Genomic DNA, 72,089 nt, shown 5'->3' with positions numbered 1-72,089 from the left:
TATGATGTTACAAGCGTCAGATTTCTGTGATGGCCCATCTATCAGTCCCCTCCCCCAACACACACAGTTTACAGTACAAAAAAAAGGCTAGCTCCATACAAATTCATGTGTGGTATCATCGTATCATCATGAGGAGTACAATGGAAAGACTCAGTAGAAAAATACAAGCTTGCACTACCTGGAAAAAAACACTGAGGAAATATCAAATTTGAGAAAATACAATGCCTCAGACACCCTTTTCAGCTGAGGTATCAAAACTTGCCCCCCCCCCCAAAAAAAATGGACAAAACAAAACAAAACAAACAAAACTCCAGAATGCTTAGAACACAAAGCAATACGCAGAATTCTAATGACCAAATAATTCTGAGAATGGATTGCTTCCACTATGAGCTAGTAATACTGGGTAAAACATGGCACAGAAATATGCAAAGGGAGGGTCCTGCCTACTGGGAGGATGAACAACCTCTCGTTGACTGACCCTTGCCAACTCCCATCTCTATGGTACCGTGCACCTCTCACGATACACTAACCCAGCCCCTTACCCAGGCTGTCAACTGATGTGTGAGGCCAATACAATTTCGTGGAAAAGGAACAGAACCCTGCCAAAAACACTGCTGCACCGGGACAACAATAGCGCCGACAGCCATGCACACAAGGCTCTCTTTACTGGGAGCGTGCAACAACAGTTCTACCAAGGACAAATAATCACCGTCATCAACACTAACATGTTCAAGCAAGGGGGAGAAGAGAGGGTTGGAGAGGGACAGAGCAACAATCGATCAGGGCTAGGGAAGTCAGGGGGATTGGCCTCGCTAGCACAATAGGATGGGGCTGGCTAATTGGCACATGTCCCAAGTTTTGACCTCTAGGCTTTTGTTGTTGGTTTTTTTTTTTTTTTTGGGGGGGGGGGTAGGGATAGGGAGGGGGCATGTGCTCATCCCCCCCCCCCCCCCTTGTCAAGATTGTCCTTTTGTCCTTTGTTGTCATAAACAAATAAATCTGAACCCGCTTAACTACCACTTGTAATGACTTGCCTGGTGCCAAAGATCAATGGTGGGGGAGGGGGAGGGGGGCAGCTTGAGCATCTCACACGATTGTCCTATCTGCCTCTCTATGTCAACAGACACAATTCATGCATGTATATCTATATCACATCTTAACTGACCCTTCATCACATCTTCATTGCATCTTTAATCTTCATTTTCATGACTAGGATGCGCTTCAAAATATCACTGACTATTATAGACTGCTCTTTGAGCTGGATAGAAAATTGGAACTATTTATCTCTCATAAGTAATTTTTTTTTCTAGTGCAATGATGCCTTTCACTTCTATCTACGTAGAAATGAATGCTTATTGTGGAATCATTCATACTAAGTCCAGAAGTTTCTGCACAAAATACAATTTTAGACTCAATTAAGCAAAGGCTAAAATGTTATTACTACAAGTCTTCTCAGAATAAAATAAAATCAATCACAAGTGGGAGACTTGTTAGATTGGAGAAAAAAAGTATATATTTTTGAATCCTCACCACAAAAAAAAAAAAAACAAACACAAAGAGAGTGTAATAAAGTCTCAAAGTGAGCTTAAAGTTCAAAAGCAGGAAACAAAATTTGCTTTCTTGGCTTACCAAATGAAGTTTGCTGGTATTTGCACAAGAATATCGGCTTCTCCCGATCTTTGCTTTTCCAAAGTTTCTGCTGATCCGTGGATAATAAAAACAAAATCTTTATCTCCCAGAACATTCCAAAGGAATCCCCGGCGAATAGTCCGTACCAAAGTCAAGACACAGTGGCTGGCTTGAAATACATCCAATGACATGTGAATAACTTCCTCCACTTCTGCCCAGGACAGTTCGTCTTCAAATCCTTCCCCCGCAGCAGAAATCTCGAAAAAAACACCACCAAGTGGGCAGGCATACAAAAGCATTCACACTCGTCTCACAGAATGACTATTCAGTCCTGAGCAGCGGTTGTAATCTCTCCCGGCTGGTGAATGAATGAAAACACACTACCGATCAGCTGAGCTAGGGGTCAATAGATGTATCCACAGTTGTGCGAAGGCAGATTGCTAAATGCTCTTGCACCCTTAATGACAAACTACTACACTACTACTATGATTCACTCTGCGAATGTTTTTTCCCGCTCTTTCTCCAGCCTATCCTTGGTTACTACAATGGGTGTGCAGTCAAAACACAGTCATCAAGGGCACTGTTTGGGTATACGGACTGATCCATTATGGAGCAGGGAGGCAAGGGCTGCTTGTTTTTATCGGCCCCTCTAAAGGCAGCGAGAATGCTAGCTGCCTAAAGCACAATGGGCGCACACACCACCTCGCGGTCTTACCCGCTCTGGCTTATTTACAGAGGATGGAGCAGGCCAAGGGAACAGCCAACCAGTGTGCAGTGAGAATAGGTATGATGTAATCTAGGCTCCGCCCTCTATCATGAATAATTCATGAGAACAACAGTCGGGGATGGGTTCAGCCAATCATGCTCTCCTCATGTAGTCATGTACACGACCAATGGCACATAAGACATACAGTGGCTGGAGATAGCCCCCCCCCCCCCCCCAACTCTGACTGGACAAACCTCAACCTAATAATTAATTCAAGCAAACAGCCTCCCAAAGATAGTCACAGCTCATCACTACAGGCCATCATCATAGCATGAAATCTGTTATTGACATGTTAAAACGTTGGCTTTTCACACTGTTTATTTCAGTCAATCAGCAGATCAATCAAATATTGATAAAAATCTACAAAAATTTGATGGAAGCATAGCAATACATACTGTCGAATTGTTAAACTTGCAGGATTATTCATGATGGGTCCTTAAAAAAAAATAATTCCGACGTTTTGAGAGAGCATCTAAACCCAACCTCAGTCTAAAAACAAACAAACAAACAGAAAAAGCAAGTTATGCTTTTACTTTGGAGGTTCCTCGACTGTAGTTCCACTACAACTTATCCTAATCAACTACACCTCACCTTCAATCACCACTACTTCAATGTGAAAATGACTTGAGAGAGTTGGCCAAAACAGCCATTACACTCCTGCAGGGGCTATTTAACCCCCACCGATTGTTCCCTTCCCCATAATCCCTCGCCTTGCCCCAGTCTCAAAACCACAACCCTTTCTGGCTCAGGGTGACACTTCTACACCCCCCAAAAAACAAGTTTGTTCCTTCTTTCTTTCTCTGTATTTTTTTTTTTTTTTTGTAAGTTGTATTGTTTTTCTTGGCTTCTTTTTAACATGTTGCAATATCAGAGTTCAGACAGAGTTCAGCTGTCTGCTCATGACTCCCCTAGCTTTGTCTGGAATCATTCATTCCGCATAGACCAAACAAGGCCTCAAAACGTGTACACAAAAACCTGGGAGCTGTAGAAAGCAGACAAAAAGAAAATTGAAGAGAAGGAAAAAGGAGAAAATCCCTAAATCAGCAACACTTCTCCTGCAGATTCATCCGAGGATCTGAGGATGAAACAAAAATGGGGGAAAATTTTTCCCAGCTTACTTAACCCATTGAGGATGGACTGATTTCGCTACAACACGCATTTACCATAGACACCTCCCGAGTATACTCATCCTCAATGGGTTAATATTTGTTTAACTAAGTACATCTTTGTCTTGAGACTGTATTCAGAGAACATAGTAATCTTTATAGCAGCCTGTATCAAGAATAAATTGCAGTGATCTTTAGGCTACTGTGCACACCCCACAAATTTAGCATTACTGTAATGTACACGTTTTCACATAATTTCTCATGCTCAGTTGGGCAAAATGAAATTCACATTGTGTCAATTCCATAGGATGAAAGAGATGAAATATATATAATTACATTTTACCAGCAAAAAAAATAAAAAAATAACTTCGAAACCGTCTAACGGTTGATCACAGTGGCTAGTATTTTCGTCAAATTGTCTATGTGCTTGTAAATATCTGTAAATAAATTGTATTATAATGTAAATAGCACCAGTCTGCAAGAATCTTCAGTCTATTGAAGGAGGCAGACTTAATCAGAAGAAGAAGAAGAACTTGCGCACATTTATTTTCACGCTAGTTACATGTCACGTAAAATGTGCAAAAATTTCCACATCACAAAATTTTCCACTTTTGAAGTACCCCATTTCAAGACTCACTTGTCATCCATTACAAAGAAATACAAACATTTAAACACAAGTTTCACAACAAATCAAATCCAGAAAATACTACATGAAACAGAGAATTGCCAAATGCATGAATAATAACTACACGCCCCTCGTTCCATTACACTTAAACTGAGAAGCTACAAATGAAATGATGGATAGTCAGCACAAACTTTGGAAATACAACTGTATCTGTCGTACACAATTTGATTGCCCCGACTTACTTAAAAATGTCACAAAACTTGGGAATTGTAATCCCCCTCCCATATAACAGAAGAACAACTAAAATTACTCATAAATCACGAAATCCCAGACAACTGTCTGCAAGCGAGCCATGCAAATCACTCCTCGAAAGTGTTAGGTCACGGCCTTCACAAAAATACAGTATACAAAAACAAAACAAACCTCTACAGACTATTGTAACAGAATGATCCTCCGCAGTCAACAACGAAGGACAGCTCATTGGGCAGACATCTTAATGCATTTACCTTACAAAGCCATTCTGACATCTACGTGACAAAAACAACTCGATCATCTACCTGGGTCTTGAGAACATACCCCTGGTATATAATACATTCAAAAGGAAATCCCAATGTTATATTATGTTGCTCTGCATAAAAACAGAATATTCAAAGAAGATCTGTGAAAATTGGGGGGGGGGGGATAGGACACATTAAAAAGTAATATTCAAACATTTCACACTGTAAGCATTTAGAGTGTAGAGCAAATAATTTTTTTATTAAACTCTGTGTGGCATACAGTACAATGTAGGTGATGAGCAGCTTCCTATTCCGTCTATACATGAAAATTCACCAAATTCTCATTTTATCTCCTGGGAAAAATTTTCTTCACACCCCTTCTTAGCTATATAACAAGAGTAATATGGGTTTTTTTTTTTTTGTGTGTGTGTGTGTGTTTGTCCTCCTCTGCTGATAGGTTTGGTCTGTGCCAAAATACTCGGAAGGAATGAAAACTATTCAAATATTGAATACAAAAACAAATGGAGGGCGCTGCTCAACATCTACCAGTAGCTGACATATATTCGATACAAATTTGTCTTACTCCCTAAAAGTCTGCAGTTCATTTTTTTTTTGTTTTTAAATATATGATGGAATTTCTTCCCATTTTTTCACTAGTTTACTTCTCTGATCCTTCCGCTTTTATGCAAAACAACAAAATATCAGGATGAAAATTTTCCTTAACATAAGGTATCTACTCCCATTTAAGGCTGCACACTGGAGGCAGACACTTCAAGAAGGACTAATAATACATAGAATTATAAATGCCAGTTTTATGTGCCACTGATAGTTCCTGTGAAATGCACTCAACTGAGATGGTGCTTTTTGTTTCTTTTTCTGAAGATCTACACGAAAATCATCCAGAGTTAATCCAGCACACTAGAATTGATTGAAATTATGCACACATACAATGTAAAAGATGTAACAGAGACTGAACTAGCTCTCTCCAAATGCATTCGCTCAGGGAAGGTGGAAACTGAAAGTGAAAGGAAACCTGCTTCGATGAGAGATCATCATAAAATCAACAATCTCCTGGTACGCTCCATGGCTACAAATTTTAGCAATGGAGGACTCGAGGATAATTCGGTACAACAGAGTTTCACGTACTGGTCTTGACACAAAAGAAGCCTGTGCTCACTTTCTATGTACTTGAATCAACTACTGTAAACTTTAAATATTTTGTGGTGCGTAATATTGCGCACTACTTGAGTACGGCTAAAACTGAACACTAGATGCGATTTATATATCTTTGGAACTATTAGAATGCATGCAGAAACAATGTAATCTGTGAAAATTAAGATGTGAATTTCACCGCAATTGGCCCAGTTCAAAAATTATGATGTAAAAAAGATTGAAAGAACTCATTAAAAAGAATCAGCTCGAGTAAAAATTTAAGACACACAAAGAGAAAGAAAAGAAATTCCCCCAAAGCCAGTATCAAACATGCAGACTTTTATTTCTGAGTGCCGCTTGTTGATAGAAACTGCGTTTTACGATGATTTATGATGAGCAATGTGTACTGGGCATGTGGTTTAAGAAGCAATTTCCCTTGTACATGTAATTACTGGCAGTTAAAGTCACTGTACGGAGCAAGAGGATTATTTACACAGGAAATATTTTTGCTTTGCCCATATCTTATTCATGCCATGCCGGTGTAAAATTATGATATCAAATTTTCTGGCGAGCAGGAAGAATTATAAGCATTTGCCCTAATGTTACCTCCATGCAGGCTTATATCATCTATTCATAGTGACAGAAAAATAGCCAGGCATGTTTACACTGCTGCTATCTTCTCATGGTCTTTGTTTACATCTGTGCCAATGTTGGCACAAGCCTTGAGGTCACTCACTCACGACTGGATCCTCACTGGTTGTTAACTCGTCCAGCACTCACCCTAATTAGAGACATTGCCACAACTTTACATTTGGGATGTCTGAATTTTCACCCATGACGTAAAATCACTCTATCAAAAAATCCCCACAGCTACACTGTAGATGATATGAAACTTATGATGTTTTTTGGGCTGAGTATTTTCCTGAGCCTTGCCAACTACTGAGTAATTATTTCAGCTGCCAGAATCACACTGATATCAATCCAAAAAAAGATTAATGATAACTGCTGCAACAACATCCAAAAAGTGATAGACAGCTATGGTATCTGCAAATTGGCTCTATCTTTGAAATATCAACGATGGCAACCTATATATGTGTATGATTTGAATCATGATGTGTGGTTTCGAATATCCACATCTCATTTCTCTGAAACTTTGTGTCAACTGCACCCATGCGTGATGAGAGAGAGATCGTGCGTCTGCGCTCAGGCAATTCCTGGAATTAGATGCAACAGGAAGTCTTTGGCTTAAATGTTTTTTAATTCTTTTCCGTTTTTGCAGACACAAAGAGCTCCCACCTGGTCAAAACAAGGTCACAAGAAGTACAGAGAATCGCCTCAGGAGAGGTGTCACTGAGTGTTGTCATGTTTGTGACGAATTAGACCCAACCCCCACTCATGTTTTCTCCCTGCCAACAATAGAACTTCTTTGGAAAACAAAACAAGACAAAAGAGAAGCGCAACAGTCATAGGAAACAAAAGAGGTTCGGTTTACAAAAGATCACAGCACAAACAAACATTGGGTTAAAAGTCAGCAGAGCCTTAAAAAAAAAAAACAACAATCACACAGGTTCAGAAGTTGGCAAAATCTTCCCTAGAAACATGCTGGTCATCTAGATAAACTGGCAAACAGTAAGATGTAGAAATGATACAGGGACTGAACTGCTCAATAAATTTTCATCCTGGGACATTGAGTCGGGGAATTATCTGGTAGTTGTGGGATTAACGGTACTGGGGGAACAAAGAGAATAGAAAAATCACTCCCACTGCTCAATGGTGAAGGTCTCTGCGTGGAGCTCGTTTTATTGTCGCAATTGTTCAAAATCTTACTCACCGCTAGCTACCTGGCTTGGCTCGCTGCCAGGGAAATCTCACCTGGCTCTTCCATCTACCAGTCTACACTCCCTTCATGCACATCTCCCAGAACAAAGGGGACCAGTATAATCTGACTTCTCCCCTCATTCTCTCTATTTTTCCTCCATCTTTTCTTTACTGGAATCCAGTTTTCATGAGGCACCTGCAGATGTACATATCTGTATTTGTCACTCATCAGACCACATATACCAACTAACCACAAGACTTCTAACTTTTCATCCTGCCAGGAAGCAAATTCGGGAAGAAGGCCAACTAACAGAAAAGTTAAAATATGGTTCAACAAAGAAGTGCAACTCCCAAGAGGCCACCGGCTCCTGCCATTCTACCTACCTACCCCCTCCCCTTTTTCTTTATATTTTTTGGTCATAGGTCCCAAGGGGGTTCATGTGGCACCAGTAGGGAAGATATTGTTGAAATTAAGGTGATGACTAATAAGTCACAAACAAAATGGTGGATGAACTTTCTGCTCTTTCTCTTTCCTCCAACCTGTCAATCAAAAATGGGTGAGTGATACCCACTGGTAAAGGATACATTGGCAATATCTCTTCTCCCCCCCCCCCCCCCCCCTGCTCTTTTCCCTCTCAATGAGAACTAAACAACTTTCACTTGACCCAAACCTGTCACTATTAGAATACTAGGTGATATCAAATTTCGTTTTCAGAATGGCGGGTCAGTAAAGTCACAAAGTGCACCGCTCAATTTAAATGCAATCACAAAGACTTTCATAGATTTAAAAAAAAAGAAAAAAAATCCCTCATCATCTACAGCACCACATGCAGGGGAAAACACCTATGTATTCTACAGATCTTACTCACCGGCTTCATTAAAATCAGTAATTTGTGGTTTCAACAAAGATAGCCCAGTGAGTACCTGCAAATGTGATTTTCTAATCGTCAAAACCTTTCAGTCATAAGAACTCATTTGTAAATGTACAAGGAAATAAGTTTTACCCTGATGTAGTCTTTGTTAGTTTTTGTGCATGATCTAAACCTACAGAAGACAGAACTATTCTCACGTCTGGCCAATAGTCATCCAGGACATTGTTAGCCATTTGCTGAAGAGCATCTGAGCAGTGTATACCCTAAACATGATTAAAATGAAACTACTATGCAGCTATTTGAAAGTGGACTTTAGCTGTAATTCTAAAGTTACAAAAAAAAAAGAAGAAAAATCCAAGACAGAAGGAACGATTCCACATTTTTGTCCTGGCTCCTGCCAGTACTGACGAGCTTCTGATATACACAAGTCCTTGCATCAAACAGTTTCTTTTCTATGTTATCTAAAAAAAAAGATACTGTCCAGTGAGAAAGAGAAAGCTATACAGATAATCCGTTTCGCTTTTGATTAATTACGTGCGTGACTTTGATAGTTGTGAAATTTAAGTGTAACTGGCACCAGTGGCAAAACTATATATTATGTTATCATTCCGGCTAACCACTTTATTAAATCCACATTGCTTCAGCTGACGGTGAATGGAGCACTATGTCGACTTTTCTAATTTGCATATAATCATCATTACGAACGGCTGCATCTAACAGCATTTTACAAAGTCTTTGCTCCACATAATTGCCGTTCTTGAATTACAGTTTCAAGTATTCACACTTATCCAACAACACCTACAAGTACGATTCTACTGAAATGATATGCATGCATGCACGCTATCATCCATTAATCTTGACTTCTGATCATAGAAAACAACTTGCTGTTCTCGCAGGGAAGATGACACTTTCATCAACCAACACTCATCGACAATATTCGGAGAAAATGACATTGTAGGGTCAACCACTATTCAAAATCAAAATTTGCGTACAGTTTTGGCACACGATGCGTATGATATCATCCTCCTCTATCCTTGTCAAGTAAAGATTGAAAACGTCTCAACTCAGGCAGCTGACAAGTAATATCAGCCGACACGAACAAGGCCCTTGTAGCACGCACAATCGAGAGATCTCCTAATAATCCTTCAATCCTTCTGCATTCAGTGACGTGACTAGATTGTCATTAAACATCCATCAAATCGCGATAAATGTCACAAATGTGATGGCATAGGCACCTGGCCTAGTGCCTCTCTCATAGAATGCAAAGCTATGACACACACTGCACTAAAATGATATTGAAGACTTTGCACCGCACGTGGAAAGAAGATAACTTCGATCAATTTTCCGCTCGGCCATGAACTAATATTACTGCCATGAACTATGATTGATGTGCGATCCCAAAATTTGCCACCTTCCAAATATCAGACCACATGGTAATACAATCATCTTCACTTCAGGAGGTTGCGATTGTCATGGGTAACGAGCAGTGCACCAACCCTCGGCAAATCTCTGCCCTGCGGGTTTGATGTAATGTGTACTTAGAGACAGCCGACCTTTCTACGTGTACATGCCGGTTCACATTTTCATCACTTCATCACGACTCCTTCGCCTTGAAAACGGAATCGTAAGGTCACGGGTTAGGGGCACGCAAAGTGCAGAAGTGCCTGCGGAAGGGGTGTTTGGTGGGCTATAGGAGATGAATATGATTTGCAGCTCATGCAACAATAAGTGTGCGTTATTAATTTCGCAGTGTGGCCAGGACAGAAGGCAAGGGTAGAGTGGCCCCTATTAAAGAAAAGTCTAACACAAGAAGTCCTTGCAAAAATATGTCCAAGTGCACACCCCTCCTTGACTGAAAAGTTAAAATGCTGCCCTCTCTCTCTTATCTCTACCTCAACTGATCACAGGCAAGCAGCCCGATCACCCCCCTCCCCTTCATTGCCAGAGCAACCCTGGATGTTTCATAACAATCAAGGTCACGTGCTGACCTACTTCAAGCATGATCAGCAAAAGCTGACGAGGCAGCGAAGAGTACAGACACAGAATGTTTAAAGAAAAGATTAAACAAAAAGAGAAAAAAGAAAATGGCACTGGCAGCCTGCACAAATACAATTTACACAAAGGATGATGAAAGTCATGACCAGGAGAGAGAGAGGGAGAGAGAGAGAGAGAGGGAGAAAAGGATAACCTGGTTGTAAAAAGGTTTTTTGAAAGGGTAATTGAGCACAAACAAGTCTTAGGCTTCGTTAGTGTATATTCTGAGTACCATGCCCCCTTTGATCTAGTCTTTTTATTTCAGAATAAACTCTTGGTGTCCCATAGACAGAAAGATTCGTCTGTCTGGAGGAGTCTTTTATTATTTTTTTTACGTTATTGCTCTCCTCCGTAGACAGACGCAGTCTCCGCGGAACATTTCACCGACGACCAGATACAGACCGATCTTTCGGTCAAGGTGTCCCATAGATATGAAAAGGTTATTCACCCTTAGAATAAATTCCAATAGATCAATAACAAAGTTACATTAAAGGGAATATCTAACCATAAGTTCCAACAGATTACAAAAAAATCACATCAAAGGTGATGTTACTTGTTTAATTTGCGACATCGACCAATGGACACTCATAAGGCAAAAGCAGAGAAAGCCTAAGCTGATAATGTTATCAACTCAGAGGAATTACAACACAAAATCTACCTTGCATATTTAAAGTATGCTAATATGGATATTATTCTCCGATACCAGGATGTATTCCCTGCATCACAGCAGTGCACTGTTCAAGAAAGGGTTACAGAGATTTTCTTTCTTTTTTTTAAACTATTACTTATCAATAGATAAAGATTTTACCATTACAGCATTATCATTCCATGTTTATCATTTATGAATTACTGGTATTATAAATGTGCAATGACATACAAATGTCATGACAGTGCTGGGCTAAGGCAAAAAATATGAATTCTGATAATATGGTGAATTTCCATTTCTCAAATTGGTGAAAGGATATTGAACTCAACTAGGCATGGAAAATCCTATGTGCTGAAATATGCACACACGTACATTAGGACACAACCCTTAAAGGACAAGTTCACCTTCATAAACATAAGGATTGAGAGAATGTAGCAATATCAGTAGAACACATCATTGAAAGTTTGAGGAAAATCAGACAATCCGTTCAAAAGTTATGAATTTTTGAAGTTTTTGTGCAGTACCCGCTGGATGAGAAGACTACTGCAGTGTATGAATAACTTAGATGTCACATGCGTACAACAATATAAGGAAAATATAAAGAGAATTTCACAAAATTCCATCTTTTGAAAAAAGTACACATTCCCCTGACTCGTTACCGATAAATGTTATGGGTAATATTATTCCCCCTGCCTTTAGAAAGAGGCAAGTCAATTGCTCTTTTATTATGCGACAAAAGTGAAAATATGTTGAATTTTCTTTTATATTTTCTTTATACTGTTGTACGCATATGACTCACAAGCTGTAGTAGTCTCCTCATCCAGCGGTTCCAACACAAAAATTTAAAAAATTCATAACTTTTGCATCGATTGTCCAATTTTCCTCAAACTTTCACTGATGTGTTCTACTAATATCGTTGCATTTTCTCAATCCTTATGTTTATGAAGGTGAACTTGTCCTTTAAAGACAAGTAGGGCCTACCACAGTGCTGAGCAACAAACAAAAATATGTATGATGTGATAAAATTCCATTCCTCGAATTGCTGAAATGGTACAGAACCTACAAAGCAGGGAAGATCCCTACACATGTAGGTGTGGACAGGTACGTGGTTAAATACAGAATTTAGGACATTACCCTTTTGGAAACGTACTACATTATAATGCAAAATTCCTCTTCCTGCTGAACGATGACCTCATTTTGTGACGATCAGTGGAGTGTGATCTCTCCTCATTATATTCATGACTTTAGTCACTGGTGATGTCAACAGCAAAATATTTTGATACTTGCAGAAATCTGGAAGGAATTTTTCAACAACAACTAGACTGCCTTGTTTACACTGTGCAAAGCTATTTTTACTCGAACAATGGAAACACGTGTCCCATTAAATTTTCCACTTTCGTTCATCAATTTTCTGTCTGTAGGAATGTGCAATTTTCTTCACTAACCACACACACACACACAAATAGATAAATAAATATTCAAATAAAAATGAATGTACTTGAATGACCCAGATTACTCATATGAGGGTATGTTGAGGACTGTCGAGTCAATTTACCAAAACAACAACAACAACACAAAAGAATTCAATATCCTTCCATTTCTCAGTAAATAACCGATTTGTCTTTTGAATACATATACATAAGATCAGACATACCGACTGGCAGAAAAAAAAAAATAGACAAATAAAAAAAAATCATCATGATCAATGCTTTCATTACAAGTATGCAATAATGAAATGAAAGCAGGGATCAAAGCAAGGATATTTAGCTACATTCAAGTGCATTCACCAGTGTTCACTTGTACAATGCAGACTGGTATCAGTCATTGCCTGGTCTGAACTTCCACTGCTACAATCTATACAGACGAAACCCAGTGATGACTCCACTGATAGTGGTTTAGCTAGTCAAGACTGTACAAAAGCAACAGTCCCATATAAAGGGATTTGTCCAAGGCTTAATCCATTCATTCTTACCCACCCCCCCCAAAAAAAAAAAAATCAACAACCAAAGAAATGAAACAAGACAAATCATGCACTGCTGAAGAAAAAAAAAAATCATGCTACCATCAAAATCAACACAGGGTCAAGAACTGCTACCCGCAGACTCAATATACTCGGGGCAGGAGCAGGCCTACTACTTGGTTCACAAAGAAATTAATCATTCAATTATCCATGGATTAAATCCTATGAATCACCTGCATGATGGCCTAGGTTGCCACTGTAGTGCAAAATATTTTCTTTATATATACACATGTTTGTATAATCTCACTCTTGTTTTATCTCCTCCTCTTTCTACTACCACAAAAAAAGAGATCAAAAATGACTTAGGGAGAGAACTGTAAGAGAGTACAGAAAGGAGCCACCAGCATCTTTTGTTTCCTCTCAAGGGACATTCTCTTCTTGAAGGATAATCTCTGCTTTTGGGTGTGGAAGCAGGATTTAATAGGATTAACAATGGTTTATTGCAAAGCCCTACTTTATAGACCCCACCTAATTACCAAAGACAGCATGGCATACCAGGCTATTGATTTGATGTGGCAATCTAATCCTCATGTGAATCAAAGCTTCACCTCTTCACTTATCCCTTTCGCTATTCTAAGAAAGAACAAGAAAAATCATAAAAGGATTACACGACAAAAGAGACCATAGACATGGTCTCTACTATTTCTCTTCCATTCTACTGGTGGGCATCTGGACTGCAAATGAGCTGATTATTCATGCATATCTGATCCACTATATTTTGCATAATTCTGTGGCTAAATGTGCCCAGCTGCTCATCTTATACCCTGTCCATTAAAGCTCCATGATGGTACCTAGAGCAGAAAAAGCTTCCTTAGAAACAATGCATAACAGCATAATACACAAACACACACAGGAAATCTACTCCCCCCGCCAAGAAAAAATAATAATGATAGTGTATACGAAAAGTAACTTTGAGAATACCCCATTCCCAGCCACATTACAATAAATTTCCTTAAAACTGCTATTCAACCCTTTCTTTTCCCACTGTAGAGCTTTAAGAAGTTAGGGGAAAAAATTAATACTGGTAAACGTTAACATGTGTTGGACTCTCAGCCTCACTGCTAATATACATGTAGATACTGTAAAATGAGGAATGTTCACGTGCATTTTAATTTCGCACCAAGATTTGCGAAATTAAAATGCATGCGTAAGTTCTTGTCTACACTGTAAGCATTGAACGCCGGTGGCAACTCGCAAAAATTTCATGCCGGGAAAAAGGCCATCGGCTCCAATTCGCGGAAATTTCATGCCGCGAATATATCATGTTTTACATTACATTAAATGAATATTTACAATTATGTAAGAGAAAGTATTTGCCATCTCTAAATAGCCTCTCCTGCACAAATTACTCATCTCCAGCCAAGTGACCCAAATAGTGTACATTCCAAATAAAGGGCAATGAACATACATACTGGCATTTTCTTCTGTTTTCTTCTGTTGTATCCCCAACAGCATATGTTCAGTTGCTGTTCAACTGAAATGAACAGAGAAGAGTGCTATGACGAAAGGATAGATAAAGAGCAACTTTGAAGGTCACATACCTACAACTTTGAAATCCATTACTCCAAGCAAAGTTTAGTGATCTACAAGAAGGAAAAAAAAACAAAACATAGCAGGCTGACTCTGCTGAATCAGAAGGCACAAGCTGGAATGCAGCAAAAGGCAGCATAGAATTAATCTCCCATTCCTCTTCACAGTCTAGCGAGGTCTGCCTCTAGTGCTGGAATTCCCCATCTCCGGTTGAGATTGCAGCGAGTGGAAGGAGGAGGGGTGTCTTCCCGGGCGGCGAAGATACCAGATGGAGTCATGTCAGAAAGATAATGTCCACTTCTGTAAACGGTTGTCTCACGCACACACGTATGCAACAGGAGGGAGAGAGGGACCACCATCGCAGCACACACGTTCGCGTCGCGGACAATTTTGCGAGGTTGGCTTCTTCATTAGCCTCCTTGTGCATGGAGGGAGCAGGCTGTCATGAGCATCTCAAGGAAGTGGGGAAGAGTCAGCCCGCCCCGCTCTCTGCCTCTCGTCTCCTTCTGTTGCGGGGGGAGCGCACACCACTGTCGGAGGGGCAACACATTCGTTCTAATTCCTGCATGTGCCATGGAGCGGTACTCTCGGCCCAAGTGTGTGCCACACACGAATGGCAGCAGGGCGAGATGCACACACTCAGGAGGAGAAAGTTTGGGGCACGCTGATTGGACGACACACGGACAAACGTCTGAGCTCGACCTGCTCTAGAACATTTACCCCCTTCAATCCCCCCCCCAAAAAAAAAAGGTAAAGAAGAAAGGAATGACATTATCTTTTCCTTCTGATACAAAGTCCACAGACAAGGCTTTGAAACATATTTTGAGGCTTATGAAGATTTCACTGACAAATCATCAATCATACATAATTACAAGATGTCACTTTTAAAAAAAAATTAAGTTCTATGCCCTAAATCTTGGTGGCAGCAATGAATGAAACAACTTAGGTCACATATCTAAAATCCCTTTGGACTCGATGTACACATAGAGCAAGGACCTATGAGAGGAGGTGGGGCATTAGTTTCTCACCATTGGCTGAGAACTACCAAGTAATCAAATCTGCATGAGATGTACTGTAGTTGCTTTACACATAGTGTGAGAGAACAGTGTCATCAAAATACTGTTTTGAATCTGTGAGATTCTTACACTGCCACTGCAGATAGGAGCTTCCAAACATGTCCACACCCACACTACTGGCGCAATCACTCCTAGTCCCAGCTCAACCAATTGGTTTGGTTCACATCAGCATTAGATTACTGCCTTCACACTAGATTTGTGGCACCTTCTACAAAATCTGCTGGGATCTGGGTAGAAGATGAATGATGAATGATGATGCAATAATTGATTGTTGGACTGCCAAATTGCATCAGAGTATGCATAAGAGCTTAAGATATTATTGAAATGTTCCTTCTATGGCTGTGTGCTGAACTAGCCCTCGGCATATACCCTGGCTGAAGGTGCATTCAAAATTGAAGTATTTTCACTGGGGGGGTAACATAGGCATAACGTTGACCATTATATAGACTGCATTTTCAGTCTTTGAAGATACCATTATACTCTATATTCCAAATTCTTGTATCAATACCCTTACAAAGAGCTGCTGCATCCTGGAGATGACATTTGTCAATCATTGACCCGTTCCTTGCTTGCCAATTCAATACGACATGCCTTTCCTTTTGGTGTCTGTTTACTGTCCACATTTTTCGATCTTAAAAAGGTAAGTCTATTTGTTTTTCTGATTAGTCGCACTAACACTTGGGTGACAAGCAAGTCTACTCAAAGAAAGTAAAGATACTTCGCTCCAGACTAAAACATGCATGGCAGATATCATGTATAATGATCCAATAAACGTCATCAATCTCACATTTTACTGCTCATTATTTCTTCGCTCTTTAGGTTAAATAAAAGAAAAGCAAAAAATCAATGTGTTTTACATGCAGCATTTACACAAGGCAGAAATTTCCTTATGGAGGTACTGTACTCTACGGTCTGAAAAGACGCCATCCATGAAATTTGTGTAATGCATCATATATGCACCTGCACTGAAGTTTCCCTTTAACTGTCCATTTCAGAGGGCATACATTTTGAGTCGCTCCACACCCGCTGAGTGAACTGCTAGCTAGCCTCTATTCTGCCTTCAATTCTTTTATCATGCACACATTATGTTTTCCCCTTCATTGCATTTTATTCATGTAGTGCCTATCCTCAAAGGACATAGATCTCCATTTCACATTTGCCCAGAGATGCACAGTCTTACAGGCATACATGTATTGACAACAGACTTACATTTCTACGCTAGAACATATTTCAGATTCTGTCAGTCCCTTAGTTTAAATCAGTTCAGGTACCTCTCTCTCATTTCATGAATACTGCTTATTCATGACAGTCGACTATCTTTTTTTTTGTGGACATTTTTGTACTATTTCAAAGCATTCTCACCCCTTACTGTACGTGATTGCTGGCTTACCTGCTCTAGAATAGAGCCTGCCATTTGCATATAACCATTTCTGACTGTAAAGGGGGCACTTTGCCTCCACTGTATGCCATCAACCTGAGCCACTCCTTGGAGGCACTAATTACACTGGCTAAGTACTGCTCAGCACGCAGACAGTAATGGTGGATGGATTACAACAGCCTTTACAGAAACTACTGGTGTTGCTAGGTTTGCATTTCATTTGGGAGTGAAGCACAAATAATAATGCTTGCCAACACGAGGGAGTGTTTTTACATCAGATCAAGATATCTCACTTCGCCTGCATCAGGCGGCCACAGTTGTCAGTTTGGTGGATATGGCAGTGCTGCTCAAAACACTCCAGGCGGGTTCAAACTCAGGTCAGCCCACATCTGCGTCATTATGCGAGGCCGAGCGCAATGCTATTTGATCAGCATTTCAGGCTTTCTGGGAAGCTCAATGCGGAGAAGCCAGTGCATGGACTGTGGCATGGGGGATACATTCGTGCGGCAATGCACACGACCGTGACAAGTATGTTCGCATTACTATGCCTAGATTCTGCATCCAATTAAACCTCCCCCCCCCCCCAGCTGTTTGAAAGGAAAGCTGCTTGCGCTGTTGCGCTCTCTCTCTCTTCTCCTCTGGCACATACACTGAATGAAGTGAGCGAGCTGTTGGAGGTGCCTTATCGCGCTCGCATTCATGTACCATTCAGATGCTTTGCTTTCGTTTTTGTGTGCGTTTGAGCGGTCACAAGATATCACATATCCATTGGAGACTATAAATAGTGGATGTGCCTCAGTTTTATGGAGCACTAAGGCTTGGTATCCATCAAGTAAGTGGACATGGCATTGTGTTTTCATTATATTTCTCACAAAATGTAATCTAACAGCAAGTCTTCAGAACACATTTCAAGGTTCTTTGATAAAGACAGAGCTGGATTTTTTTCTAAATAAAAATACAGTGGAATTACCTTTTAAATATGTCAAATCCAACTGGAACGCATAATCCAGAGAAATGTATCTTTTTACTTGCATCTTACAAATAAGTACAACTCGTCATCATGGATATTTCAATCAAATCTAGCCCCTTCCACAGTACGTTTTGTTTTTTAAAAAAAATCATGTACTGTGATAGTCAGTAGGATAGACAAATCTTACTTATTTGCCTTGATAAAAAATCAATTGCAGGTTTTGCCTGGAACATAAACATTCACAGCCTAGGTTTTCTTAAACCCCATTTTACACTGTAAATCATTTGTTGCCTTTCACCCATTATTCACTTTGTTCCCTCAAATTTGGTCAATATTTTTAGATAACTGTGTATTTCTTTTAACTGTAGCACTCAGGATCCCTCCAGATATTTACATATTAAAGATATAATCTATATCAAGGCAGAGATTTATACCTTTTTTTTTTTCCTGACATTTTTCTGCAACCCATATCACATTACACCCCCTGAAGACGGGAAAAAAAAGTGCAAAAAAACAAAACAAAACAAAAGCAAAGAATTTTATGCCAGTATCACCGCCCTACATTCACACTTAATCCAGCAGTGTCTGCTTCCAATTGCCTGCTGAAGCAAGCATGGATCACATTTCATAAACAACTTCTATCATCCTAAGTCCCAGTACATGCATATTACTGATAACCATTACTTCAGAGGCTTCTTGCTTCTACCAATACTCCCTTTGATGTTTACCGACGGTATATTTAAGCCCCTGCAGTTCTAAAACAGAATCGCTAAAAATCATCATAATCAGTAGGGAGGTGACCTATAATGTATAATTTCTTGCTCTGATATCTGCACCACTCCAAATGCCTAGCTTTGGGCAAATGTTATTCATTTCCATGACTGAGTCAGCCAGCATCTTTGAAATGAATAAATCATCCAAAAATTCTTCTCTGTAGTGGATATGATGTCTGTTTAAATGTTCTCAGATTTAAACAGACATCATATCTACTACAGAGTATTTTTTCCCTCTCTACCATCAAAAGATAATGTGTCGCTGAATGACAGTATGGGTACATTTTATGTAACGCATTTGTTCACTCATTTCAAGCCTCCCTTCAGTTTCAATGACGGCACAGAGTATTTATCTTAGGTCTATGAAGGGACAGATATTGTATTACTGGGCATAATCTAAAATGGTCTTGTGTAAGACAAGTTGGTTTCAGTAAAAAAAAAAGGTGAACTTTTTTTTTTTTTTTTTTTACTATGGCTATCCTCAACATTAATTGGTCACTGCTCTTGTTTTTTTTTTTTTTTACCAGTCATTATTATCCCCTCCAAGCTGATGCACGTACAAATGTAGCTGCAATCTATAGCAAATCATCAATTTCTAAGCTCAAAGTTATGAATATCTAACTTGAGGTTAGAGATTATTTTTAGCTTTAAAGCCACTTCTTTTATTGGGCTTGAGAATTTCACAGTGAATTCTCAAGTTTTATCTGCTGATACAAGCAATACACTATACAGGGAAGCATGAAGATGTTTTAGATAAATGATTAGGGGACAATGCAAATTGATACAACTGACCAACAATAGTCAATTGACCAAGAAAAAAAAAGACGAGTAAATAAACACATCTACAGTGTACATTAAAATCTCAGAATTAATTAACCAACCAGACTTGGTCAATGGCCCAAGTGTGAAACCCGACTATGAAAAAAATGAATTGATGTCATGTAAAATGACACTGTCAGGCTGGAACATTATCATCATTACGAATACATGGTTTGACATGAGGGTTTCATTACAATGTCTATAATTCTTTGGTCCAAATCTTTTGGGAATCATCAATAACCCAATTAGTGTGGATACATGTACACCATAAAGTGTCAACATGCTAAAACTGCAATTCCAAAGATGTAGAAACAGTGATCTAATGTAACAAGCTGTCCCAGTGCTCGAGTCATTTAGATCTATTTAAAAAATCAAAACTAGAAAGTTTGCTATTAGAGATGCATCAAAACAGTATTTGAAGGAATAGATCTACACTTTTAAAACTGTTTAAACAAATAATGATGGTAAATTAGTAAGATTGGTGAAATGTAGTTAATAAGTTATCCAATGCAATACACGTTTCAAGTTTTATTATTCGTAGCTAAACTATTCTACATGAGCTACATTACACAAAGTTAATGTGCCACTCAAATAACCACCAAAGCAAATAGATCTATTTCTTAGTATTGCCTTCTCGTTTGATTATTCAGGAACAAGGATTGAACCCTGTAGCATCAAACTCAAGATGACAAATGTTGCCCACTGAATTAGCCTAGACCATAGAAAACACTGCATACTGTACTGTTTCATTCATGTAACAAAACACAATCATGTCAATAGTGTAAACATTGATCATGTTAAATTCAATAGAGGTCTACTGATAAATCTACAACTTGTAACATGTTTAGACCTGTTAAAACATTGTTGCTGCAACTTAGGGCCTACACTACAGACTCTACATTTGCCTGGAACACGTCCACTGAAAACCACTGACAGTGGCAGGCAACAGTGGTGATAAAAGAACTAACGTTAAAATTAGTAACTGCTTAACACCATGTTAGACCTTCTAGGTCTAGACCTCTAAGGAAAGGCACTTAGAATCTACATTTACAACTCTTGAGGGATCATGAAGAGACTCTTTTACAAGACCCTACACAACAGCCTGAGAAAGCTAACTGTTAGTGCTCTAGTCTAGATAAACGACGGGAAAGTCGATCAACAAGATCACTCACTCACTGTGAAGAGAATGGGAAAATCCAAATAAAGTTCATCCATGCCATGCGATGCGCAGTATCATCTTCAGAAAACTCTGTCGATCAAGTTAACCGTTAACGAGTTAGATCTACTAAACGTTACAGTCGTTCAAACATCGATCGAGTACCATCAAACTCGGCTTCAATTCAACCTGGGCCTACCGGTTAGTTCTTTCAGATTTTCGATAACTCCAAGACTTGGACTATGAATAAAAAATAAGCAAAGAGAACGCGTCCCACAACGCAAATCAAAAATTGTCCCAAGCATTTCCCTAAATACTAGTAGATAGCACACGTCGAGATTTTACAAATCATCCACGATGTGATGGAAACCGTTAAAATGTGTCCTGCGAACCATGTCGAAAAAGATCACCAAAATTCGTGTCGAAAACCAGGCTGATTGCAAACTTTGAATTCGGAAAGATCTCCGCCCACGCACTTCTAACTCCTCCAAACTATCGTGGGCGACTACCCATGCCACTTCTTTTCCTCTCGAAGCACCGAGCCATCGAGCTCGGCAACCTCGTGAAATCGTTCGGTTGACAAAAAACGGCCAACTCCATGCCGCAAGCGCAAGATTTTTATTGGCGAAAACAGTGTGACAATGTAGAAGAAGGGTCAACCGGCACAACGAAAAGACGATTTTAAACTCAGGGTGGTGGAGAATACCGTAAGCAATGCTATTCACCTTGGATTGGAAAACAGAAAATGCCGAGAATTCTTGGGAATACTGCAAACGGCAGGTAAAATAAGTGTAGGAGATGGGTGGCATAACTCACCTATTTCTATTTCGTTGTGGATGATTCAAGTAATGTTTACAGTATCTCGACGTTCTACTAATTTCCCGCGATAAAAACTTCGGTCGAGTCGCGGATCCGTCCCCTAGCCTTTCATAGAGCTTTGTTTGCAAATGCGCCAGAGCGCCGTTTTTGGCAACTTCAGTAAGATGATGTCATCATATCTCCCAAATAAGGATGGCCCTCTTCCTAATATGTGCGTCGGGTTAGTATCCTCCATTGCCAAAAGAAGCGTATTGAGTTTATTCGACCAATAGTAAAGGGTAGTGCGCGAGCTATTGCGACATGTCAGGACACGATTTCCCGCGCTTTTCTGGCAGGTACCCAGGAATGACACAGCATTTGTTCACGAAATTTCTTCTTTTGAGATCGGCAAATCGGCCGGTCATAACAAACATTACCGAAGCGCATGGTATCGCGAACTCTCAACCTGAGGTGGCGCACTACCTCTTCACTTACCATTCCCTGAGCGACCACACAAAAACTCAATGCATGGGGCATATGATTGTCATGTGGCATGCCTCATCCCTCTTTCTTTCCGCGATCGTACAGAACTCCTTTGCCACCTCCTTCCTTTCTTCCTTTTTACTTCTTCAATGCTTAGTTCACCCATTCTTTCATTCCATTCCCCTTTCTTTCCCTACATCCTCGTTTTATTTCGTATTATTGAAATCACCTAACTCCATTCTAAGCAAAACCCGACTCGAATGAAGGAATACTGATATTGAAACTGGACATCTTATCTACCAAATCAATGACAATCCCATTCGTCTTTCGTCAACCAGGGTATCTAACAAGGTATAAAAAATTCGGAGCGAACCTGCTTTATATTTTTTTCTTCCTATTTTTTCGAACTTCCTTAACTTTTTGTAACTCTTTATTCCTACATGGTCACGCAGTTTATTGATTATGAATTGTATGATTACGACAGAATGATAGCAGCTTCAGACCATAAACTCTCCAAAAATGATTCAAGAGTGTCTTTGTGTGTATGTGTATGTGTAATGAAATTTATAATGTTAACACATACTCCAACTTGTTTATATCAAAGTAAATTAAGTAAGCAGCGTTTAGAGAAAATGCACACGAAGAAAGGATTTATCATTAAGCAAAATCAACCAGATTATAATAAAAAAAAATTAATGCTTCCGCATCATGCCATGTAAGATGAATAAGTACAGATTATAGAAACAAACAAACCCAAGTGTTTTAATATTTTACAAAAGATTAAACAATGATGATACAGTGGAAGGTGTCAAAACACATCAAAAAAAATTAAGCGTTGTATATTGTTTTTCCAATAGGCCCTATGGCTACAATAAAATATTGTTCATCCTGTGACAGGGGCGGATCCAGGAATTCCATAAAGACTTAAGAGGGGGCGCTTTTACAAAAGTAATGGGGGGGGGGGGGTGCACGCACCCCCAATTTTGTCTTTTTATTTCTATTGTTTTAAGAAAAAATAAAGGGGGGCGCACCTGGTGCCCATCCGCCTGGATCTGCCACTGCAGTGAGGTATTTTGAATACTATTTCTGTGACATAAAATATTTTGAAGGTAGTCCTATGTGATCTTAGAACCATGTAATGATTTTCATTTTTTTTTCCAATACTCTTGTTAACAGTGATGAATTCTACGTAATTGCTCTGTCATAGATATCACGTTCAAACGCTGTCAAAATATGCTATTTGCTCTTCTTGACAAAGTCCTAGGTACATTGTTGTTATGTCACAAATCAAACAGGGGAAAAATCATTGCATCATGACATGATATAACGACATGCTCAGAAAAATGAATAGGAAGATTTTTTTTTTTTTAATTTAGGGTATCCTACAGTATGTTTTCAATGCCTGTCTCCGTTGTCACTGAAAACATTTATTAAGAAACCTGAATATTAGATGCTCCATCAAGTTTCTCAACCTAACAAACCCTACTAGTAACATTAAATCATGTGAATTAGGCTTGATTTTTTTGGTATGCTAATGCATAGCGTGCTCCCAACGATTTCGCGTCTACGCTGTATCTCTTCCCCCTCCTCTGCCGTTCCAGTACTGGTGGTTCCCCGTATTCGTGCGTTGACCGTGGAATTTGGGGGAAGCCCTCTGACAAAAATAGACTTTGTTTACAAACACTTGTGACCTTTCTCCGAACTTTCTGTCGTAGTTACTGAGGCATTGTGGGATACCTCTACGAACAGAATGGCGGCGAAGAGCGATTTTTTCTGTGAGCATATTTCGGCCTTTTCACAGTCCATACGGTAAGCTTGAAATATTTCTACTTCGGTGCGTTCACGTTTACACACATGTTGCTTCATGACACGTAACTGATGTCAAATGAGATGATCAAGTGAATTTTACCGTCGAAAACATATTCGTGAGTTGTGTACGTGTATACATCGTCAATCGCCGCAGAAACAAAGTAACATTTCACCGACACGGCGCTGATATCATGCCCTGGAGCACCGGGGAAGCAAAAGCCGCTGTCTCGCTGCTGCGATTACAAGGCGCGGGGATTTATGTCTCCTCGTACGATCCGTACAGTTCATGTCCTCCTTTCTTGTTTATGTGTGGGACTATGGCTCATGTACATTACAGCATATGTCGATTTGATTTGTGACCAACAACTGATTGTGATGTATCTTTCTGTCCTGTTAAACTGGCATTACATTACTAGTGTGACAATACTCTACTCATGACTTCTTCCCCTTGGACCATGACTACAACCTTCTAGTGCTTGGTAAAGTATGTGCCATACTAACCCCGGGACGCTCCGTGTACACAGTTACACACTGTAACATTCGAACATGAATACAAATCAAGAGAAATTAGGGGATACAGGTAAATAACCTCAGGAAACAGGAGGGAAAATGAATTGAAGAAAATCCTCATTAATAATACACATAATTATTCTTAACACTTGCCCATTCACTGGATTTACATGCTTTTCAATGGTAAAACGGGCGGTCGATTAGATCTACCACAATGATGAGCTTGTGCCGGTGTTCAGTAAAAAATGTCACCTTGAACCTTGACCTTGAAGTAGTAATCCCTTTCAGCAGTTCCTTGAAACTATCCCGGGATGGTAGAAGTGTCGTGCGTCAGTGAGAGGTGACATGGTGAACAGGATGATTTTAAATGTCACTAATGTACAATAAAAGTGACGGTGCATAGTGCTAGTAAAAAAAAACATGCATCTTTTCTTAGAGCATGTGTGACCCAACAGGAGGCTGCATCACTCGGATGACTGGAAGAGCAGCCTCTCTGAATGTTAATGGGTTGGTAATTGTGACCACAGGTCCTGGCAGTTGGTTCCAGGTTCTAACAGCTCGGGGAAAAAAGGAAAATTTAAACACATCTATGGTCGCGATTGGGATTGTGTACTTGAGCTTATGATCATGCCTTCCTATGTAGGTAGCTGGGAAAATCACATGTGGTAAACGTAGAAGTTGACAGTAGTGTATCTTATGAAAGAGGGTGCACTGTGCAAGGAGGCGTCGTGTGTGGAGACTATCCCAACCAAGAGCAGAGACCAGCGTTGAGGAAGATGTTGAATACCTGTAGTCTCCATGTACAAACCGAGCAGCAGTTTTCTGCACCTGCTCAAGAGAGTTTACCATTGTAGCTGTGTGTGGGTTCCAGGCCTCTGATGCATATTCTAGTTGGGGCCGGACAAGTGCGGTATAGGCTCTGGCCTTTACTTCCTTCGTGCATGGGGATAATGTTCTGCGGAGAAGCCCTAATGTCTTGCTTGCTCTGTGTCTGATGTTCTGGCAATGTTTGTTCCAGCTCAAGTCATGAGTGATTGTCACTCCCAGGTACTTGTATTCCTGTGCCTTAGGTATATGGACATTGTGGAGATAATACTGGAAAACGGAGGGATTACGTTTCCGGGTGATAGATAGGACGGCACATTTCTTCACATTGAAGCTCATAAGCCAAGTTGAAGACCACGTGGATAATTGCAGGAGGTCTTGTTGTAGTATGTGATGGTCTGAGATTGCATTTATTTCTCTGTAAATGACACAGTCATCAGCAAAGAGGCGGATATTAGACTGGATATTATCTTGTATGTCATTTATGAAGAGGAGAAAAAGAGTTGGTCCTAGTACTGAGCCTTGGGGCACTCCAGACGTGACATTCTTCCATGTGGACTTGGAACCATCAACAACCACAGCTTGCTGTCTGTTGGTGAGAAATGACATAATCCAGTTTAGTGTGTCGCCCGTTATGCCATAATAGTGAAGCTTGGTACACAGACGTTGATGGGGCACCCGATCGAAGGCCTTCTGGAAATCCAAGAAAACAGCATCAACCTGGCTACGCTTCTGGATGGTGGAGGACCAGTCATGTAGTGTAGATGTGAGCTGAGTGGTGGTGGAGAGTCCTCGGCGGAAGCCATGCTGTGCATCTGAGAGGATGTTACAGGATGCAAGATGCTTTGAAACTTGGCTAAGGACAATATGTTCCATTACCTTGCAACAAATGCAGGTTAGTGAAATAGGCCGGTAGTTTGAGGTCTCGCTCTTGTCACCAGACTTGTGTACAGGAGCTACGAGGGCCTGTCTCCATTGTGATGGAACTATACCATCATTGTAGCTCTGTTGGTATAGGAATGACAGAGCTGGGGCTATCTCATGTGCAATAAGCTGCAGGAGTCTGGGTGGGATCTCGTCTGGCCCGCTGGCCTTGGAGGGGTTTAATTGCTTTAGTTGCTTCTCCACTCCAGTCCTGTGGAAGTGCAGGTGACCTATCGATGCATAATCAGAGTGGCCTTTAGATGGGTTCTGTTCAGTATTTTCACTTGAAAACATCTCATGAAAATAATCGTTCAAAGCCTCTGCTTTTTCAGTAGCTGTGGCACACAACTTGGATGTAGTACGAAGAGATGGTATTCCGATGTGCTCAGATCTGCAGCTTTTGACGTATGACCAAAAAGCTTTGGGGTTGTCTGCCAGACTGGTCCCAATTATGTCATTTACATAGTCACGGTGGGCCTTGTGCACAGTTTTTGCCACTTGATTTCTAAACTCTCGGAACTTCCCCCATGTGGCTGTACTATTCTGACGAAGGGCACTCTTGAAGAGGCGGTCCCTCTTTCTCATCTGCCGTTTAATTGCTGGGGTGATCCATGGTAGATGTCGCTTACCTTTGGTCATCTTCGATGGCACGAGTTCCGTCAGACATCTCGTCAGGAAGTTTGCGATGATTGTCCAGTTTGTTTCCACATCTCTGTTTTCAGGGTCAGACTGAAGGAAGTGAGTTGAAAATTCTGCAGCAGCTTGTTTGAGTTCGTCAAGGTCAACTTTGTTGAAAAGGTGGATTTTTCTTGGAGGTTTTGATTGGTACTTTGGCCTAGATGAGATGTTGAATGTCAGGATGTGATGGTCCGAGATGCCAGGGTGTACTTTAACGTCATCAATAAGAGCGGGGTTAGACGTGACTATCAGATCGAGGGTGTTCCCTGAAGAAGGGCGAGTAATATCTTTCACCATCTGAAACAAGGAATTACTCAGTAGTACATCCAATAACTTCTGATGCGTAGCAGCAGTAGCAGGATTTGTTGTAGACTGCGTGTCCCAGTTTATGTCTGGATGGTTGAAATCCCCAGCTATGATGACATTTGGGTGTTTACGACAACTGCTCATCAGTAAGGACAGGGACTCAGCAAGGCCATCAACACTAGCCGGTCGATTGTTTGGTGGGCAGTAATAGCAACCAAAGATGAGTGGTTTTGAACCTTCCATCTCTATAGAACACCATTGGGATTCACAGTTAGTAGTAAATTGAGGACATCCACTGGCTGTAATTGAGTTTATGATAGCAATGAAAACACCACCACCATGCTGGTTTCTGTCCTTTCGGAAAACTATGTAGTCATCGGGGAAGATTGAGTAAGAAGAAATATCTTCATTAATCTTAGATTCACATCCCAAGATGATATCAGGTGCATGGTGTGTAATGGCTGCTAGAAAGTTAGCTCTTTTTGAGCTCCCCTTAAGACCGTTACAGTTCAACGCCATCGCTTTCAAGACCTTTCTCTTGATTTTGGCAGGACGTGAAGGTCTTGGGGATGAAAAGCATGGCTTAGGGGTGGAGGTTTTCCTGTTTGGACTACCTTTGGGCGTGGAAGTCAATGGGAAGTTAGACTGGGTGTTGGAAACATCAGCTGCATCTTGATCCAGATCACGCAGGGGGGAGAACACATTTTCATCGGAGAGATCAAATCCTTGTAATGATATACATGGCGTGACGTTCATGGAGCCACACTGGAAACAGCTCCATGCAAAACTTTTTGACTGATTTACAAGGCGTTGATAGGAGTGTGAAGAGATCCCAACACAAGTAATGTGACACCATTGGTCACAGACATCACATAGAATTGCTTGATCAGTTTCACATACCTCGTTACCACAAACAGTACATGGATACTCTTGCACTGTAGAAGGGCCAGGATTTGTTTCAACTTGGCCACCAAGAAGTAGAAGAATGGCAAGATGACTCATTGATGTTGAGCGGAAAGCAAGAAAGCTCAGGTTTGTATGAAGAATCTTTGGTCTTTGGTGCACAGTCATGTAGATAGCTGAAGAGCTGTCAATATTTGACATTCTGAATGAAGTTGCTTGCATACAGGTGTTACAACAGCCATTGCTCACCATATGGAGCACATAAAATGCACTGAACAATGCAAAAAAGAGGGGATGTGACCTCTTTACCTCCATGTTGTACAAATTATGCAATATCTGGTTCACCACTGGAGTAATAATAAGAAAGAATGGTAGAAGCAGCAAAAATACATCACCACCGGGTACAGGAGAAGAAAATCAACATTGCTTGAACACATCTGAGAGCCATGGGGGATGATATCTTGTTCTTGATGCTTGTTGGTAGGAACTTAAACTTGATGTGTAGATCCACTTGTTCACTCTGGGTTGGCAGCTCAGCATACTATGAAGACATGCAGTTCCATACGCAGGATGAAGTAGGTGGGACCTCTGTGAAGATTTGTATTCCCTCACAGCACATACCAAAAAATTCACCTTAAAATATCACAGTTCATGTGGGTCCAGATGTAAAAATAATCCACCTATATAAACCTTTGCACATTAAAAAGGCAGGATTTTCATCATGAAAAATATGATGCTTCCAAAAAAAGGCTGAATTTAACAGATTTCCAGGCCTACAAATTCACACATGTCACTCTCTCTGACAACATGTCACTCTCTCACTTGTGTTTGTCGCTGAGAATTCCGCGTGTATGGTACGAGTAAACAATCTGAACCCGGGATATGAATCTGCAGTATTTTCTGCCTCAAGTGGAATGAAATTGAGGAGAAACTGAAGGATATTTTCTAAGATACAAGGTATTTAATCAAAAAGTGGTTGATGTGTAGACGCAGTGTAGTAGAGACTCTAGGTCCAACTGTACTTATAGTTACCATTTGTTGTGTTAACCGTGGAATACAGAGTGATGTGCAGTTTCCGATACTGAATACAGTAGATAATACTATTTTAGTAACTTTGGGATTATTAAATAGGCTACGTACATGAACATGAGTCTTTACAGAATTGGATGCAGGCATAATAGCTGTATACTGTTAGTACAATAATGAGTAAATTAGATCTAGTCTCGACTATACATTGTTTGTCCATGGCGTTGAGGCAACAAAGACCATCTGTTATCTAATCTAATCATCCAAACTTTACATTGTACAGTATGATATGAGAACACTGACATTCATGTGGATGCAGAGATGGCCATGGGAAATGTGATGAGGAACACCAAGCAGACTACTGTGCATAAGGCAAAAAAAAAAAAAAAAAAAAAAAAAAAGTGTGAGTAGTTTCTTGTCCAGATTGTCAGAGAAGGGTGATTTGGGAAGTCCTTACTATTTGATATCTTACATTTTCTCTAATCTGAAGCCGCTGCATACATCGGCAATTGCAAACCAGCATGAGGCGCTGGTATAGTTTCGCACTGCCTTACAGACATTAACATGCCCAATCCAACCCTAAATATTTCACTACCTAAAATACTTCAATACGAGTCTCTGTGGTCTGATAAATGAATATTTGCCGTTAGTTTTGAAACTTTTACTCATTAAATGATGCGTATGTGTATGTATCATACTGATGGCTGCACTACCGCGTACATTGTATTTGCACATACCGGTATCATACCATGACTGTCTGCTTGAGCACAGTGCTATGCTTCAATTTATGAAAGCCACCATATTGTTCCGAAACGTAAAAGTGTCTTGATGGCATCCCATTTTCTTTGCTCAATTTTCCACTAATAGATATTATTCATTTCTGGTCAGTTTTTCTGTTTGCATTTGTTACATACTCAAAAAGCTACATCACTTCGGTGATCCCTCGCATTTATCCCCAAGTTGAATTATCCTTCGGGTTTATGCCAGGTTCAAGTGTGTACGTGTGTGTCACACACAAACACACTGCTATAGCTTCAAACCATTCGAGCATTGAGAATTTCTAGGTTTCTGGGACAAACACTGAACTAGGGCTTTCTATAGCTCAGTCGGTAGAGCACCGGGCTAGCATCCGGAGGTCTCAGGTTCGAATCCCGATGGAATCCCATTTTCTTTGCTCAATTTTCCACTAATAAAATGTTTTAATGTTAAACAAACAGACTTTTGAGATTCACATGTAAGTGTGGGTTGTGAAATTTTAGGGTCATTTTGTACATGTTTGAAAATCACACAATACGAGGTAGTGCGAAACTACACCGGAGTATTCTAGCGTGATAGTGGACACTGGAAACCAAGCCAGACTCATAGATGCAGTCTTGAATGTTTGAAGAGAGCTTGTCTATTCATGACATTCGAGTTGTGTAAGTGCTGATGCTTTCTCAACAGCACACCGCATCTGGGCCTACAGTGTAGCGGCTGGTTTGTAGATCATTCTCTCCTCGCGGTAGAGTGTGAATATGCCCTACATCACTAGAGAAGATTCTAATGCAATGTGTGTATGACATCATGATTGGTAGATGAATTTCCAATGTTTTTTGGGCAACACAATAGCAGTTGATATAAAAAAAAAGCCAACATGACAACTCAAAAAGGATGGGGATGAGAAACACAACTTTTTGATATTTTCAACAGGATTTTGAAAGATATTACAAAGTAAAATAATCCCTGATGCTGTACCAATATTCTTGCGTGCAAGGATGAGAAGCTACTTTTTTTTAACTTGGCTGCATATACTGTTGTATCCCAATGGGGGAAAGGATTGACGAGCAAAATACAAATTTGTATTTCACTTCCAAGATTCCTTGTTTATCTAATGATTATCAATACATTTCTACCTTTGCCTTGGCTCAGTGCAGACTGTACTGTCAGCAGTTTCAGTGATTAAAAAAAAAAAAAATGATTGCTGGCAAAACAGACATTCTATTCTCAATACAGAAAGGAATGACTTGGCAGCTGAATTCCCATTCCAGTGAGCCAGGGTACATTATCATTAATGCCACTTTTGCTCATTTATGGAAATATGTTATGAGGCCATTATAAAGTGATGGGGCATTGATAATGATTTGAACTAATCAGTGATTGTCAGTGCAAATGGGCAAATAAGTTTTGCCCCTGAAATTTAGGTTCAGACAACAAAGTGTACCCAGCAGCCTCATGCTTGAAGTGAATCAAGCATAAAGTGGCTTTTCTCATCAGTAAAATTTAATAGATAAGGCAGAGCACTGTATTCCGTTTATCATGGGTATTATCAATCATTGTATGATTCATGGTGGTCTCATTTCCCGTTTGTGTCAGTATTGTTTATGTTTTGTTGTCTCTTAGAATGTGAGGATCTCTTATCCAGTGCACAACTATAATGAGCAAGTGTCAGATAAGAGGGCAGAATTAGATGGAGTGTTATACTTTCGTATAAGCCACCAGAATTTTGACTAGTCTCCCACAATTTTTTGGCAAGCCATTGACGTCAGGTATCTGTGGAGTATGTTTCCTGAAATAACTGCCACAAGATCTTGAAATGACGTACAGAAGATTGTGAAAATGAACATACTCTCATGATCAAAGCCTTATGTACAAGTAGTTTAGATTGTAAAGTTTGACCATATAGACAATCTTTGCTAGATTTCAAAGAATTGCTAGTACTTGACAGATGCTGCATTTCTACTACACAGCAAGATAGATGGCAACATGTTTTGAAATCAACAAGCTACAGTTCACTTTGAATCCCCCCTTATGAAAAAAATGTTCACAGTTATAGAAAGTGATGATCAATACTGCTTACCAATAACATGTGATACCACTATCAAGTATGAGTCCCTTTGTACTTCTGCAAACGTGAAGCTGAAAACATGACATGTATAGCAACGAAGATGCTACCAAACAGCCATTATTCAAATTTTCTACAGATTCTTCATGATGTACGTCATTGTGAGTCAGTGTAAACTTTCCTACAGAATCTCCATGATGTACATCATTGTAATTCAGTAGATATATTCTTTTGATTTTGCATGGAATCCTGTGCCGAAAATGCAGCTTGAGTGAATGGTTCTATGTGATATATTGGTATTTGATAATATTCTTGCCTGTGCTGGGTCTGTTCATCAGGAGAATTCTATGGAATTTCCAGCATATAGCAGACATAACTTTATATGCTGAAAACATATACTCTTTTCTTTACCTATTGTATAGGTCTTTAGATGCTAGCATTTGATATTTTGGGTGGGTTAAATGTTGTTACAATCTGTTGGGCATACATGTATCCATTGGTAAGCCATGTATTACTGTAAAAGTGGAAATTTTCGCAGTGTTGAAATTTTTGCGCATTTCACGCAACCAGAAGCTAGCGCGAAAATAAAAGCATGCGATTTTTTTTTTTTGTGCACCATAATTCATGTTCCAGCAGTTGATGTCTTGATTTCATGGAATTAAAAACTCGCAGAACTCTTCTTACCCCGCCAAGCGCAAAAATTCAGTCGTGCGAAAATATCCACTTTTACAGTACTTGGCAGTCTGGTGAGGAAAAACTATGTTTATATTCTATATAATATTAAAGGTGGATGAGAACATGAACATATGAGGGGATGCATAGCCTGTGTCTATTTTATTGTATTTTATTGAATTTGCCATTTGCTGTCTTTTGAGTTACAACAAAACAAAACAAAAATTGAGGAAAAAATTGCAGCTAATATTTTGGGTTTGTTTAAATTCTTCTGAATATTCATTACAATAATGTAAATCATGACAATGGGACTTGGAGGGGTCATTTATTCATTTGAACTTATGTAGAATGTGTGATTTATGCGATATCTCTACTCTGTACTGTAGCCCTAATACAATCAGCTTGGAGCTCTATGTTGCTAGAGCAGCTAGCAGGGCAAAACATTGCTCTCTGCACAGTCAAAGCACACACAAGCCATGTACTAACTGTAGGTGTACCATTACCCTTGTATGTGAAGACTGCCATGCTGTAGCAGCTTGCGATGTGTCTCACACATTTTGTGTCTTTTAACTCGATTTCTGACTCGTCTGACTCATATATATATGCAACTCGATCGTCATCTGCAAGCCATGTTTCTTTGTGAATCGCCCTGTGCAGGAGGAGTTCGTCGCCGCAGGCGTGGCAGGCCCCGCCCCGAAAGCATTGCATCTCTCGTGTAACAGGTGGACTGGAGGAGATTTACACCAAGATTCAGTCGGGATGGCAGAATGTGGAAGAAGAAGGTAGCTATGACACTGTGCCCAGGCCTTGTAGCCTTTCTGAGTATCAACAGTGAGAAGTGAAGACAAACTTGTTTACTGTAATTGTGAATATTAGAAATATGTAATTATATTGTTATTGTTGTTGTGTTTTTTTTGTAGTACATGTATTGTATACGCCAAATATTTTGTGAGGTTTTTATTTTTGTGAATTTCTCAAGTTGAGTGCTATTCGCCAATTCAAAAACACATGAGAATATCAACTGTAGTGTTGACATGAATGTGACGTGCATGCATGATACATTTCTCCATTCAGTCCTGTAGTTCGTGCTTGTGAATTTAACCACTCGCAAAATTGTCTGGAAGTCTCGATTCGCGAAGAATTAGACTCGCTAGATATATGGCACATACAGTAACTGGTGTGCTCATCGTTTATGTATGCTGTAAGCTACGTGTGTGTAAAGCACACAGTTTCACAGTCATAGCATGTTTGATGTGTGTTGAACCAGAGCACACCTTTGTAAGAACGTCCTGTATAGCTGCTTATACCCCTGTTCCACAGAGATTTTCTTTTTGTCCTCTGTCACTCATCGGAAGCAAAGTTTTTTGCTTCCAGCCACTCACTGAAGTGTATCGATTGCAGTCTGCTGACTATCGACTATCGGGTCAGTGTCGGACATGTCGGGTGTGATCCGATGTGGCAAAATCTTCCGATGAAGGAACTACGCTGAGAGCTTAATTCGCCATCGGACGTCAGGTCTAGTCGCAGGTCCAGTCAGTGTCGGATAAATGTCGAATCTGTCTGATAAGTGTCAAATCAATCCAATGTGTGTTAGATTTCTGTTGTGGGGCTAACGGGCATGTCAAGCCAACGCCCTATGACTGTCTGTAGAGTTTCTGATGGCTAATCAGTCATCAGGCAGGTTAACCAGAGTCTTGGGCTCTTCTGGCATTGGTGTCACCCTTGGTGAGCCTTGGTGCGAGAATCTGGAGCTTGTCGGATCAGATTCCATCGGAACTTATCAGAACGCCGAAATTTTTGCATTTTGAGGATCAGATGCGCCTCTGATAGTAGGGTAGAATGGAACCTTTAGATGGGTATAGTGAACTTTACTGTCATTGTCGATCCAAGAGGTTGACTATTCACTGCGATGCAGATGACATGTTTCAGATATTTTGCAGGGATGTGTGGTCTATAAAGCGGATACAGGATGTGAATGTGAGTGTATTTGATCTATACCACTGGTATATGGCGAGAAATTATATGTTCTGTCTGGGTATACGCATAAATGGGGAAAGAACAACAACAAAAAGCAAAAGGCATGTAATGTGGACTTGCCCATTAATTTTGTACCTGTGTGTAACCAAGTCTGCTAGTTGTACAGTGCATGTGTTTGTGTGTGAGTGTGAAGATGCATCAGGGAAAAGAAAAAAGGTTGAAAAAAGCATGTTGGGGGATGTAATGTAATTCCACTCATCCTGGTAGTAAACAGTGATTCTAAGAGGAAAGGACACTTTTTCATCAGGTTATTAAACAAGATAGCATGGAATGGGGAGCATGACACTTTTTTTTCAGTGTCAGCCTGCAATTTTGTCCGTATATGATGGAAATGAAAATAATCCTATAATTTCCTTATCCTTTCCTTGAAGGATCTTTCACTTGCATAGGAAGAAAGTAATCTGCCTTAACAAGGTGAATGTAACGTTACAAAGGTTCCATGAATCGACCTTGTGCTGTATATTTGGTTCGTGAGCTTCCATTTTAACTTTTGTTGATTTGGTTATTGTTGAAATTGCCTTGTTTTGCAAGTTTATGGAGCTGCTGCTATTTATGAGATAAAAAAGAATATGATGAATATGCAATGATGACTCACAATGCAGCAAAATTATTTCAAAATAGTCACACCTGGATTTGGATAAGACGAAAGATTATCCGATGATTCCTAAGCAGTACACCGTGTGAAAATCTCTTTCTTCTTCTAAAACATTAATCATACATGGATTGACTTGCAGACTATTCAAAGTGTATCAGCAGCGATGGATTCTTTCAGCCCCATTCCAAGGGTGAGTGTTTCCCACGTGATCCTCAAGAACAGGAGGCTTCTCTGATGTACTGTAAAAGTAGAAATGTTCGCGCATCTTCATGCAAAGTGAAGCTCGAGCAAATATAAAAGTGCGCAAATTTTTGGCTTGGATTTATTTTATATTTTTGATTGCAAGGTAGGCATATTGTAAGGGTATAACTGCTATGTTATTTGTAGTTTTCGTTACACATGCTAATTCTGTAGAATGAATGAATTTGCTGCCATCATATTAAAATGCAGACCAGATACCTTTTACTGTGGTACGTGCGGCCAAAAATATTGAACCACCTTGGCAGTTGTGAGCTCTTAGAAGTGCTCTCTCAATCATCGTGACCATCCACTAAATGAAAAACATGTCATATTCATCCTACCTGGCCAAGTGCCAAAAAATTTATTAGCATGAAAATGTCCACTTTTACAGTAACTTGATTATATCACATAATTTACAATGCTCTTAACAGAAACATTTTGCACTAATTTTTAAAATTCTTTTTATTTTTGTCATTGACGTCTCAAGATGACTATTGTAAGGCATGAAATATCATCAAGTATGGCAGTGATCACTGACTGCATTATTTCAAAGCTGTGTTGATATTATTACTACACATTGTCAGTGTTCCACACCATACTTATGACCAAATATAATTCTTCTATGGAAAGATCTATGCAGTGGAAAGTTTATATTTCTTATGTGAGTTATATATTTGCATTTAAAAAGCAGAGTGAGAATGTTGAATGTTGAATGTTGAATTTCTCTCTTTTTGAAAATGTTCAAGATTACTTTGAAAGAATTAACTTCGATAGTGTTTAATCTGGCTAAACTCTTGTGTGCATCAATATCGTCTTAGGGTGCGTTCAAGTGCTCTCCTATAGCATACTGTACCATACCATACCCCTCCCCTGCCAGAGGAGCGCTTGAACATTCCTAAAGTCTACCATACCTTACTATACCGAGCCAAAAGTGGACCACTTCCCGATGTGCTCCACTTCCCGATGTGCTCCACCATAATCATACCAGTAGTTGGCATGAGAAAAATGTGCAAAACATGCACTACATCATAATACAGAGAGTTGATTCTCTTTGTTAGGGACACCTGTAAGTAGCGTAAAAGCGCACCAGGTGCACGACCCTGTTGCTACAAAACATGTGACCCCCTCTGACTGGAGTCTCAAAATTATTCGTGGGGTACGCTTTCTCCACAGAGCGCTCGAACACTCCAGATCTGGCATGGCAAGGTATGGTACGCTTTGGTTCAGCTGTTCATGGCCTTTGAGTGGTACTCAGTCCATAAACCATTCCTGTTCTACTTCCTCCATTTCCTTACCTTCCATTCTTCATCTCGTCCCCATCCTTCTGTCCATCAGTGGGCCTGCTGGCAGGGCGCTACCAGGTGGTGCGCGTCCTCGGCAGGGGAAACTCCTCCACCATCGTCCAGGCCCATGACACCTTCAGGCCGGGCCACTTTGAAGTGGCCATCAAGATCCTCAAGCCGGAATACTTTGCCCTGGGCTATCAGGTACAACTACTCCTTTTCCCCTCTCCTTTTCTCCATTTTTCTCCTTCAATCTCTCTCTCTCCCTCTCTCTGTCTCTCCTTCACTCTCATATATGCCAAGGAAGCACAAAGGATACAATAGGGGGCTTTAAATTTTGCGATGTGGACATATGAAGGAAAAAAAAAACTTGTTCTGTGCATGCGCAAAATTGCTTATCAAAATTGATCTTGCATCGTCTGAGTTTTTACTACACGTTCTGGGCCATTTTTTGCATTTGCTCAATTCACGATGCAGAGAGGGTCTACTTGATGCACTGATCATATGGGGGTGCCATTTTACTTTTTTAGTTGATATTTTTATTGTATGCTTGTATACATTTGAATGTATTCATGCTGATTCATGTAAGATCTCCGCAATTCAGCCTGCGGGCTGCAATGGATGTTATTCAATAAATACCTTTCAATGAAACAACTTTTTACAGGGCGTGTCTTCACTTTGATCTAAAACTACTTTGCAACATGCAGGGAAAGAGGAGAACAGCCAGTGTAATAGTCGTCTAAACGTCTGTGTCGCAAATCTAAAGCTCCTTATTAGATATTAGAAATACTTCAGCTGTTAGATAGAGGTAGACTATCCACATACATAAAGCTGTTGAAGGTGTGATAGGTGATAGTATCAGAATGTTTTTAATGAGAGTAATGCAATACCATCATGATGTTGATTTGCTCGTTCAAAGAAAAAAATGTTACAGAGGCAGCTACAATAGGCTAGAAAGTGAAGATATTGTTTACTGGGTTGACCATGAAAGTTTAATTAGACTATAATGCTTAGTCATACCTGTGAAGGTTTTAATGGCATTAGTCATCAACAGCGCGAAAAATTGTTTTTGTTTTGTTTAATTGATGATTCTAAAATTCACGGGCGTGTAGCAATAAATGGTGTTAATTGCCTCATAATGGAACAATGTATGATACTTAATGTATCCCTACACTGATGATTTTTTTCGAATTTGCTTTTTGATGGGAAAAAAAATAATCAGGAACGATCTCGTTTATTTTTTTTAATGAAGTATAAATCTGTACGAGCTACTGCAGTAGATTTGCTTCATCACCCAGTCTGATTTTTCAGAAGATAACAAATTTAAGTTAAATTTTCAATACTGTAGAATTCATGGATGTGTCATCTATGTTTTAGTTTAAATGAGGGATCATCATCCAATGTACGTTTTTTGTTATCTTCTTGTTTGTTTGTTTTTTTCACTACAGGAGAGTCACCTGATTTTGGAGCTGAACAAGGCAGATAGCCATAATATCTGTGGAATAGTCAAATTGTTGGTAAGTTGTTATATATTCCTGTATAATTTGTCTATTTTCTTTTAGTCTGTTTTCTTTTAGTAACTTTATAGCCTTATTTTATTTGATCAGGCCAAAAAGAAAAAAAGAAAAAAAAAAGATGGCTCCAATTCTTAAATTTCAAAAACTGCTCATTGGAACAACATGGATCAAAGGGGGAAAATCTTTAGGCAGATACACATTCTGTAATTATGTGTGTGCAAACTGCGAAGCAAGAAGTGTAGGCTTACAGAGAGATGTGTCTGCTCTACTGCAAATGAACTGTTTTAGAATAACTCGTAATTCATATCTTATGTTTTTTCCTACAGAATACCTTCAAACTGGGGCCCTTTTTCTGTATGACCTTTGAACTGATGCAGCCATGGCCATTACATCATGTCTTCAAGAAGATAACGGATGGAAAGGAGGTAAGCGATGTACATGTGAGCTTGTCTTCTGTTAAATGGTTGTGCTGTGAGAAAAAAAAAAAAAAAACCCAAAATATTATTTGATTTAAATTTTCTATTTGAATTGACGTGTTGTACAATTGTACGTGACCACCATGGAAGCGATGAATGGCGTGCAAATGTCCACAGGACTGACAGCTTTAGGTCTCCTCTGAAGGTCTATTAAAGCAGTAGATATAAAGTGCCTTGACTAGGGGGGCATCACTGCTGCTATGGGTCTTGAACCTAGGATCTTATGAGTCCATCGTCATTTCCACAGATCCACTGCAGTTCCTCTGCATAGGGGGACTGGATTAGAAAACAAAAAAGCCTAAAAAAATGGATGGAGCAATCAAAATTTGGCTGCATTGAAAAAACAACAACAACAAGAATCATCCCCATGCTATCGTAGCTTCCACTGAAAAAGCAACAAAATAAAAAAAAATAAAACAAAAAACAATCTGTGTGGTACCCAGAGAGAAAGAGTGCTACATGGATACATGTACATTCAGAGAGTTAAACAGAATGGATGGATGGATGAATGGATGAATGGATGAATGGAAGGAATAAATAAGGAGGAGAGGGAGAAAGAGAGAAGGATTGGTTTGTGCAACATTAATGATATTTTGCAGATTTCTTCATCAAGATAAGCTCTATTCATGTTCCCAAAACCTATTTCTCTCATTTCTGTGTTTCTCATTGGAGGCATGATTACACAATTCAAATTCCTTATTGGATTTGCGGGAATGTAGCATGCAGCGAGGAATGTCCCATAATCTAATATTTCTTCCGAAACAGAAATATGATTTCTGTCTGCTATGCAAGCACAGACCTGCACGTGTTTGCCATCATCACCTGAAAGTGCAGAAATTAAAGTGTGTCTTCTGTATTAAGGCTTTTAAAACACAGGAACACTTTCCACACCGCTATAGTGGCTTCATTATTGAAAAGCAGTAGCAGTGTTCAATTTTTCGTAGTATCTGTTTGAAATGGTCATATTGAGGATATCCTTAATTTCCCTTTATCATCACATTTGTATTGCCACTGGATTTGAGTGTATATGTGCATTTCATCATCAGAAAGGTTAAATGCGTGCTGTTATCGCACTATCTTTGGAGTAGAGCTAAAATGTCTCAAACTGGTTACAGCGTGGATGCCTAATGTGTGCTTTGAGTTGGCAATTTACACACTCATAATGATACAGCAGGTGTAGAAGTTTAGTTCTACCAGTCACTCTGTGGTTTTACCAAATAGTAAACATATGATTATCGTCAAATTGTCTTCATAATTCCAATGAAAATAAACATTTTAGCTTTTCGATGCTCTAGTGATTTATCGTGTGGGAATGTCGACTACAGCTGCTTTCAATACAGAGAGTAAAGGGTGGATGGAGTAACTGTCGATTGAATAGTTCCCACTTATCACAGCTAGTGTGGTTACTAAAATGTCTGTGTTGTGTTAGGTTTCTATGTAGAATGACATATCACCTGCCTTGCAAAGGAACGGCTTAGGTGGACAGAGAGAGAGAGAGAGAGAGAGGGAGAGAGAGAGGCAGACAGAGAGACGAATGCTCGAAAGAGAGAGGAGCGAGAGAGAATTCTTGGGAAGTGAATGATTTGAAAGATGTTATGATAAATATATGCATTATAAGGTGCAATCATTCTTGCTTATAGTTGCCTTGAAATTTTCTTTGCCCCCCAAGTGAAAGGAGGCGGAATAATAGTAGATTTCCCTTAATTTAGACCTGCAGAAAGAAAGGAGCATGTGAAGGCATGCTATACCTCATTAAAAAAAAAGTTTGCACCTTTTTCTTGTCTACTAGGATGATATTGTTGTCGTCATTATCATTCTCTGATCTCATGATCATAGTCAGCATTGCCATGACCAGTCCTTGCAATGTCGATGATTTTGTGATATTTCTTTCATCATCATCAATACCATCAATGTCATCATCATCATCATCATCATCATCATCATCATCATCATCATCATCATCATCATCATTATCATCATCATTATCATCATCATCAACATCATCACTGTAATTAATAAAAGTTTACTGAGCAAGCCACACTACAGCAATGAGACTACTAACTTTATACAGCTTAAGGGCTTCAAAAACAAGGAACAGCTTTCAGTATTATCAATGAGCACTCAGTACTCTGTGTGCAATGGGAACTATGAGCACGTTCAAGAAATGGTGGAGAGGTTTGGATGTAATAATGCTATGCTCTCTCGTCTTTGCGACGCACTTATTTCCTGGAAAACCTGTCAGGGGCAATTGACTCTCGGGTGAATTCTCCTTGAACCTCGCGCCGTCATTTGATATCGCTCACGAGAATCTTTTGCTTGAGCAAGTTTGATTTCTCCCACCCCCCCCTACCCTCACTACTTCCCAGTGTCTGGGTATACATACAATCAATCTACTTCCCCATCCCCTCTATGAATGTGATGGGTAATCAATAGCTCGGCGTCAGGTACCTAACTTGTCGCAAAGGTCTGCATTGGTGTTTGGCCGCCATTCACTCTCAAGCCTCGGTTAAAAAGGATAATTGATTAGGAAGAGAAAAAGGAGGGGAAAAACTGAGAGAGGGAGAAACAGAGAAAAGGTAAATTGAGGATTTTTTTTTTTCAAACAAAAGAATGGAAACAATGGATTGTAGGGAATAAAGAAGAGTTACCATGTGTCGTCCAAGTCAATCTAACCATGCAAAAAACATGAGGGCAACATTGTCATACACTAAAAAAAAAAAAGAAGAAAAACTTATGAAAGAAGCATAATGTTCTTGGAAATGCCTCTTCTCCCAGGCAGCGGTTGGGAATGAATATGATATTGATCTGGGGATAATTCGCTCATGCCTTTACGCATATTTATAGAGCTCTGTAGCAGTTGTGAATCTGATGTCAAGATTAAAGTCAGTGGTGTTGCAATTAGCATGAACATGTACCTTTCCACCTGTACTTACCCTTTTGAGTCTTGTGTGCAGTAAACTTGGATATTAAAATAATCACGAAAACAGTAAAGACAATCCGGACATGTTTTTTTTTTTCTTTGCATAGATTTAACCCTTGTTCCTTTCAAAACAGTAGAAAACAAAGTGAAATGAGCCTTTTTTTTCAAGATCTTGCTAATAAAACATCAAAACACTTTCATAATTCAGATATGTTGCATGAGATGTAGACATTCTGATTAAACTTTAGACAAAATCTTGTAAGGCGAAAGATCACAAATTTTGCTGAAAAAAAAAATGTTTTACCTTGCCATAATTTCAGCTATGGTGACCAATGGTAATGTAATTTGGCAGAATGGATACATCGGTTTAGTTCAGTTCAGGTTCAGTAAATATTTTTCATCCAACAAAGAGTAAAAAAATACAAAGCATGCATTACACTTACATCGCTTTGATCAAATTGAAAAAAAAAAATCAACACAATAGGAGTCATATAAATATGAGTCATCAATGCATTATACTTTGAAAGCTGACAGAAAAGTAAGTATGGAAAAAGTATATACATCTTTACATGACAGGACAGTAATGAAAGGTCAAAGGTTAAGATAGATTTACAATGTACTGACTAAAACATCCCTTTCAAGCCATAACCATAGCCAGGATGTCCAATGGTAATATAATTTTGTCGGAAGGATAAAACTGAACAGTGATTCGATTGCCTAAAAGGCAAAGGTCAAAGATCACTGAAAGTTTAAAGTGTCATTTCCTACCATAACTTGCAGAAAGAAAGCCCAATGATGATGTTGTTTGGTGTTATGGATAGCAGTGAGTTGGTAATATCTTACCTGAGCAGAGATGGAGTAAGGTCAGTCCTCGAGGTCAGTAATCAAGATTGATGAACTCCTTCAAAATGTAAATGAAGCATCATGTACCTATATGCAGGTATTATTGCATGAGAAGACTTAGTCATCACACAGAAGTTGACTGCATGCTGCAGTCAGATTGGTCTAGTTTTCCTTTTGTTTTGATTTTAATTATTTCAGTGCTACAGAATGCCATGTCAGATGACTTTATGATAATGAACAAGTATACTACTGGAGAGTACCATGACAACAAATGCATTCTAAAAAGGAAATGGTTGTTTTTGTTGTTGCCAATATACATATGTAGATGTCTCTATCTTTTTTTTAAAAATATGGAATGGTTTCATGTCACTCCAGTGAAGTCGTTAAGTTGCCATCTGCTTTCAGTATCTTGTGATGCGTACTTACTTCTGAGTGTTAACGACCAAGTCATAAAAGTCAACATGATCCCATCCCGCTCGTTGAGTTTGTTTATTTGTTTGTATGTTATGTTTACTGTTGCTATGGAGCATTGAAGCTAGGGAGGAATGACTACGAAGGATGACCGGAAGAGCCTGTTTGGTTTAGGCTTTCTTCCCATGCTGTGGTGATCGATGCAGCATCCAGAAATATAATATGAACTCAAATGTTTGAGCTGTAGTCCATCTTGAAAAAAAGTCAAAACTTTAAGAGAGAAAGAAAAAGTATCTTCTCTTCCTATTCTGAAAATTCTGAGCAAGACACAATTGCATTCATCACATTGGCAATGATGTAAGATGGCAGACTTGTCAAGATACAAAGCATTATCAGCAGGCACACGTCACAAATACGAGTTGCCTGCAATTGCGTGCACACTGTGTGGAAGCAGTAGAGATGGTACTGTACACGTTAAAGCATTTGCAGGTTTTAATCGTCTGCCATTCGTCAAGACTAAAGCCGCCGTGTGTTCACTGTACCATATCCGCTTACATTTCGTATATTAGATTGACTTTTCAGCAGTACAAAGTTCCTGCACGTCGGGACTGTGTGTGGTAATTTCATATTGGTCAATTGCGTGTCCATTACGGTCAATTATGAATGTCACAAGCATGAGTCTTATGATTTATGGCGATCCTGATAAAATTTGAGAGGCCATTCGTTCTAATTGACTTTTTGTTTTTGGATCGGTCAGCTCTCTCTCTCGCTCTCTGAGCCAATTTTCTGCACACAATCTTCATTTCTGCCTGCCAATTACGCTTTCACACATGGTACCATATGTCAAATACCATACCCGAACTCTAGAAAATCATGTCTTGTCCATTCACTAGTCTGTGATTGAATAATCCCTTTAAGCTTCTCATTTGCCATGATGACCAGAAGACAGCTGTGAAAATGCGACAGTGAGTAAGTGCATGGTAACTTCGTGATGTTTCTTCTCAACTGCCGGTTGCCCCACAACTCAAGCATTCTCAGCGAGATATCCAGCGCATTGAGGAAGGTGTTTCTGTCCACATAATTGCATTTTGAAACGATAAATTAGGCAATCAAGTGACAGGACTTATCCCTGATGAAATCTTGCTTGAAAGTGTCAAAGCGGTGTAAGCACAATTAATGAAATGATCTGTAGCTGAACGTCTCTTTGACTTATAGGCCCGAATTCATGAAGGTGGTACAAATGAAACCATGGTTTAAACCATGGACAAAAACCATGGAGCACCAAGTGTCGCATAGAATATTTCCTTACGAAATCAGTCATTTCGTTGATGAAATGATTATTTTGTAACGAAATGACAACATTTTGTAACTAAATGAACATTTCGTCCATGAAATGATAATTTTATTAACGAAACAGTCATTTTGTCGATGAAATGACCAATTTCGTAACGAAATATTCCGTGCGACACTTGGCGTTCCATGGTTTTTGTCCATGGTTTAAACCATGGTTTCATTTGTACAACCTTCGTGAATTCAGGCCATTATGTCTCCTGCATAAATTAACAAGATAGCTAAACAGCTCTATGACTTATCTTGTCTCCTGCAGAAAACTTATCACGTATTCCGTCATAACTATTCCATTTCATCTATTGTATACGCCATATATTTTATGAATGTAATATTTTGCAATTGTGGACTTGTACAACAATTTTCCAGTGGTTGAATTCGCAGTCAAGAATCCCATGGATGGAATGTGAAAGAATTATCAAACAGTGTACAATGCACTTATTTTGATACAGAAGGAATATATTTATGAGTTGTTGATTTTGCGAGTCATGATTTTGCGAATATCTGTTGACTTGCAAAACTCAGAAAGTCAACACTGCAAACCCCCCTCCCCCCCAAAAAAAAAAACCCACCATGCACAGTATCCTTTGTCACATATTCTTTTTCAGCTATAGCAAAGCAAACATGCACTTTGTATAATTAGTGTATTTGTCTGGCATATAATCTGGTATGATGCATTTATATCATTGACTATTGAATGGGGAATGCAGCGCTGCCTGTCCATGTGTAGAGCAAATCTCTCGTTTGCGGCATTGCAGAAATGTTCAGCACTTCAGTCAGATTTCCCCACAAAGATTAATCCAAGAAAGAGTATGTAAATGTAGACGCGCCTTGATATTTATGACAGGGAGGTCGCTAGGGTTAACCCGTTGAGGACGAGTCCCGAATATACTCAGGCAAGTGCCTATGGGAAATGCGAGTTGTAGCAAAATCAGCCCACCCTCAACGGGTTAATGTTCGGGTGTTTATGGAGGGATTTTATATTCTCATAACTTCTCTGAAATCACCGTGATGAGTTAGTGGTCAGAAATGAACAGACCATCAGCTGATGTCAGTGGGCAAACAATGTTTGCGGGATGCCACTTGGTCACTGTCCCATCTCTCTCCCCTCTCTACCTCAAGTTTCTCTCAATTACCAGCTGCAAAAGTTAGGTTCAGTGGTGCAAAGAGGATACCCTCCTTGGCTAAATTTCCCAGGGGATCTCGTCCTCGCCCCGCGGGGAAAAAGGAGACACTATCGCAGAGATGTCATAAAGTCTGTTGTCTGTTGTTACCTTTATCTGTGTGTGCATGAGTCTGTGTGTTTGTGTGTATGTGTGTGTGTTGATAGATAGCTGGCTTCTTTGTGTTTTCAAAACGCTTCAGGTCTAATCTTGATTAGGGGAATGCTACGCTCTGAGCGGAGATGCCCTAACGTTGGTGTCAAATTTCAGGTGCCTCGATCTTGGTTTTCGCAGAGTGCACAGCTATTGCGTGCACCAGCTAATTTTGCGTGATTCCACAGAGGGTTTGGCTAAGCTGAGGGTGCACTAAAGTCACTAATGCCAGCGACAAAGACCGTGCTAGTTGAATAATTTGCTAAGTTGTGTAAGCACAGACTTGACAATATATATAAATGTAGATTTCTATGGCTTCGAAAGACTGATACAAGGTAGATCGAACCTTTGATTTTCCCTAATAAAGCTATAGCTGCTTTTACTGTGTTTCACACAAATATCTAATCCTAGAAAATTTGGCTATACCTTTGCCCATCATTGATTGTCAATCATACAAAGTCTCAAGTACTCTTAAGGCAAATTTAGTGCAAGAGAAAGATATCTCTTATATATATGCATATCAAAATTTTTGCAATACCAAAAATATCAGAGGAAATTTTCTTGGTTTCTTTTCTTTTTCTTTAAAAAAATTTTTGATGATGGTATTTCAATGACTAGATCATTAAAAGTGTGGTCCTGCAGTAATTTTCATACAGAGAATCACAGAAAATCTAGGTTTACCACATTGTACATTCTTCAACAGTGTGAACTGATAAAAGCTATCCTTGAAACAGACCATTACAGTATCATTCTGTCTTTTTGTACGATTCTCCTGGACACTACGCATTACCTCGCATACACTGCAAATTTTTGTCACATGCATCACCTTGTGTTCAGCTACGACCAGAACTGTTTCTACTGAGCAATAAGATATCATGCTACGTGGCGATGCAGGGGGATGCAAGGCGAGGGAACTTGCAGTCAGTGGTGAACCAGGAAGTCGGGTCTTATAAGGTCACAGATTGGGTTGCGCACTCACTGCCTTATGGGCAAGTAAACAATTAAGATGGCGGCATTCAGACCGAGACTCAAAAGGCACACAGTGCAGTACATTATAGAGTAGTATAGTGTGATGCGGCTGCTGCAATCAATAGAATAATGCACAGAATCTCTCGGTAGGAATTTGAGACTTTCTGGCACTGTACCGTGAATTTTGTTTACCAGCTCTGTTTCTACCGAAAAACGTCCCTCGCATCACTTGACATCGACCACCTAAAGAGGTGGACATCAGATCGCCTCTAATCACCCACTTCCCAATGTGTTTCTAAAAAAAAAAAAAAAAAAATTAAAAAAAAAAAAAATTGAGGTGTTACCTGCATCACTGCGCATCAAGAGCAAATAGTGTAAATCGACTCTCATCTGTCACAAGCGATATCCTTGTCATTTCAATGGCCAACGAGACCTCGCTCTTTTGGCCTCATTAATACATTTACTCGTTCATCTTTTTTATTCATTTATCACTTTTCTTTTGGTGGAGTAATGATCATTACTTTTTAGTGATATGCAGTCATATGCCAGCAATGCATCTTTGCACACATCTGTGATGCAACAGTGCATAAAGGTCACAGGGTTTGTGCTTTGCAAAAAGTGATGAAGATACAATTGCACTTTTGTAATGTCAAAGAATTACTTTTCTCATCTTCTCACTCAGCTGTTGTAATGACTGATATGTATAATTTATATATGTATGTATTATAAGTGTAATAATAAAGTAGATTGCTGCCAATGAAGTAGTTTGCCAACCACACTATTTATTCCCAAGCTAGTGCCCTTTGGCCTTTTTCATGACTGTATGTGAATCAATGAAAAACAAAAGCCTGCCATGTTAATACTGTTTAGTGTGTGCTTGGAGCCAGTGTCTTGCAGATAAGATTTGAACTCCACATTATGTTCAACTTTATGACTGTAATGACAGTAATAATGAAGATAGTAATGATAATAATAATAATAATGATAATAATAATGATGATGATGATGATGACAATAATAATAATAATAACAATAATGATAATAATGATAATAATGATAATAATGATAATGATAATAATAATAATGGTAATAAAATAATAATAACAATAATGATGATGATGATGATGATGACAATAATAATAATAATGATAATAATAATAAATAGTGGCTATTTGTACAGCGCACAGGTCCACCTTTTGGTGCTCATAGTGCTTACAAAAGCGTTGATGTACAAAACATGAGATGTGGAAAAAAAAACCCACCTGATATCAAATTAATAGAAATGTGTGTGTTTCAATTAAATTTGTCTAACATATACTTTAAGAAACTTATATTATTAGAAAGTATGCCACCATTTGGTAGTTTTTTAGAGAGAGATAAGTGAGAGAGAGAGAGAGAGAGTAAGAGAGGGAGAGAGAGAGAGAAGGGGAGAGGGGAGAGGGGCACTGGTAGGTGCAGATGTGAATATTCATCAGCTGAGATTAGGCAGGCTCCATCTTTTAATTGGGATAATGTTTGTCATCTCCGGAGATAAGAGAGTTTCAGCCAAAAAGGGATAGATGGCTTGATGGGGAGAGAGGAACACTGAGAGAAAGAGATATTCAAGTTAAAGGGATGGTACAGTGTTGGTGGAGATGAGAATTGGGCTTTTAACTTTTTGCTAGATACCAAGAAAACACTTTATAGTACAGTGCATACCATTTTAAGAGGAATTCAAAGTTTACTCGATGAAAATCGGGTTTGGAATGACTGAAACATCCAAAAACAAAGTAAAAGAAAGCGATCATAATAAAGTGTGAGTCCCACACTTTATTAGAATCGCTCTTTTTTTTTTGGATATCTCAGCCATTTCAAAACAAATTTTCATCAAATAAACGTTCAATTCCTCATAGAATTACATGCTCTTTCATATTTCATAAGAGGTTTCTCATTATTTCACCAAAAAATGTTAGAAACCTGAAATTAGGTCTCAATCAAAACTGTACGATCCCTTTAAAGGGGCATTCGAGACGATTTTCATAATTTCACATGATGTGTAGTACTGGTACATAAATTGACAGCTCCATGTTATAGATTTGTGGAATTCATTGTGGTCCTTGAGCAGAGAAGTTCACCTGTGTAGAATCTATGCACGCCTTCTTCCTTTGTTCTGCTTCTTGAGCCCCAACTGATACGGTAGTACAGTACTCTCCGCATAATCAGGTAGGCTCGGGCAGAGCGTTTCTTACCCAATTAAGCGGAGTACCCGATTAACAGAAGAACACATCTCATTCACAATTGACACACACAATGTGTATGTACATACATTGTACACTGCACCAAACACCTACACTTTATACTTACGGAAAATGCGTGCTTGCACGGCACATTACACATACCTTACACTCGCTCATTCACGAACAATAATTCACAGTCTTTTTATGGACAATGTCTTCAGAAAACTTTGTTGTTTGATTATAGACTCCTCGCTAAAACGCAGGCGCTTTCCGAAATGAACACGACTCTTTACGTGCACTAGTCACGCAGAACGGCGGGTTGCTGGTGCATTGCCTGATTTTCGTTGCAAACTTCTCGTATTTTGAATATTGTTGCGGAGCAAGGGAGAAGCGCAAACTGTGTGTTCAACTCCTGTCTGTCTATGCAGCTGTGAGTTCCAGCTATATACATGTGTAATGTTCGTTTACGTGTGGCAAGTCGGTGCTAGTACTTGTGTTTTCATGTTTAATCACTGCCCAAATGATCGGTCTTCTCTGCAAATTAAGCAGAGAATGCAAGTAGCGGTGTAAAATTTGACATTCATGACTTCTGAAGTGTTATATCTGCGATAAAATGTGGGTAGAAATTAGATAAGAAGCAAATCGTTTACCCGTTTATGCGGAGAAGCAACCCGATTATCAGGTAATTTTAATGTGCATTGGAATTGTTTTTGACATTACTACCCAATTAAACGGAGTACCCATTTAAGCGATACCCGATTACGCGGAGAGTACTGTATATGTTGGAGCGATGCTCGGCCGAGGATGTGAATATTCTGCTTTAATAGGATTTTTGGACTTTATCCAGTTTATTACCCCAGGAAACCGAGATTAACGTTACCCTAACTATAACCCTAACCTTTGCCCTAACCCTTACCCTAACCCTAATCCTAAACTGAGTAAACTCTAAAAATCCTAAAGCAGAATATTCATATCCTCGGCTGATCGTCGCTCCAACATATGCTACCAACTCATACATTCTTATGGTGAGGCTGCTCTCTCTTCATCCTTGTTCATTACAATTTGTTTTAAATTTCAAAAATATTCTTATTCCTCATCCCAATCACTATAAATTCTGAAACTCTGTGTACTCAATATATAACTAATTTATAGTTGTTCGAATGTAAAAGTCTGAAAATCATCTGGAGGTCTCCTTTAACAGGAAAGAAGAGAGAGGGGGGGGGGGATAGAGAGGGGAAGAAATGAAAACTGCAAATGCTCAAAGCCTGCCTATCTGGAGTGGGGATCATAGGATGCATGCTAACAAGTCTGTCAGGAAGATACCATGGAAATGAGTTTTGCTGGTGGCGCTAGTGGTAGGCCCCTTGCTGAGTGAGTTCCTCTTCCACACCGATATTTTTATGTTGTTTATAAACATACTTTTAAATTCCTTGATTTTGTTTGCCCAATCATTGTCTGGCCTTTTTAAAGGGATGGTATCAGTTTTAGTTGAGATAGGGATCAGGTATTACTTTCTGCAAGATGATTAGAAACCACTTAGTACATGAAATATTAAAAATCATACAATTCTAAGAGAAATTAAAGGTTTATGTGATGGAAATCGGTTTTGAAATGGCTGAGATATAAAAAAAAGAGTGAAACAAAGAGATCCTAATAAAAGGTGGGATCCACTTGTTGTGTTTCACTCTCTATGTTTTTTTTTTCTGTTACCAAATTTCAAGCTGGATGCAGACACCAAGTCTACATATTTGAATGAGATCGTTTGTGCTACTGTGATATTCACAGTACGTTGACTTTCATGAATTGCATGCTACTTTTGGAGAGCGTGAATTTGACGACCAGTAAGAAATATCTTCACAATTGATTTTCTGTGTCCATGTAAAAATACATCATTTTGAATCTTAATTTCTGCTCTTTCAGAGGCTGCCAATCCATGTCTGGCTACTTTTTGTTGGTTTTGTTATGCAAGGTCACAAATGATACTGAGGGGGGGGGGGGGGTGTTCTACTGCTCTATGAGATTTTTGTCTGTGATTTTGCAAACAGCACTGCAACCATACACAGGTCTCTGGAAATCCTCATTCCATTGCCCACTACATACCGTAAAATGAGGAATGTTCGCGCGCATCCTAATTTCGCAAATTTCGCGAGAGTCAAGATTTGCGAAATTAAAAGGCACATGAAAGTTCTTGTCTACACTATATGCATTATGTTAGAGGCAACTTACGAAAATTTTATGCTGCGAAAAAGCCCGTCGGCTCCAATTCGCAAATATTTTATTCCGCGAAAATATCTTGTTTTACAGTAAATCACCCAAGATGGAATAATGAATGTACTTTAAATAGATTATTAATGAAGGTCAAGCATTGTCCGACCATTTAGCAATGCAAAGAGGAAATGCTTATTTGAAATATTAATGATTGAAAAGTACAGTGATTGCGGGAGATTAACCATTGTATTATTATTTTATACATTAAAGATTCATCAATCCAAGGCCAGCAAGTCAATTTCAGATTGTTTTTATTTTCAATTTACCAGACTTAATGTCAATGCATTAAGGAAAATTAGCGTGATGAAGCAGGTTTGATGGACTGCTGTGGTAGGACATTAAAGCATCAATAAACTTGGGCAGGAAATGAAATAATATAATTTGTAATAAATTATCAAAAAAATATTGGTGTAATGTATAAACTTAGTTTTCTCCCAAAGTCTGTTTTAAAGTCAATCTATAGTGCTATAATTTTACCTCATTTGTATTATGGAATAACTGTTTGGGGCAATGCTCACGAATGTTACATTCAAAGACTTTTAGTGCTTCAAAAACGTGCAATACGAATCATTTCTCATGCCACTTTTCTTGCCCATACCCAGCCACTTTTTTTATCCCTGAAGATATTGCAGTTGAATGATATGTACAAATATCAAGCTGGCATTTTTATGTATTTGTGTAAAAATCGTTTATTACCAAAGACTCTCTTAGATATGTTCACTTTTAATAATCAAATTCGTAATTATAGCACGCGATCCGCGAATGATTTTCACCTACCTCTATCCCGTACTTCTTTTTATCAACGATCTATCATTTACATTGGTCCTACCCTGTGAAATTCTCTCCCCTGTGCAATTCGTAATGCTAACTCTTTGAATACATTTAAATCTGGTTACAAAAAAACTCTCTTTTATAATTATAGCCAAACTCATTGAGGTCAAGAGTATAATCTTTTATTCTTTATGATTCAAGACATCCCGTATTTTGTTGTCATTGTGTGTTTTGTTTTGTCTTGTCTTGTCTTGTCCTGTTCCTACATTTTACTTCAATTGAACACACTTTATACATGTAATTGAAATTGAATGAATGATTTTAGGTCAGCTAAAAATAAGGGACATTTCCTTTCTGGCTGCTACCTTCCATAGCAGATCTGTTAAACCTATGTATGTATGTGTTATTGTCAATCTATTTCTGTTGTTGTTTTTTTTCCTTTTCACTGTATTATTGATATGTTTGTAATCGTATCCGAATATTGATGTATGTATTGTTTTTTAATATGTTCCATGCTTTGGTGAAATAAAGAAACTTAAACTTGAAAAATATTAACACTGTTTGTTAGAGGGACTTTGGACAATGTGTACAACACTATGAGGTTTTCTATGCTAGTCTGTATCCATAGCACCCAAGGAGTTAAGCAAAGGCAAACTCACAGAGATGGATGAGGCTAGCAAATGTGTCAACTAATTTGTTTATATTTTTAGTGCAATATTTGTTTGTTTGTTTTTTCATACACCATGCATTGGCAACAAGGCTGCACTTTTCTCAACAGAAATCAAACAGTATATTTGGGGCCTATATGCCATAACAACCAAATCATGGTCTTTCCAACTGAGCAAATCACCTACTTAAACGAATAACATAGTCATTTATGAAAATATGCCAGACAGTTCTATGTTCTGGAAGCAGGTGACAACTTATTTTTGGGCCGCATCAGCAATCGCTGGTATTGAGGAGATTGAACATGATCTTATACACAAAGCACAGTGCAAAGAAGAAAGTTTTGCATAGCCGTAGTTACGTTGCAATATATACAATGATGTGGGATATGTACCGTCCAAATATTGTTGCATGCTTACTCTTCTTCACACAAGTTTTATTCTCAAGTTCAACAAATCATTTCATAGGCACACACACACACACATGCAATAATCCTTCAAAATCCTGACATGAAGTCGGCATCATTCTGTTCCTACTTATGAAACTGAAAATGAAACAACACATATGTCTTTTTTTTTTAAGTTGCAAAAACATGAAAAAATGTGAATGAAGTTTGTTATTAAAAGCCAGAATGGTGCTGAAAGTTTTTTGTCATGCTACCACATTTTTATTTTTCACCAAAGGCAGGATGCTGCTTATATGATGCTTCAGCCTTTCGGATATCGTTGTTAAACATGGGACCTAAATGAGAACATGTGTGTTTTTTTTTTGTGTTTTTTAGAATGTTAAATATGTTTTTCTGTGCATCAGTATGCTTTTGATGTGTGGTGGATGGCACCCCTGTGTTACCACCAACCAACTCTTTTCAGCCAACCCACACCCGCATTCACACACTCCCACATATACACACACACATATATATAATGTAAATGTGTCAATATATATGGATGTTATGTACAAATGTAATAGGAGTATGTTAGCAAACATACTTTTGCCCCTTTAAACTTCAAAGTTTGTACTTAAGTACGCAATAGCCCGAGTCCCCAAAACGAAAGTGACCGGGGCCGGAAGCGATGATGCCAGCCCTTCGGTATGTGGCATTGACCGCAAGGCGTGCCTCATGTCAAAGTAGGAGAGAACAGCATCCTGCTTGGGGTAGCGCACATTCCTATTCGATATCGTAAAATATGTATCAGAGTGGTCTGTACCAAGCACTATTAAACAAAAGTAGGACGTCCCATAGTGAGCTTGCCTGTTGTTGTCGAAAAGCTCGTTTGAGTGTGTTGGCCTTTATTTTCTCAACAGAGCCTCCCTAAGAATCCAAATAATGATTGCATTCTGTTGAGTACCAAAAAATAATATATAGAAAATTTGGCGTTTAATGCCAGGAGACTTTGATTAGCCTAATTCTGACAGATATCTTGATCACTGCAGATTCAGAGAACTAATGGTAATAAACTAAATATCAGTCAATCATCAACAATTTTTATCCTTTGTCAAGTATGCCATGATAGAGATTGTCGACATGAATTCTACAGGAAAGAAACAAGTCAATTTTTTTCCCTATATTGTCTCTGTTATAAGTCCTGTTTTTCTATTTGTCTATCTATCTATCTATCTATCTATCTATCTGTCTATCTATCGATCTCTCTATTTATTTATCCATCTCTCTATCTTTTTTTTTCTCTCTCAAATATATCCATATCTGTGAGGAAGAGGTTGTAAGGCATTATTAGCATCCAACAATATCAAACTGTTGCACCAAATTCTCCCGTTGAAACCATTAAATGTTTTTGGATGGTAATAATGCATTACAGTCTCTTCCTTTCATCTTTTGTTTAAAAAAGAATAGAACACTGGAACTAACATGTGGACTGCAATCCACGTTATATATATGTGAAATCATAATGTCTCAACTCTGTGAAGTGGAGGAGTATAAAGTTAGAGTTATATCTAAAATTCAGTGCAGAATAACTATTATGTTGAAATGCTTATTAGTTGGATAGCTCACCCCCCCCCCCCCCCAAAAAAAAAAGAAGTGAATTTACCATTTTTCAGGCCTTTTAACAATCATTTAAAGATATCTAAACTGATTTCCCCCAGTGATGTTAAATTCCTTATTTGGGAAAACCTGGGTAAAGCTACTACTTCAGGGATTGGAATCTTGTGCAATTTTATTTATCTTTGAAACAGTGACCAGCACCCAATATGCAGGCTACATAGAGATGTATTTGGAGAAATCTTCTTTTAGAGGAGTGCTTCAGGCCTGATCCATTCAGTTGTAATTGATATCCATCATTTTGACAGTTCCGTAAGATTTAGGATAGAACCAGATAATATGATGCTTTTCCAGAATAATACACATCTCTCCCCCCCACCCCCCCACCCCCCCCCCCCTCTCTCTCTCTCTGTGTTGAAAGTGAGAGGTAGACCCATTCAGAGAGCTCCTGGCAATAATTCACATTAACAGTCACTGCTTCAGAGGACTGGAACATTAATTTTCTCATCTTGTAAAGTGTAGACTTAGTGGCGCTCTCCGTTGTCACCGAGTTGCTGGGAATCTTATGCATAATATCATGCTTTCAAGAGCACACACACACACACACACACACACACACACACACACACAGAAGAAAAAAAAGGGAAGTGTTTTGCAAGACCATAAAGATAAAGAGTGACGGTCTTGTGATATCTTTTTTTTTTTTTCGAGCACAGTGGAACGTCGACAGCCAGTTACATTATCATTTCTTGTGTCCTGCCGCAAGTCCCAGGGGTATGTTAGCCCTCGCATTTATGCATTCATATCTCAAAGAGATTGTTTATTTAGCTCACAACCGTGGCGATTTCATTGGAGCCAGACATCTGTCTTCCCCCTCCCCCCCCCCCCCAGTCTAGTCAGCCACCCCTTAAGACCATCTTCTTGCTTTGCGTTGACAAAACGAATGAAGAAAATTGGGTCTAATAGATCACAGATGTTTCCTGGATTGTGTTATTGTTTCTCTCTATCTCTCTCTTTCTGATTGTGCCCCTGATTCTCCCCCCCCCCCCCCCCCCCCTTATCCTCCATTAGCTCCTTCTGAACAAAGACGCCCCTGTGTCGGTTTGGTCCCGGCATTGTAAATAACTTTAGTTGAGAGGTCCTCCGAAATTTATTATTCATCAAGGGTGACATCAATCGTGCGTGTATCACTTTTGGAGAGCTTCTCGCGGCTGATTACGTTTGGGAAATATTCATAGGCATTAACACGGCCTTAGCTGGAGATAATTTGTTGCCCGTTTGTGATCTCCCGGGGTTGGCTCGCTGGCAAGTATACATCCCATGTTCTCATTCAGATCGTCAATTTCTGGATCACGGGGCGACAAGCAGATCTAAGCGCTCGCACGTCGATCGCCCTTGGCAGTTTATGATTTCATTTGAGCAGTGCCGGAATGAGGGGTTCTTCAAGAAAAAAAAGAAGAAACCTACCGGAAAAAACAACCGAACATTAAAATTGCTGGTGATTCTCATGACGGCCTCATCAATTGGACTTGACAAGGGCAGTGTTATTGCAACATTGCATTCTGTTTCTATGGTTCTCGGCTGCGGAAAGGACCTGCGCTGAGTGTAATTGAATGCGACTCTTTTTTTATGACAGCTAACCAGAGCTTTTCTGTTTTTTAATGAGGATTGATTTAACCTATTGACACATTTGCAGGTTTTGAATTTGACCCTTTGGGAGTCAGATACTAAACTTACATACATGAGAGCACCAGAAGTTCTGTGTTTGAACAATGCATATTTGAAATATTTTCATTAAAAGAAGCCCACTTGTGAAGATAATCTGCATCATGTAGCATTAGTTATAAATCTTGCATTTTGAAACACTCACAGGTAATCACAATAATGTATGACAAACATGGCACACTTATTGAGCACAATTATCATCACAGTTTCCATTCTCTTGTTTGTATGACTGCAAATGAGGTAATTTCATCCATTGATTTCAACCTGAGACGTTTCAGCATGAAAAGTGAATGAAGGCTATGATACTGCCGCTGATACATGCTATCCCTAATAAATGGAATCAATAATATCCTGAATAGGGCAAGAGAACAGAAAATTTCTCTCAAAGATAAGTGGAACCACAACACACATATATGAAATGTTTGGGATAGTATCTTCAACTGAAAAGGAAAAGATTTTTTTTTCTTTTTTTGGTGAGCATTGTAGTGTTTTTCTGTCCATGGTCACAGAAAATGTGGCCAAGGCACTTATATTTTCAGTGGGCACAATTTTTGTAGAATATGGGTCAAAAGTCATGGCCATAACTTTTAAGATATGTTGTAGCCCTGCTTGTTGATGTGTGCAGATTCTATGAGGAAAGATGCACAGTTAATCAAAGAACTTCTGTTGATCATTAAATGTCTTTGATTAGTGTCATAATTAGGTGTGATGACAGTAATTTTTTTTTTTTTTAATGCAACTTACCTCCTGTCAGAGGGTAAAAACAAAATCTTGTTTGCAATAGTGATTGTAATCTCTACTAGAAGAATCATAATTGTAATTGAGATATTTCTGGCATCTGAAAGCAAACTATTGCAGTCATGATTCTAGAATCTTGATATGCAAATTTAGGTGCACGAGGAGTTTTCAGATCTTGGTTTGCTTGATTCATGGTATGAAGCATACTTTCTGTGTGAAAGATTGGACCTCCAAAACATGATCGGGGAAGCTGATCTTAGCTTGACCCTCCAGTTACTTCCACCCACAGATCGCACGAAACGTAATGCAATCTGCCTGTGCCATACTAGCCACATGTAGCATGCACTTTGCGAGTGTGATTGACTAGTCAGGAAGCTTGTACCCCCAAAACCCAAATCAAGATTACAACCACGATTCAAAAATGTGAGTGATTGCTTGAGAGATTTTTCTCTCGTCTGAAAGAACTTTATTCACTACATTCCAGCATCTGAAAAGTCTGTGGCTCAAATCACGATTGCAATCACTGTTTATAAAGTTGATATCAAGAGGGGTCTTTGTATGGTATGAAAGAGCTCTATTTTGTACATTTGCATGTGAAAGGTCTGTGTTAAACTCAAAGCATGACTACAATCACGATTCATAAGGATGTTTACAAGAGAGATTTTTCTATTGTCTGAAATAGCTTAGAAACAAGAAAAAAAAAAATTGATGGTGCAATGCTATCAAACAGGTCGTGACCTCTAGTAAGTGTGATTCCCTGTCAAGGGGTTACTTGGGGCCATCAACTGTGCCTTGCAACAAGAAGTGATTAGTGACTGTTTATTGTTTATCAAAGTATCTTCTCAGAGAGAAAGAGGTCGTTTAACTTTCATCACCTATGCAATGGGGGTGGGGTGGGGAGGAGTCAGCATAGAGAATGCCAGTTGTAGGAAGGGGGGATAGTGAAAAGTTTGCCAAAGGAAAAGGAAGAAGAAAACAAGTTCAGTGTGAATGTTTCAGTTTATAAATGCTTTGACTCTTACATTGTTGATAGCAGAGGTCACAATCCTCGCACCAGCATCATAAACTGTCTCATTTTTACTGATGTTTTGAAATATGTCTTGTTGGTTTCGGTCCTCGTGTTATGTCCATAGATAAGCCAGAACATGCCTGGGTTGTGTGCGGCTTTTGCTGCAGGGAAACAAACAGAAGCAAAAGCAAACTCCAGCAATAAGAAAGGAATAAAGAGGAGAAGACAAGAGTAATTCCTCATTGCCATGTACTTTGACCCTAAGATTGGATGAAGCCCAGAATTGGTGTGTTGTTGTTGTTGTTGTTGTTGTTGTTGTTGTTGTTGTTGTTGTTGTTGTTGTTGTTGTTGTTGTTGTTGTTGTTGTTGTTGTTGTTGTTGTTGTAGTAGTAGTTGTTGTTGTTGTTGTTGTTGTTGTTGTTGTTGTTTTTGGAGGGGGGGTTGAGGGCCTGGGGAAGAGGAGTTATTTATGATAAGAATGCACAGACAAAATCTATTTAAGATTTTTTTTTTATCATGATGGGAAAATTAGTGAATTGTTGCATTTTCTTTTTTTGGTCTTAACATTCTTTCATAGTGATCTACAAGAAATCTACGTGGCTAGGGTATCTTGTACTGTAGTATACTCAAAAGTATGTATTTTTGTGACTTGTTACTGACATACCAATATGACAAGTACAATATTATCCCCCCTGCTTTCTGAAATTGGAAAATCAAGTGCTCTTTCATTGTGCTATAAAAGTGAAAATATGTTGATTTATTTTTCTTCATATTTTCTGTATATAGTTATACATATGGGACGTCACAAAGTGTCACAGAATTTTAATCCACTGATGGTAGCACCAAAACTTTAAAAATGTATAACTTTTGAATGGGTTGTCTGATTTTCCTCAAACTGTGCTGATGTATTCTGCTAATATTTCTGTATTCCATCAATTCACATATATATCTATATATTTTAGAGCTATTCTTCCAACCAACAAGTTAGTAATGGGGTAAATGCTCAAGTTTCTTACTTCATATATTGAATACATGGAGAAAAGCCAGCATAGTTAGTAAGTTCACATCTAATGTGGATTTAGATATCCTCAACAAATAAACAAATGTCACTGGTGATATTTCGGCAAACTTTGGCAGCACTTGTTTGCAGAATGAGAGCTTCTGGAGTTTCTATGAAGTTGCTATCTGTCACAGTGTCTCCCAAGGGCTTTGGAGTTTTGGCGTCATTGTCCAAAACTAGATATGTTTTTAGAAGTTTTTACTTGGTAGAAAACCTGACAAGAGATGATTGTCATGTATTACATCAGTGCAGTGGCAGTTGTAGAATAAAAGTTGTGCAAGGTGTGGTTCAGGGTGGTCCTGATTGATCGGCAGTGGATGCTTCTCTAGGGGCACAGGGGAAGGTGGTAAGGAAATTTAGACTTATCTACTATTGAAAATTCTGTGCATTTTGAGTTTGAACTGTTAGAGTCAAGTGGTGGCTTAGAGCTGGAATGTATCATGCTCAGAAGAATAATGTAGCCATAGGCTGTCTTAGGTTCCCCTCCCCCCCCCCCCCCCACAGTAATTGATGGCCTTTTTGTTTGCCTTCTTCAAATATTCACAGGCTATTAAAGCCTGAAACAGCAAAATTTGGAGTAATGAGTAATGAGGGGATAATATTCTAAGTGTGCAAGCTTGCTTGTCATTTTTCTTTAATGGTCAATCTAAGTATTGCTTGTTGCAAGTATATCTTTCTGATACTGCTAACTTCTTTCTTCTTTTACAAAAGAAAGTACAATGCATATCTTTAAAAGCATCATCGCATTGTATACACTTCAACAACAACAAACAACAACACCAACAAATCATTGTGAACATTTCCACACTATGCTTACCCTGTATTTTCAGTGCAGGTCTTGTTCTTACCTTACCACACTCAAATAAAAAAAAAAAAAGGAAGGAAAAGAAAAGTTCTTTTGGGAATGGGGGGGGGGGTAGAGAAAACAGAAAATAAGGAAGAAATGATTGCGGCTTCCACCTGACAGTTCAGTCGTAAATTCCTCTCAGCTTATAAAAGCCTATTAATAAATTCTTTGCTGGACCCTGGAGGAGAGACGGAATGAGGAGAGAGGAAAAAAAAAAAATTGCGCCATAAGCTACCAGCAGAACTGACCTGGGACTTGAGACGGAAAAGAGATTTTCCTCATCCAGGGCCCCCCGGTATCATAACCGAAAAGATAGAAAATTAAAATCCCTTCTACTCGCTAATCAAGTTTGCCCTACCCCCCTCCTCTACCTCTGCTTGTGATAGACAGACAGACAGACAGACAGACACATCCATGCACACACACACACACACACACTCACAACAAATGCACTCGTGATACTCAGGAAAATATTGGTACGTGCACTCACACAAATGTTGATACACTCAGTCTTGAGAAGTTCACCAAAGACATGGAAGATTGGTATTGATGTGTTACACACATTTGAATACACACAATACACACACACACACACACACACACACACACACCATCACCCATAATACACACACACACACACACACACACATGCTTTATGCAAACAAAATACTGTCATGCACACCATCACATTCATACACACACACACACACACACACACATACACATCCATGGCCTGTACTGGTATCACACACACAACCCCCGATGGATGTTTGGGAGGGGGCTTCACAGCCCGTCCTTCATACAGAGCTTTGCTGGACTGACTGGTTGCCATAAGTTAACGTTCCCTTGCCATGAGTCAACCCCTATATGCCTAATGACACGTGGAGCGAGAGAGGGAGAGAGGTAAACTGGGTGTGGTGCGACCCAGGCATGAGTCATCTTTCCAGCATTCTCCCGGCTTGGACAGCCTCGCTCAACTTTGCTCCAGTTGTACCTCTCCTCCCCCCCCCCCTCCTTCCTCCTCCTCCTCCTCTTCCTCTTCCTGATCCATTTCTCCCCAAAGACCGCTACATGTCCGCAAAATGTGACAATTCCCTGCTACCACTTCCTGTCTATATTCAGGTCAGGTCATTTTGTGACTTATAATCTTCGCATCATAAAAAAGTTGCAGGCAAAACTTTCTTTCTACATTCCGAACTTCCTCATTGCATGTTCGACTGGCTCTCTATGAAGTTACATAGCACTTTGCAATGAACCTTTTTGAAGCCCACAGAAAGTTAGTTGTTAGCAATTTTTTTTTTCCCCTCATAAAGTATGTGCAAGGTATCTCCTGTGGGTTTTATCAATAAATATAAACTTTTTACTTCTAAACTGCATGTCCTAGCAGAGAAACCACAACAACAAAAACAAAGTGTAAATTTCAAGGAATCTCACTTTTGATAAATTCACCCGATTTCTCCCTGTCAACTTTCTTCCTATTTTATCTTGCTTTTTGGTTTATTTCTGTGATTCCAGTGTGTTTGCTTGATTTTACCCTCTGTGCATCATCAGTATCTTTCCGTCATGCCCTCATACCTTCTTTGCATTGCTACCGTAACTTGGTTCTACTCTCAGTAAAATCATTCTTCTCCCTGGTACTGATAACCTGTTTTTCTTGGAAAGGTATTATTGTTATCATCAAAATCAGTGTGCACCCTCTTTACTCTTTGCTTTGAATGTTGACAAAGATTCTTTTCATTCCTGTGAGGGGTAAAATGGGAGGAGATTTTTAATGAAAAAAAGGAAAGATTAATATGGGAGGAGATTTTTAATACAAAAGAAGATTAGATAGAATCACTGTGGCTGACTGGCATATTTCTTGGTTTGTTTTGCATAGTCTCCTACAGTATCCTAGTACCAGAAGTGCTCTTAACACTTGTGTGATAATGATCCATGTGCATGACAGTTGGTATGGCAGAAGAAAAGCAAAAGACTCATTCCAAATACTCTAAAGATCAAAAAAAAAATCTTCCAGAAGAGTATTGGAAAAATCTTTGCCTTTTTATTTTCCTTCAAAGGTTCATCATAAGGGTGCGTGTGTGTGTGTGTGTGTGTGTGTGTGTGTGTGTGTGTGTGTGTTATTTAATCCTTAAGTACCTGAAGATTCCATACATAATGGCTTATTGTTCTCTAGAAGGTACAGCAATATTACTCTCATTTTGACAACTTTATGAATTGTGTAAAATAGCTCACTGCATGTTTATTTGAAAGCATACTTAGATTTTACCAAGAGACTGGTATGTCACTGAAGCAATTCTGATGTACTTTTGTTGACCTTTGACCTCTTTCAATTACGTTATCATGCATTCTATATGAAAACAATCGAAATGATTAGGCACAAAACTATACAAACAGGCAGTTTTGGGGAGTTTTGGGTGGTTCAGTTACTAATGGGTTAAGGAGTTCATGAAATGCAGCAAAATTTTACCGGCCTTAGGATGAGTGTTTGCAGAAGTGAAGAACAAAAACAAAACAAACAAAAGAAAAATGGAAAAAAAATATGAGAAGAGAGGCAGAGTCCTTGCCCTTAAATATGTACTTTATGCTCAATGGCTCACCCCAGTTAATGAATTACAACCAAAGCTGTTCTTTCACGAACATGCAGTGAAACCCGATAGAGTCTCTTTGCTGAAAGCCTGCCAGCCGGCTGGCGGCAGCGTGGAAGAGCTGGGGTGTGTCTGGGCAGGCCGCCGACCGACCTTGGTCGAGCAACGTGAGGTGGTTCTGGATCAGTTCCAAGTTTTTAATTATCATCTCTTTTCTTTTTCTCGCTCTCTTTTCTTTTGTCAGTTTTGTTATGCCTCCGCCACGAAGTGGTGCCGGAGGCATTATGTTTTCGGGTTGTCCGTCCGTCCGTCCGTACGTACGTACGTACGTCCGTACATCCGTCCGCTTTCGTTTACGCGATAACTTGAGTAATATTGACTGGAATTTTACCAAACTTGGTCCAAGTATAAAGTATGATGGGGCAATTATTTGATAAGATTTTGGGTGAAATCGGCCAAAGGTCAGAGGTCAAAGGTCAAGGTCAAATCATGAAATTGTATCCGTTTACGCGATAACTCAAGACTGGATCGAGCAAATTTCACCAAACTTTGAGGATGATGTATGATAGGACAATTACTTGATTATTTTTTTAGTGAAATTGAACAGAGGTCAAAGGTCAAAGATCAAGGTCAAATCCTAAAATTTATCTGTTTATGTGATAACTCAAAACTGGATGAAGCAGCTTTCACCAAACTTGGTCCAAGGATGATGTATGATGGGACAATTAGTTAAGTAAATTTTAGTGACATTGGCAAGAGGTCAAAGGTCAAAAGGTCAAGGTCAAATGCTAAAAATGTTGCTATTTCCCCCATTTGGATGCAATGCCCAAAGGTATTTTCTTGAAACTTGGTGTAGACATGTACTACTGCGTAAAGATTCTCCAGAGAGAGTTTCATGTCATAAGGTCAAAGGTCAAAAGGTCAAAGGTTAGGTGAAAATGTTGCAATATCACTTTTCTCGCAAATGGTTCAATGTATCTTCATGGAACTTGGTACATACGCATGAACTGACTGGCAGGGATTATCTAGGGAATTTAGGGGTCATGGGTCAATAGTCATGGGTCAAAGGTCAAGGTCAACTCAAAATTTTACTATTTCCCTCATATACTAGTATATGCAATGCTTGCATTATTAGTTTTAAAACTTAATATATACGTGTACATGCATTACCTAATGGAAATTCTCTAGGAAATTTCCAGCCAGAAGGTAAAAGGTCAAAGGTTAAGGGTCAAAGGCCAGGTTTCAATGCCCCCTCCCAAAAAAAAAAAAAAAAAAAAATTTCGTACTGTAATTACACTCTTTCTTCATACCTTGGAAATTACTCAGTGCATAAACTTATAAAAGGGTTGGTCAGAAGTCAAGTAAAAATTCTCAATTCCCCAAATATGTGTACCTGCACTCTTGGACAATTATAGCAAACCCAGTTCAAAGAAAGTGAACATTCAAGACATTTCTGACAAACCTGTCATTTCAATATTTTGCCAGTTATGTGAAACTGTCATGGATCACACATTGTGAAGACATTGTATTATACACCTATTGGGAGAATCATGCATTATGGCGGAGGCATCAGTCGCCATAGCGACATTTCTAGTTTTGACTGTATGAGAAAAACCAGGGGAAATAGATCCTTAGAGTGAGTCAAAAGATGGATCGAGATTGAGTGATAGTTATTCTTTTTTTTTTCATTGAGTTTTTGTTGATCAAATTAACAGGATTAAAAAAACATCACAACAAATTCGACATAGTTATTCTTAGGATGCTCATCTTTTCAAAGGGATTTCTGCAATTGTGATATATTATATGTATATACTTTGGTTTGTTTGATTTTTTTAGGCCAAATCATTATTGTGTCAAATGGAATGAATGAAATCCAAACAATAGATTGTATAAAAGGTTGAGAATAAAAAAAACAAAGCGAAGCATGTATATGACCAGCATGAAGAGTTAGTTATCTTGCAAGCAGTGGATGTAATTAGTCCATTTTCACTTGAGATACAGGTGTAACAAGCTAACCCTTGATACCTTTTATCCCCTTCACTCCTAAAAGCACATGGAGACTTCCTTCGTAGAAATTATGTATCTTGTGCAAGCTATCTATGCTCATTACCACTGTAATCACTATTACTATAATCACTGTCGACTTATTACCACCGACGTTACTGCTGCTGATGTAACGACAGTTGTTTGCATGCTTGCAAGTGGCCACTCACTTTGTGACCTTGTGTGAGACCTTGAGATTTTTTTTTTTTTCTGGTCGCATGGCCACTGATGTAGCATGCATGGAGTTATGTGTTCATAGTTTAATATGACACTTTAACATATTATTTACTCTTTATTGTGAAGGTGTTTGAAAGTTGCATACCATCAGTTCGGTACTTTCCAGTCACCAAAACAATAAGCTTTCAAATGATGTGTGATCTGTCATGCTTTTTATTCAGTTAGTTATAACCGCTTACCCTGTAAAAGTGATGAAAAAGCCAGCCATTTTAATAAAATGTACATTTTTTTGTTTGTTAGGAAATCAACATTGAATTCAAGATGCAGTGTTCAAAGTTTGTTGGGAAACTAGGCCTTCAAATACATCAAATTTGAAATAGCAGCAACAGTAGCTTCTCTTCTAGAAATACCAAATGATTTCATGTATCAAAACTTAAAAATTTTGTCTGATAAGATATGGCGGCGAGGTGGTCCAGTTAGAAGCATATGCCTTTCAGTGGAATGCCTCGGGTGTGGTTTCAAATTGAGGTGAGTCTCATGGAGTAACGCTCTGTCCCTTGTGTAGGACATAAAATGGAGGTCCAGTGTGTGAGAGAATCACATCCCATGCACATAAAAGATCCTGGTGCATTCATTCATCGCAAAGATCGGGTGTACACAGCCCGACGAAATGGTCCGCCCCAAGTGCTCATAACTGGACCCTAAGGAAGACCACCTAGTGCAGCTGAATATTGGCTATGGTACCAGCCATTTTGTCAAGTAGAAAATGAAAACAAACAAAGAAACAAACAGGTAGTTTAAGTATCAAACTTTCATTTTTCAGACAACTTTCATTTTTTAGACGACTTTCTTTTTTTTTTTCTCTCCCAACAAGTAACCTATACAGTGCAGTCAACTCAAGGTAATGTCTGTGACTGTCCCAAGGTTACACGGTGATACACTCACACTCCACCCAGCAGAGTAAAGACAAAGCATGCCTGTTGAGGAAATGTAAAGTTGTAGCTGCGTTTCACGCACGCACGCACGCACGCATCAAATTTGTAGGGGGGGGGGATTATGCAAGCAACGTAAAAGTTTTTATAAGTTACATCGTCATAACCACTCTCTTTCTCTCCAAGCATCCAGCAAATCAACCCGTTGAGGACAAGCTTATTTCGCTATATATCACACACTTCCAATAGACACCTGCCTGAGTATGCTTGGGACTAGTCTCCGGTGGGTTAAAATTATGGCATTCTAACATGCTAAATGGTTGCAAAATTCTACATTCATGTATTTCCTTCAATGAATTTCTCGTCTTTCAGTTTGCTGACACTTTTATGCATCGATGTAGTGCAATTTCCACTTTGCGGTACACATTCTCATCCGAGTGAGATTCACTGTTACTGATCCATTAAAATCGAAATTGCCATGACGACTGCATATTTCACCCTTCCGTGCACACGTAATGCCCCGTGTAATGGGTTTAGCTGCCTTAAACTTTGCTGATTGTTTCTGAATAAAAACCTGATCAAGGTTTCAGTCACCCACCCTCAAGAAATTGTTCAGTTCATAGACTATATACTTGGTTGTAGTACTAGGAATGAAGAAAATTGGTTAAAATTGCAAGACTATGACAACGCACATGCCTTTGCAGCATTATCTTAGCTACACATTTTTTTTTCCCCCTCACGAACAATGAAACAATGTATTTTGTACTTTCTTGAGCTGAAGGTACATTGCATTTTTTTTTTCATGCAGGTATGAACATAGCATTTTCCAGCACATATTGGACAATATTGTACATAGCCTTTTTTTACCCAACCCTTTATGATACATTTCCTTTATACACACAATATGCATTGCTTTCTTTATCCATGCACATCTTATCTGCTCTGGGTTTTCTAGCACACAATGTACATTGCATCTGCTTACAGGCAGTGTACACTGATTTGACTTGAACATTTTTTTTTGGAATCACACTTCCAACAAACACTCTTAATACTGACAATTCACAAATCAAACAGGCTTGTCTTCCAATATTTGAGTTGATCATGCATAGCCTGTCATGTTCATTTCTCAGGCCTCAACCTAATTGCGGTGAAAAAGACATCATGAGCAGTACTTGGCAGATCAGGAGCTCAGGAATCCATCCCGAGATATACAAGGCCTGTGATAAAAAGGCTTGTGCTCCGTGTCCCTGCAGAATAGTTTAAGAAGTTTAAGTTGAACGAGACAAAATGTCTGTCACTTCCCTGCCCATCAAGCTCTCCTTCTCTCTCTCTCAGGGTTAATTTAATGAACCACTCCCTCATTCTCCTTGCGTTATTATCTTTATCGTATGTCTGTTTGTACTCCAGGGGTGTAGATTATTTTCACAGCGCTACAGTGGCATATAAGTCTCCTCCCACAAAACAAATATTTTAATCTTTTTTTCCTCTCTCTCTCTCTCTCTCTCTCTCTCTTTCTCCCCTTTATCTCTCTCTTTTTTTTTGTTTTTGTTTTGGAAAGCCACTGTGGGAGGAGGAGAGAGTCGGCTTCAAGGATATTTTGACAAGCCCTGGCGCGCTGACGTCAGTGTGTATCGATTAACCAGGTGTTTCGTGGATAGTGCTGGTCGTGACGCGGACCAGGACGGTGCGGAGATGTTATCGTTCTAGTTTTTTTTTGTTTTTTTTTGCCTTGTTACGTTTAGGCACGGGCGTCCCGTGATGATTGCGTCAATGTCAGGCACCGCCGCCCAGCTTACCTGGGAATGGCCTTTAAATCAACGCACTCCGCTAATCAGATGACCCAGAAAGAAAATATCAATCAAGATGCATGCAACTTTGCTTCCAGAGGGGGAAAAAAATAAAAAAAAGGATAGAAAATGTCACATCATGGTCATGTTTTTGTTTGTTTGTTTGTTTTTTATGCTAACTTTATGTCCACATTTTTGGTAACACATCAACCATTACTTTCATCATATTAAGCTCAACTTTTAGATGTAAACTCTATAATACATGGATGAATGACCTATTAACTTATCACATGTCTTTGTCAGAAGCACAGTAAAAAGCTATATCAAAGGTAATTTACTTGTGCAGGGTTATGTAAAGGAACTAGTAGACTAGTCTGAGATGTCTGTGCCCAATCTTGCTGTGATGGGACCTAGTCTTATGATCAGTAATGTGGTGCACATGATGCTGAAACATCAGCTTTGATCTGAGTTACTTGGATTTTTTTTCTGCCCTTTGATTAGTAAATTTGCATATATTTGATCTATAGATGTAAACTGCATTGGGTTTTTCTTTGCTCTGATACTTGCAGCTTCTTCCTTGCATTTTTTTTTTTTTTTGTCTTTGAATTCACCAGAACAATATCATCTGTTATCAAACAGTTCTTCTGATGAGTCTTTGCCATCTAACTAGGACTTGGAAGTCCTTTAATACTTTGGGTATATCCTCAGTATGCATGAACTGTGAAAGAAACTTCAGACGAGAGTTTGTAATGTATTCACCTTTTATGCAAAACCTGAGGACAACAGATTTTCCCCTGACAACAGTATTAAAAAGCTTGTCCAATCTTGTCCACCCTAGCACAGCAAGTAATGAATGAAAATTGGATTCCAACTTGGGTCGTAAGATTCACAGCAGCTACAAAGGAGGTGTGGGATTGAAAGTTATTCAGATAACCACAAAAAAAAACAACAACAACAAACAAACAAACAAACAAGCATCCATATATCATAATCCAATACAAACAGTCTACAGGTAATTGCTGGACCATGAACAAATAAAAGGAAAGTACAAACTACAGAATATATAATGAAACTACAGGAAAACTTAGCATGACAGCACCATGTGTGTCACTGAGCTTCTCTGTCTGTGGTTGTGTATGTTTGCATGTTTTTATGTACTGTAAAACATGATATATACGCGGCACGAAATTTTCACGAATTGGAGCTGACGGCCTTTTCCGTGGCAAGAAATTTTCGCGAATTGCCTCTTGCGTTCAATGCATATAGTGTAGATAAGAAATTTCGCGTGCATTTTAATTTCGCGAATCTTGGCGCTTGCGAAATTCGCGAAATTAAAATGCACGCGAACATTTCTCGTTTTACAGTAAACATGCACATGTATGATTTTTTTTTTTGTGTATGTGTGTGTGTACATGGATCTGTGTTGCTGTCGATTGTAGACTTACAAAGTACAAGCTTCAGGGGTAATTAGATATATTTCTGGAGGTGAACTGATCATGTGAGCTAGGTGACACGTCGTCCAGGAGAAATGAGTAGAATTTTAAATGGTGGCAGTAAATTTTTTTTATTTGAGTGTGTGTGCATGTGTATGTGTATGTGTGTGTGTGTGTGTGTGTGTGTGTGTGTTATGTACTGATAGATGGGTTTGTTTGTAGTCGTATTGATCGAATCTAGTGGAACTGCACACAGTGCTAAAAAAGAAAAGAAAAGAAAATCTGATGCAGCTGAGCGACTTGTAACAGCAGTCTTTGTTCAACTTTGAGCAAGTCTCCTAAAACCAAAAAACTGTGTGGGTAAGATAACTCATGAGGGATGATGATACAGTAGCTTGTTTGTGCGTGACTTTTTTTTTAAGGTGGGCATCATTAGTGTTTTTGACTAATTAGTGCTGAAGATGAAAATTTTATGACGTCTAAATGATTCAGTCTGCCAAGCGATGCTCAACACAGTGCAGCGTCACAGGCAAGTCCTTGCGGTGGTAATCTGTCCCGGCCTTGTGCACCCAACGGGCGCACGCGAGCGATGTCTCCGACTGGCAGTCGGCAAACAATTAAGATGATGCGAGGCTTTCTGCTCGGTCGGCTCGACGATTGATATTGCATGAGAGTGGCGGAGACAAACTTGGGGTCAAGGTGTACGAAAAAAGAGAGCAGCTCGCCAGAGGTTGCACAAAACATGGAGAAAGTGCGTGAACATGCATGGATTATTATCAAAATAAGTCTCTTATCAAGAAACAACTGAAGGATTTCCCTTAATGTGTTTGTGTTTTGTTTTGCTGTTCTTAAAAGAATCTCCTCTACCAACCTTCTTGCGTGACTTGAGTCACAAAGGCGATGCTTACCTTCTTTTCTTTTCTGGGCCAGTGATGTAAAGCGTTCAGGAATTTTTCCCATGTATGATGCAAAAGAAAAGTGAAATTACAGATGACCTGCTACAAAGTAGGATTCTATTTTTCTAGGAAAAGTTTCCAGAGCACGTTCAGCCACAGGTTGTGCTTATGACTGAAGAAAACAAGTTGTCCTCATAGAAGCTGGGTTGAGGTTATTGCCAGTGATATCAGAACTTTGTGATGAGGGGTATCATTGTTCATCTGTTTTTGCTTCATTCTGACGTGTGGAGTTTCAGGTTCCAAGCTTGAACCACTTTTCTACATACTCCCTCAGCATACAGTAAGCAGTCTCAAACCACTAACATACATCTGTGCCTTCTTGAGAAATGATTTCTGGTGGGACTCTCTGTGAAGTGAATATTTAGATCTAAAGGTATAGAGGAAATTTTCAAAGTCCAATGCTAATCAAACAAAACATACTTTAAAGATTCTTTTCTCCTTCCCAGAACTTTGATATAGAGCAAAATCCTCAACCATATAACCATTGTCTTAACTTCCTGATACTATCAGTATCATTACAGTTACCATCGCAGATTTTTACGTCGTGAACTATGATGTCAGGAGAGACATGCGATGAAATCAAATGAGGTCAAATTTCAATACATGGTCCCACCTGTCTGAAGATGTATAGGTCTAAATATGTATATAGGCCCATGATGTATGCATACCTATGCATATAAACATTTATGTAAGCATATAAACATGTGTATTTGTAAATATGCATATATGGATTTAAAAATGTATGCATATAAACATACATTTCAAGAAATCAAAGTGACTAGGGATCATAAGTTGATATTAGAATTCTAATGTTTCAATGAAAGATCCATCAAGGAAGTGTATGAATGCGTGGGCATATGTATATATACATACAAACATACATTTCAAGAAATCATAGCAACTAGGAATCGTAGCAGGTAACTTGACTTTAGAATTCAAATGTTTCGACAAAGTGTCCGTCCAGAAAGTCTGGTGATAAGGCAAGGGGGAAAAACTACATTTATTCCTTTTGTTGTGGGGAGTTCAACCCAACCCCGTTTCATTTATGTCATGCACATCTTGTGTTTTTCAGCCGTCTTAGATGTCATCGTGAGCTTGATAAGTAAAAGTGTATGATATTGATACAGTTCTTAAAGGTTTTCTGCAATACAGCACGCTTTATTCTCTTAAAGGCAAGAGAAAACTTGGACGAGGTCAGGACAAGGTTTTTTTATCTTTATGTCTTTCAGCGTCTTGTTGTTCAGGTCATCCTTAAAGTGTTGCACAATGAAGTTGAAAGAGCAAGCCCCATGTCTTTTTGAATAGCATTGGAGATTGCATGACATCACTTTTTTGTTTTGTTTCTTTTGAACTTCTGTGTATAGGATAATTCAAGTGTTGACATAATTTTGTTTTCTAGTCGTTCAAGGATATAGGATATCTAGCACAGGTCAAAAGGCTGTGTGGTGTGGTAGTTTTACTGTTCAATAGAGGTATTAGGGTTCAGAACACAATAGATTTTTTTTTTTGCTCTTTCTTCTCTTCTGTACAACTAGCATTCATCCTCCTTCTGCAGCCATCTATGTTAGAAGTAGTTATCCATAAATCCAGTATTTTTGTCTTTACAGCAGAAGCTTGGGGTATTATGATGATCATGATAATGCCAATGATGATAAGGTGGATGATTGTGGAATGTAGTGTAAGCCACCAATTGTCAGCCCTTGGATGTGATATCACAAGTCAGGCTGGTGGATTCTGCGTTTTTGCAGTTTAAGAAAATGTGGAAGCATCGTAAATGCTATGCAGTGGGCTGTGACACTGAAGAAGTACCGGCAATGTCCAATCCTCACTCACTAGCCGCATTCACACATATGCAAAATAGTGGGACAGCGATATCGCAAGATTCTTTTTTTTTTTTTTGCGAGAATTCAATCGGATAGAAATAGAGGGATGAAGATCGCAATCCAAATCTCAAATTTTTTTGCAAGCATTCGCATGGACAGAAATATCCTGCTAATTGGCGCACACAGTGTGCTTCACTGCATGTGCCTCTCTTTGCCCTTTGTTCTTGTCACAGTGGTGTGGTGTGCATGCTGTTGTGATGTGTGCTTTGAATGATGGGATATAAAGTATCAAGATCATTTAGTCCGGCACTCACACGATCACTGCGGGGGGAATTATCAGGATAATTCAGAAATAAGCGCAAATTTCTTGGGATTTGCATTGTGATGCAGATCACAATAATTGGTGGGATATTTGTGTCCATATGGGCAAAATTCTGGAGAATTAAATTGATCATGATGCAAATCTTGAGATTTGTAT

At 39.1% G+C, this 72,089-nt stretch overlaps 1 protein-coding gene across 1 annotated transcript; it reads left to right on the top strand.

Moving 5' to 3' along the window:
- Positions 1-17,939: 17,939 nt before the first annotated feature.
- On the top strand, positions 17,940-53,629 carry LOC139714468 (serine/threonine-protein kinase minibrain-like). Its single transcript, XM_071626174.1, has 8 exons — positions 17,940-17,981; positions 23,864-23,957; positions 33,280-33,404; positions 35,394-35,444; positions 36,830-36,981; positions 38,226-38,294; positions 38,621-38,719; positions 53,510-53,629. Exons 2-8 carry the CDS (start codon positions 23,899-23,901, stop codon positions 53,627-53,629), a joined length of 675 nt encoding a protein of 224 aa, XP_071482275.1. The 5' UTR covers positions 17,940-17,981; positions 23,864-23,898.
- The last annotated feature ends 18,460 nt before the right edge of the window (positions 53,630-72,089 follow it).

This window comes from Diadema antillarum, unplaced genomic scaffold, assembly GCF_040938485.1.
Source record: "Diadema antillarum isolate AM-2024a unplaced genomic scaffold, OU_Dant_1.0 seq00002283_RagTag, whole genome shotgun sequence".
Classification (NCBI taxonomy): Eukaryota; Metazoa; Echinodermata; class Echinoidea; order Diadematoida; family Diadematidae; genus Diadema; species Diadema antillarum.
This window is presented reverse-complemented; position numbering and strand designations above follow the sequence as displayed.

What these genes read in the sequence shown, in the direction of transcription:
- LOC139714468 (XM_071626174.1), top strand. Translation starts at nt 23,899, where the DNA reads ATGGCGGCGAAGAGCGATTTTTTCTGTGAGCATATTTCGGCCTTTTCA. An exon ending in GCAGAATGTGGAAGAAGAAG is followed by an intron (nt 33,405 to 35,393) that starts GTAGCTATGACA and finishes ATTGACTTGCAG; the next exon opens with ACTATTCAAAGTGTATCAGC. An exon ending in GTGGAATAGTCAAATTGTTG is followed by an intron (nt 38,295 to 38,620) that starts GTAAGTTGTTAT and finishes TTTTTCCTACAG; the next exon opens with AATACCTTCAAACTGGGGCC.